At 33.2% G+C, this 61885-nt stretch overlaps 7 protein-coding genes across 9 annotated transcripts; 3 read left to right on the top strand and 4 right to left on the bottom strand.

Moving 5' to 3' along the window:
- Positions 1-11479: 11479 nt before the first annotated feature.
- LOC133699419 (probable hexosyltransferase MUCI70) lies at positions 11480-17828 on the top strand. Its single transcript, XM_062122658.1, has 9 exons — positions 11480-12487; positions 12963-13193; positions 13459-13672; positions 13861-13970; positions 14062-14261; positions 14769-14872; positions 16089-16276; positions 16363-16562; positions 17227-17828. Exons 1-9 carry the CDS (start codon positions 12217-12219, stop codon positions 17482-17484), a joined length of 1776 nt encoding a protein of 591 aa, XP_061978642.1. The 5' UTR covers positions 11480-12216; the 3' UTR covers positions 17485-17828.
- Positions 17829-21051: 3223 nt separating this feature from the next.
- On the top strand, positions 21052-21758 carry LOC133699333 (uncharacterized). Its single transcript, XM_062122555.1, has one exon. The coding sequence runs from the start codon at positions 21195-21197 to the stop codon at positions 21624-21626; it is 432 nt and encodes a 143-aa protein (XP_061978539.1). The 5' UTR covers positions 21052-21194; the 3' UTR covers positions 21627-21758.
- A 481-nt stretch (positions 21759-22239) lies between these two features.
- On the bottom strand, positions 22240-31343 carry LOC133699330 (vesicle-fusing ATPase-like). The gene is made up of 21 exons (XM_062122553.1): positions 30959-31343; positions 30538-30633; positions 30375-30456; positions 30215-30265; positions 29801-29971; positions 29125-29279; positions 28933-29041; positions 28243-28342; positions 28107-28162; positions 27182-27247; positions 26954-27036; positions 26466-26599; positions 25979-26189; positions 25639-25770; positions 25476-25536; positions 25320-25379; positions 25014-25072; positions 24807-24894; positions 23905-24027; positions 23237-23302; positions 22240-22690 (listed from the first exon to the last, which is right to left on the bottom strand). The coding sequence occupies exons 1-21, from the start codon at positions 31132-31134 to the stop codon at positions 22547-22549; spliced, it is 2223 nt and encodes a 740-aa protein (XP_061978537.1). The 5' UTR covers positions 31135-31343; the 3' UTR covers positions 22240-22546.
- A 593-nt stretch (positions 31344-31936) lies between these two features.
- On the bottom strand, positions 31937-37187 carry LOC133699331 (ketol-acid reductoisomerase, chloroplastic-like). The gene is made up of 10 exons (XM_062122554.1): positions 36628-37187; positions 36376-36468; positions 36027-36092; positions 35775-35915; positions 33854-34081; positions 33639-33756; positions 33422-33561; positions 33145-33312; positions 32811-32966; positions 31937-32578 (listed from the first exon to the last, which is right to left on the bottom strand). Exons 1-10 carry the CDS (start codon positions 36922-36924, stop codon positions 32210-32212), a joined length of 1776 nt encoding a protein of 591 aa, XP_061978538.1. The 5' UTR covers positions 36925-37187; the 3' UTR covers positions 31937-32209.
- Positions 37188-42225: 5038 nt separating this feature from the next.
- Positions 42226-49798, top strand: LOC133698877 (probable ubiquitin-conjugating enzyme E2 24). Of its 3 annotated transcripts, none has more exons than XM_062121977.1 (9): positions 42226-42697; positions 43521-44480; positions 44592-46052; positions 46918-47055; positions 47510-47956; positions 48042-48105; positions 48178-48317; positions 48590-48901; positions 49387-49798. In XM_062121977.1, exons 3-9 carry the CDS (start codon positions 44622-44624, stop codon positions 49630-49632), a joined length of 2778 nt encoding a protein of 925 aa, XP_061977961.1. In that variant the 5' UTR covers positions 42226-42697; positions 43521-44480; positions 44592-44621; the 3' UTR covers positions 49633-49798. The 3 variants fall into 3 exon arrangements, with proteins under 3 accessions (XP_061977961.1, XP_061977963.1, XP_061977962.1); XM_062121979.1 differs by having other exon boundaries at positions 44613-46052; XM_062121978.1 differs by lacking the exon at positions 42226-42697 and adding an exon at positions 42848-43264.
- An 817-nt stretch (positions 49799-50615) lies between these two features.
- On the bottom strand, positions 50616-52996 carry LOC133698919 (pentatricopeptide repeat-containing protein At2g33760-like). Its single transcript, XM_062122030.1, has one exon. It carries the CDS (start codon positions 52922-52924, stop codon positions 51170-51172), a length of 1755 nt encoding a protein of 584 aa, XP_061978014.1. The 5' UTR covers positions 52925-52996; the 3' UTR covers positions 50616-51169.
- Positions 52997-54417: 1421 nt separating this feature from the next.
- Positions 54418-55408, bottom strand: LOC133698390 (CASP-like protein 1C3). The gene is made up of 3 exons (XM_062121290.1): positions 55164-55408; positions 54947-55049; positions 54418-54847 (listed from the first exon to the last, which is right to left on the bottom strand). The coding sequence occupies exons 1-3, from the start codon at positions 55316-55318 to the stop codon at positions 54614-54616; spliced, it is 492 nt and encodes a 163-aa protein (XP_061977274.1). The 5' UTR covers positions 55319-55408; the 3' UTR covers positions 54418-54613.
- Between the last annotated feature and the right edge of the window lie 6477 nt (positions 55409-61885).

A 61885-nucleotide genomic window follows, 5' to 3' on the forward strand; every position in this document is an offset into this window, starting at 1 on the left:
GATCGCTACCACAATCCTATATGGTATTGAGTTTGAAATAGAGGTCGGTAAATTTTAATTTTTTAATTTAAAATTATTTTTTATATGTTTATTAGTTTGTTTTGATATGCTAATATTATTTTGAAGTATTTTCATACAAAAAGTATTTTATAAAAAAAACCGTTACTATATTTTCAAACATTCAATTTTAATCACCAAGCAACTCATTCTGATTAGGAAAAAAAATCATTAATCAACTACTATAAAAAAATAATCAGTGCCTAATTTTAAAATTTTCATTAAAAAAACCATTTAATTTTTTCTTTTTTTTATGGGATAAGATTTTATGCTTTCAATGTTTACAAACCTAAAAAAAAAGGATGATGGTTATAAACTCATTGCGCAGTTGCCCGAGTTTTGAAACTGATGGAAACAACATCTGTATTTTTAATATTGGACACAGAAACCCTCACTCTTTCAATTTTCAGGTAAATGAAGAGACCACAAGTGACAACAAACAAGAGTTTGAGGGTTGATATGTCAAAAATGAAAACATAGGGGCCAATCTACAAATAAGGATACTAAATATTATCATTTACAGTGAACTGATTCAGGGATTTCAGAGGTAATTAAAAGCGTGTTTGGTAATGTGATTGCGGATATTTTTTAAATAACTTTTAGTGTTAAAATACATGTTATTGATGTTTTTTCATTTTTAAAAAATTATTTTTGACATCAGCATATTAAAACGATTCAAAACATATAAATTATATTAAATTTTTTTTAAATAAATTAATTTTTTAAAAACACAGTTGCAACCGCGTTTCCAAACAAGTACTAAGAATGTAACGCACGACTCTTTTAGTTTTCCATGTGAAAAAGAAAAAGAAAAAAAAAAAGAAGAAAAGTTAATGCTGGCTTCTAGGATTTGTCACAGATCAATCCACATGCATTCCCTATTAAATCTTTGAAAAAGAATTAATTTTGAGTCAATTCTCATCATCTGGAAAATTGATGCAAATCACGTTTTATAAAAATTTATTTTTTATTAAAAATTAATTATTTTAAGTATGTTTTGAATTATTTTGATTTATCAAATCTTAAAATTAATTTTTAAAAAATAAATAATTATTATTTTAATATAAAAAATATTTTAAAAAATAATTACGTATAATTGTTAGAATTTTAAAATGACTTTCCGGGCTCTGTACGCGACGAAATATTTGGATCAAATTAAAGTTAGATGTTGCCCAAATGAGAAAATTGTTCCTTTGGAAAAGCGAAGACCTGCAGCTGGCCTTGCTTTTCTGCTTCCGGTTTCAATTTTCACACTTCCACTATTTTAAAATTAGGGTTTTACTCGTACTTTAATTTATACTACAACTTTATATATATAGACTTTAAGACGTGAAGATTATTATTATCTTTAAAGTATTAATTATTCCCATTATATTTATTGTAGGGTTAATTAAAATAATGTTCCTCAAGTCATATGAGTTTTATTACGTCTGTATGACACATACAAAGTTGAATGCTTAATGACCCATAATCTAATAACTTTTTTCATTTTTTAAATTTTATCGTTTGAAGTAAAAATTAAATGATTAAAATAAAATAAATTAATTGAGAAAATATTAAACAAAGTGAACATAAGTCACTTAAAATAATTTCATTTTCATATATTTGTTTTTCGTTTTTTAATTGTATAATTCCATAAATGAAAGAATTACTGTAAGAAATTTTGTTTGACCAACCTTTTTATACAGGATTTAAACCTTGAAAAATAGCACATGGAGCAAACAAATTAATTAGCGAATTCTATGTTATAATTTAAGAAATACATCAATAATAAATCCTTGATATATATTCATAGAGACATTTGATTATACCATTATAATTAAAAAGATGAGCAATACAATCAATAAAAACTAAGATTTAAACATTCAATTGTGAAAATCAAATCAAGAAGTTCGTCAGCTTACTACATGATTATGATCCCAAAAAAGAAATTAAACGTTCATACAAGAGATAACATAAATTAGTCTGGCGAGAAAACTTGGGCATGTGTTTCTCCTCCCATGCAAATTAAGTCGGATGCAAGTTGAAATGAATGACTTTTTATTTTCTTTCTCCATCAGAATTTAATGGGGTTGTATAGCATGTCAAACAATTTTTCAACTCTTTCATGCAGTAAGAATGATGGGAGAAAAAAACGTACATCTGTGTTCAAACAGAGCATTTTCCTTGAAAATAACTCCCATGTTCAACGTATATATAAAAGCAAAAGCACAGTAATCATGGCAGCAGAAGGAACGGGAATAATGCTCCTGCAATGAACACTTTCGATGCCCTAATGTTTGCAATCAGTACTGGTAATTGAAGAAGTGAAACCCGCACGCATCTCATCCTCCTCGTAGCCTGCATCTTGATCTGTAGCAATATTTGAAGTGACTTGTGACTGATAAAAACACTGCTTTCTTTCCTTCAAAAACGAAGCACGTACGTCGTTGGACTTGGATCCTTCCATGTCGAGAAACTATATATATCAAAACAATGATTTCCCTTTTCTTTTTTTTTTAATTATAAAATCTTTTGCTTTTCTTTTCATAAGCGGGCCTAGAAGATTTTATTTAGTAATTGCATGGTGAGAGATAGTTTTTCGGTGATTATAAAATGTAACGCGAATTAAATACATTTATTTAAGAAAAACCGAAGTCAAACCGAACCCAGATATTCCAAGAGCCAGAAAAGTATAACTTTGAAGAGTCAAAGGAAGGTTATTTCATTCATGGCTTTCAAAAGGGCAAAAAAACAAAAAAAAGTGTCAATTGCAGCATTAAAACATTTAAAGATTCAGGAAATAAAAGATATTAGATGTATGAGAATGCAGGCACAGGTGCGGTTACACCCGCTTTTTTTTATTTGGAAACAAGGGTGGCATCCGTGGTTGCGTTTCCAAGCTGAAATAAAAAGAAATGAATAGCTGCCGCCCGCCGCCGCCTGTTTTAGGATTAAGAAATAAAATAGTTTGTTTGTCCGTCCAAACTTGTAATTAGCCTTCTTGAAGATTTTATTTGACAATCAAAAACAAAATATTGAGAAAATCTTTTCATTATATACCCTTTTATATCGCACATTCATCAATCATCCCTTGTTATAGAAAAATAATTAAATGCAATCTTTAGTTTGTTTTTATTCTTTAATATACTTATTTATCAACTATTTTTGTAAGAAAGAACGACAATATTATCAATCATACGAAAATATTCTTAAGTCAATAGAACATACCTATTTAAGCAATAAAAACAAAATTATAGCTCATGTACGCTTACACATGATAGTTAGTTTCAATAATGATTTCTATTCATGTTTGAATCCCAACACTAGCAAATATATATTATATTTTATTAAGTATTTTTATAAGCTTATATTGAAATCATTTATGTAACCGTGTAACGTACATAATCATCAATTCCAATAAGATTAATTTTTTTTATAAAATGGTATAATTAATTAATAAGAAAACACAATATATAAATATATATCATAAATGCAATAGTATTTGCCTTTGTAGGGAAGCTTCCCCGAGTCAAACATAAACACGACCAAATTAACTAAAGAAATTATAACGAGTGCGTATGGTGTAGGAGGATGAATTTATATGATACACCTACAGCATGTCAGCACTAATTATTATTATTTGTGATACTTTATAATTTATTCACTATGCTGATCACTTTTCAGTTATCATCATATCCTTCACTCGCAAAAACTTCTCCTACTCAAATATTAGTTGTGTGATTGCTGAGACCATCGGTGATTCAATTAGGGTTAAGAAAAATGATTTTCAAACACCATATATTATACTCAAATATTGTATTTTTATTTTTATTTTTTTTTATCAAAGAGACTTTGCTTTCAGTCGTGTGAATATTTTAGTGCATGATATGACTATTAAGATACGATCTTGCTTGAAGATGGCAATCTCTTTGACCAAGGCAATATTGGATACTGTCGTTTTCTTTTCTTTTCTTTTTTTAAATTTCAAACATTTTAATCCATGCTTGTTCGAGTTCAACTCTACCCTCTCATCCAAATCATATAGAACGGAGTCCAATATTTCCCAAAAGCAAAAAATCCACGATATTTGGAAAGCAAGGCAGTCCAGCTGCCCCTGCCTGCCTTCAAGCCCGAGGGTTTCAACCTTCACACCTTGCTTCTCTTAGAACTTATGTTTTTCCTCTAGCATTCGCAATTCTTAGCTAAATATAACCCCCATGGAGTCTGTCTGGACTGTATATTTCTATAAGATGATATCATTCAGACGCATCGCGAATTAATGACAACAATTCCAAGTGACATTTCTATTTCTCTTAGGGTGATAAAAGAGGTGACATATGATTGGCTTATGTCGATTAAGATCACAAACATGCATGCACCAATATCGATCAACTATGTATGGAATACATTTGATCAATTAATACCAGTAGCTAGAAACATTAGGATGAACCCTGTAGTTCATGTTTCAAAGATTAAACTCAGCGATGTCAGAGCTGACTTGCTCTCAAAAAATCTCAGCAAGGAAGAAAGTCTAAGCAATCACATGATGGGTGCCAATTCTCCAAGTAAAAAACAAAGTCAAAGGTGCATGCAACTTGCAAGAGATGTATCATAAGAAAAATAGTGAGATGTGTGAACTTGGGCCCTTCGTTTTCCCCCAATGCAAAGTCAGATGTTGAAATGAATGACTTCTCGACTTCCCTGAGATGTTACTCTCTCTTCATTTAATTTTGTGGGGGTGTGTAATTTGTCAAACAAGTTCTGCAGCTCTTTCCTGCTTTAAAAGCACGACGGGAGAGAAAAAAAGTTGTTGTTGAGAGTAGTCAGGAATCGTGTTATTAAATTATTAATGGTTGTTTTTTTACTGGGATCTAAAATAAAATAAATTAAAATAAATTTTAAGATTTAATTCTCAATAAATCTATTATTAAAAATAATAAAATTAAAAAAAAATTAATATAAAAAAACATAAAAAATAACATTTTAAAACAAAATTATGAAAATACCAACAACAGTCTCGTAAGATTTTTCTATACTTTGATTTTCCTAAAACTTTAACTTAAGATATAAAAATATATTAAGAGACTTCTCCAACTTCATTCAACAATGGAATTAATAAATATAAATATGATTGATATTATAAAATTAGATAATATTTAAAAAAAAAGCAAAAAAATAAACTATATTTGGTTAAAACGTTCTAAAAAGAATTTATAGAACATGTCAAAATTCTAAAAAAGATAAAATTTCTTTCGGTTTGTTTTATTTTTTAAATTAAAATGAGATATACCAAATTCTGAGGGGTGTAGCTTAACTGATCAGGTTATAGGTTTGCTCTATAGAGGTCACCAATTCGATTCCTACAAACATCAAGGCCACTAGAGATTTACATGGTCGTTAATTTCAAGGTCTGTAGGATTAGTCGAGATGCACACAAACTGATACTCACATTAATAATAAAAAAAAATATATACTAATGGAATTAACAACTTTGATTTAAACAGTGCTGGAAAAACAAATTCCTCCAAAGCATGAGCTACAGAAGCAACAAATAATGATTGTCTTCTCTCCTTGGTAACATTCAACTATCTTGTCTTTTTTTTTTTTACCTTAAACTTTATCATGAAATTGTCCTTCGTGTCTAGAGAAGAAATTGCGAGTACATGGTACAGGGCAATAAGGAACATGGTGCTGGCCTGTTAGTTGAAGAAAGTTTTGAAATAAGCTGTGGGCCTTGCCTCGTTATAAGACAAGCAAGCACATAAGCATACGATTGGCGCACTTAATGGGCCAGCTCCATTTTTTTGACCTAAATGTGGTTTCGCAATCCGAGGGGAGCCTCTGTTATGGTGGGTGGGGAAGGCTGCACGTCCTTACCCTTGGGGGGCTTTCTCCTCTAAAAGAATTAATTATTATAGATCTAACAAGTACGAGGAATTTATTGTGCAAAATAAAAATACAATGTAATGTGGATCTGCTCACATGGAACCGGGGATAAATTGTTCACAATGTTTTTTTTTAAATTAGGCCCTTATTAAAGCAAATTATAAGTTAATTTGTTGATAAAATATGAAATTAAAAGATAAAGAATCAAAGTAAAAATCACAAAGGAAATGAGTGACTTTGAAAATTTTTAGGTGAAATATTTGCTGTAGTCCCACACATTTCAAGTTATAAATATCGGGCCCTTTGGTTTCTAAAATTTAAAGGCAAAGCAATTTACTAACACACATAGATTTCCACTTTTGATTTTTTTTTACCTAAAAAAACATGCTGGAAAAGCATGTATATTTAATTTTTTTTTTAGAAAATAAATTTAACTTGCCGCGAAATGAAGACCAAATAGCTAGTGGGATTTTGTGTGTTGGAGTTTGAAACTTGGAGAATTCTTATTTTAGATTTGTTAAATATAATAACTTTTAATAAAAGAATTAGACTATAAAAAAATATTTCCAAACAAACATAATTATTTCAAACTATGACCATTCAGAAAATATAATTTTAAGACAGAACCTAACACCAATCAAATGACACCAAAATTGTTGTTTTTTCAGATTCAAATCCATTCTTCATTGTTCTCAAGTACTGGCTGGACAGATTTAGGTTTTAGGAGGTTGAAATGCAAATTAATTTTGTGTGGGTCATGTTTCTTTTAATTTCTTTCAATTAAAAATATATAAAAATAATATTTTTTATAAAAATTATCAAAAAACACATAAAAAACAATCAATTTAATATATATTTAAAAAAAATTAAAAAAACAGATAAAAAAACAGAAGCTAGGAGTGGAGTTTGAGAGATAGCAGCAAACGAAAACAACTTGCCAACCATAATCACTGTTGAAAGAGCTTCACAGCCTAAATGAGGAAGTTACAATGGCAGATGGATGACAGTTTAATGATAATATATCCCAATTTCTTCTTGGTTATGTAATCATGTCAAAGAGGCAATTTTATACAGATGAATGAGAGCTTATTCCATCCATGGAGATAATGATGGATTAATTGAATATCCCACTCTAATTAATTAATCCTTTTCTGCATATTTTTTACAGTAATGTCAATTACTTCCCCGCATCTAAATTGGTCTTCATTTGCTATCATAACGGGTCTTTTGTAATTCTAACATGTTAAATAAAAGTTTTTTAAAAAATACATGTTAGAAAAATATTTAAAAAATAACATAATTTTAGCATAATTATTATTGGAAATAACAGTTAAAAACAACTACTATTGAAAATAATAATTTTACATAACAGCTATTGAGAATAACAGTTGTTTTAAAAGTTAATTTCTCCAACAAATTAATTAACAATTACAACAATCAATCTAAATATTTATGAAGATCCAATATTCAATAAATGAAATCCGAGATCTAATGACCAAAAAAGAATGGGTCATCAATGATACATTAAAGCTCTGTTTTCAATATACCCAATATTGTTAGAAAGATCTTCACAAGACTATTATAAACACAAGTTGAAAAATCATCAAACATAGTCATAATTAGTTAGAGATTTTGTTCGGGATTAATTACAACCTTATTTAGTAATCTTCCAAGATAAAATTAGAATTATCTTGTCGAGATCTTTCTAACGGTACTAATTATTAAAAAAAAAATTCCTTGTGTGTCCTAGTGACCAATTTTTTCCTTTTCTTTTGTTTTTTGTTTCTTAGTTCTTTCTTTTATAATATCATCTTATTTTCATAGTTAGTAAATTTTCATTAAATTTTAAATTAATTTTTAATAAGACTAATTATTTTACAAAAGAAAAAATATCACTGCACGAGAAACCACCACAATTGTGTTAAACTGGTATTCCCAATAGCAATCATGTACATAATCAGTATTAAAAGATACAGTTGTTTTCGAATTGTATTATTTCCTCCTAAATAATTTTCCAACCGAACCATCACATTCTTTTATAAAAAAAGTCCAATCAGAACAGAGTAAAAGGACGGAATGAAACAAAGGAATTGATTGAAAGCATCTCAGCAACAATTTTTGGATTATCCAGAAATGACAAATTAACCAACTTTCCTAGCATTTAATGAGTATAACCAATAAATTATATTTGTATTTTTTCATATTATGTATTGGAATTTATTAAGTTCTTCTCGATACATCAAATCAAGAAGTGTGTATTTATCTGTTTTTGTATTTTAAAAATATTTTTTTTTAAAAAAATATTTTTAGTTTAAATTAATATTTTTTTTAATATTTTCAGATCATTTTAATGTGCTGATATCAAAAATAATTTTTAAAAAATAAAAAAAAACATTATTTTTATACATTTTTAAATAAAAAACATTTTAAAAAGCAACCATAACTACATTTTCGAACATGCTCCTTGGTCTTTGGTTGATATGCAATTTGATATACTATTTTTAAATATAATTAACAAAAACCATTAATTCTATAAATATTATATTGCAAATATAAATTTCAATAGAATTAATATTTTTTAGAAATTATTCTCTTAAAATCTAGTATTTATGCTATATCGATAACAAATCCTTGATAATCATTATATATAAAAAATTTATATAAATTACAATTTCATCAAATTTTTGTAATATTTGTATGATAATAATTAATATATAGATTGTTTTTATATATTATAATATAAATACTATTAATAATCTTATTGAGTGGTAATGTAATATTTTGTTATTTAGATAGTGTTTAAAAAAGTAAAAACATGTTTAAAAAATTTTCATGAATGTAAAATATTTTCACAAAAAATATATAATAAAGAATTTTATTGGTAATATTAAATTATAATGTTTGATTTTATTTGATTTGATTTTTCTTAGATCTTTCTTGGTTTGATATTTTGAAGTTGTAAAGAATTGGATTGAGATTAATTGTCCCTCCATAATAGTATGCACTATGCAGTGGGGGGTTTTATTATAATTTTTGGCCCCTAAGTTATAAGGGTTGTGGCATTCTGAGACTTATACTATTAATTTGGTTAATTTCACCCTTTAACTATCATGTCTCTAACATCTTTTTATTTGATTTGATTATAAGTATTGACCCTTTAAAATATTATATTTTGATATTTTTAACTAAAATTTTCTATAGATGCCACTAAAAATTCAATCCACTTTCACTAAATAATTTTAATTTTTTACCATGATTTTTGAATAGTAAAAATACAATGAATTATAAAAAATAAAAATATTTTGGAATTATCTAAATCTTAATCGACTGGCGGTGGTATAATGATGTTGAGCTGTTACTCTGCTAGCCAGACGCCTTTGGGCGGCGAAGGGTGGAGAAGACCAAACTCACTCGCTTCACTAGACGATGCCCTCCTGGACCATGTGATGGCTATTTTTCCTGTCTCTGTCGCATTCATAAATTATTGAATAACAGCTTCAGAAACTTTTTATGAGGGCCAGCTTCTTTCTTCAATTCAATGGGCTGTGGGGAGAATATTCAATGCACGCAGCCTCGTCGCAAGGATGATCCAAAGGAAACACATCTGTTTATTTCGAGGAAATTGCAGAAACAGCCAACGGGGAGAGATATTTGTCCATTGAGACTGAATTCTCTAGTTCCCACGCGGTTATTTTTTTATTATTAATATACATGTCCGGGCCAGCTTGCGTGCACCTCGACTAATTCTACGAATCCTGAAGTTAATGACTATGTAATTCTCTAGTATCTATCATATTAGCAACCACAAGGCTCGAACCTAAAATCATAAAAAAAGCAAACCCCTTCGTTTCCCACGCGGTTATTAATCGACTGTCCTATTATACCCATCATTTATTATATTGAATGTTCAAGAAAAATCATTTCAGGATTGGCTTGATCCATTGAAACCAATTTTATTTCTTATTTCTACTTGGTATAAATATGTTTAACTTAAAAATTTAGCTGAAAGAGTCCTAGCTAACTCGAGATTTAATTTATTTCATAGTTGCTTTTTATTTTATAATTATTAAATTTAACCTAATTAAAATATTAAAATTAAAATTAACCCGTTAAATCATATCGAGTTTTCATACCCATGTAGTTAAGCGGAAGTATTCTCTAGATGATATGCATGCTTCCCCTCATTGTCAACAATAATATCAGAATTGATTGCATCCATTGAATATACAGTCTACCACTTACACTGCCGTCAATCATACCAAGACACGTTTTCATGAGACTGTAGTCTGAACAAAAAAATATTAGCAATTAAGAAATCACATAATTAAGTTCAATGAACGATAACAACAGCCAGCAGGTTCGATTATTATTTGTCGAGTTTCTATCAAAATCTAGATTTGCAGAACTTTTGTGTGTTTAGGGGGTGATGTATACTCTCAAAATTGGCCATTATTAGTTGGGTGCTCCTTGTCTTTTAAAATATATTTTTTTGTTTATAAATATATTAAAATTTATTATTTATTATTTTTTTAAATTTATTTTTACCATTAACACACCAAAAAAATTATAAAAATACTAAAAACATTAATTTAAAACAAAAAAACTATTTTTTTAAAACATTATTAAACTATTTTTTGTAAATGTTCGTGTCAACTTGCACACATCTCAATTAATCTTACAAACTCTAAAGTTAATCACTGTATTAATCTCCAGTAGCTTTGAAAAAACTCAAACTCGTGATTATTAAGGAGCAAATTTAAAATCTAACCAATTAAATTCGCCCTTAAGGTTATCTATTATATTTGTAATCTATGACACATAGCATTATTTATTTATTATTTATAAGAAACCTATTTATTACATGAATTGAACTTTTAAAATTCCAACACATCCAACCTCTTATATTAGATGGAATTTACCGGCAATAATCAACATATCAGAGGATGTTGTGCATCAATACGGATGCCTAAATAATAGTCTCGAAGTGCTCAAAAAAACTTTTGGTAATTGTTACTATTGCATTTTAAACTGTGTTGGAGTGGTTTGTTTTAAAAATATATATGGTTTGATAAATATTAAATTAATATTTTTTTAATAATTTTGATATATTAAAAAAAACACATTTTATCATAATATCAAATACACTTAAAAAAATAAATATCCATTAATTCAATTTCATGTAACTAATTCTAAAACTAAAAAAGAAGTTGCAAGGAACTAGTTTCCCCAGAGAATCCCAGATATTAAAAAAATAATAAAAATATCAAACATAATTGACGCAAAACCAAATGTTTAGAACTGTTCGTTAATTAATAACCACAAGGGTTTAAGAAAAACAAATTAATTATTAATTAATGAAAACACTCAAAACAAGCACCATCTCTAATTGCTTCTTCCCCCCCCCCCCCCCTTCATGGATTAATTAAATAACATTAAGAAATACAATTAAGCCATTAATGACTTTATTTAACCTTCGACAAATGTCTGTCCTTGACTTTAAACATCATTGTTTTACACTTTTGTTGACATTTACCCGCATGGCTGTAGGTTACCATATCAAAATTATTATTTCCATGTTCGTAAGTCATAATCCTATCATTAATTCTAAGTATATAGTTGTTATATATTATTATACCAATATAAATTTAACACACTGAATTTCTCAGATTCTTTCTGTAAAAAAAAAACAAAAACAAAAGTCATACACAAACTCATGAAACACAAATCCCAGATTTGATTTTGAAATAAATGGTAGGAAACAAATCTCGATTTCAAAACCTTAGATTTAATCTCTTCAAAATCCGATAAAAAATCCCTTCCTTTTTCTTGTTCTTTTTTTACTTCAAGATCGATTTTTTTTTTTAATATAGCAGTTACTTTGATCTGTTAGTTCATAGATGCGAAAAAAAAGTTGGACTTTTTGCATCTATGCTAAATTATCTCTCGCTATTTTGAATTTGATATCTTTTCAATTGTCCAGATTTTGGATTTGAAGTTATAATTTGGTTACAGAGAGTGAAATTTTGAAGGTGCCCCAGGGGGCGATTTGGTGAAGTGGGTTTTAACTGTTTTGCTTTGTTTCTTGAATTCAGAGCATTGATAGTGTGTTCAAGAAAAAAAAACCATCTTTGGCCAATTTGGTGAAGTGGGTCTTGATTGTTTTCCTCATTAAACCCGTTATCTGTTGATGAATTCTTGATAGTATTTGATTTTAATGTTGGCAAAAACAAGTGGGTTTTTTGAGATGAGATGAGAGGGGGTGTTGTTTTGTGTGAGGTTTAAGGAGAGACAATGACTGGAGGGTCATTGGGGATCCGTTCTGGTAGCTATGGTTCATTGGACAAGCAACTACAACTACTACAACAGAATGGTAATGGTGGTCTTAGTGGCGTCCCCTTTTCTATGCAAACAACTGGCCGTACTAAGCCCGCAAAGATGTTCAAGGAGAAAGAGAGTCTCTTCCATTGGATCGTCAAGTTTGCTGGTAGAAAAAAGGTCGGAATGCTGTTCCTTTGTGTCATCTCTGCCGCGGTTTTTGTCTGGGTTTTGTATGTAGGAAAAGGTATGACTTTATCTATATGATGTTATTGCGTAGATACTGATGTGTTCAATCATAGGATATATGATTATACTGGTTATTAAGTTTGTTTGTTAGTTTAGAAGAACGCACAAATTCATTACTGGTGCCGTGTCGATTTGGTCCTTATAGGCTGTTATGTGATTCTTAAAATTCTCAGTTGATTGTTTGAATTGGGAAATGTGTTGTTTAGTTCGTTCGTGCTTTGCTCTTATTACATTAGCTGGGGATCAATGCCCTCATCTCGTTGATGATGTGCTTATGGTTATTGGTTCCATTGAGTGGTGTTTATTTTTCATAAATTTTGAAAATATTCAGTTTTATACTTTTATTCACTTCTTGAGCCTTCTCAGATATGTCTTCACCGCATTCCACCTTTGATAGAGCTGTCCATGTTGTGGTCTTTTTTGAGTTTGATTGCACTGCTGGAAATAACATCTTAATTTTTCCTTGTTTGCAGGTGAAGATGCACAGGAAGGTGACCGTCCTCCTAATATTAGTGTCAATGCCTCAGTGTCCTTAAGCCGTATTGAGAACAAGACTTCTTTTCTTCAAGGAATAATTTCAGATATTAGTTTGCCTCCTCCTCCTCCTGCATATTTTTTGGGGTACACCCTTCCTCCAGGGCATCCATGTAATAGTTTTACTTTACCTCCCCCACCAGCAGATAAAAAAAGAACCGGACCAAGGCGTAAGTGCCCTCCCTCCCCTAAAATGTTTTGTCTTCTAGATTTTTCTCTTCCTTTTTTGGTTAAACAGCCATTAGTTATAGACTGCTCACATGCTATAATTTGTAACATTCTAAGCTGATAGGGATTTCCTGAGATTTCCTGTTCGTTTATGTATCAGCATGTCTGTATGTTACCTTCCTGTATGCTGAGGTGCTAAGACATATAATATCTGATTAATGAAATCTCACTGATGTTCCTGAGATTTCCTGTTCATTTATGTTTCAGCATGTCCTGTTTGTTACCTTCCTGTGGAAGAAGCCATTGCTTTAATGCCGAAGGTCCCCTCGTTTTCTCCAGTAATCAAGAATTTGACATATATCCATGAGGATCCTCTAAGTGGAGAAAGAGATTTTGGAGGCTCAGATTTTGGTGGATATCCTACTTTGAAGCATAGAAGTGACTCTTATGATATTAGAGAGTCAATGAGTGTGCATTGCGGGTATGCTCTCTCCCCAAAGATCTTTTACATTTTTATGAATATTGAAGGTTGTTCCTTTGGAATTCCAACCGACTTTATATTTTTATACTAACCATTCTATTAACTAATTATTGTACCAATTTCTCTACCTGTTGCCAACTTATAACTGTTCACCCAACATATTTATTGAATGCGCGTGCACTGATCAGATTTGTCCAAGGGAAAAGACCTGGCCAGAATACAGGATTTGACATGGATGAAATTGATCTCGAGGCGATGGAGCAGTGCCATGGTGTTGTTGTTGCCTCAGCAATATTTGGTATTGCTCCTTGTAATGGGATCCCAACTTATCCTTCCCTCTGTTGAGCTGATGGTTTGCTAATTAAATGATCTTGTTTTCTTCCTCTTAGGAGCTTTTGATGACATACAACAACCACATAATATTAGTGAATACTCCAAGAACACCGTCTGCTTCTTCATGTTTGTTGATGAAGAAACAGAAGCATATTTAAAGAACAACAGTGGCCTTGATGACAACAGGAAAATCGGTTTATGGAGAATTGTTGTTGCCCATAATCTTCCTTACACAGATGGAAGGCGCAATGGAAAGGTACTTGTCAAAAACTTCAACCTGCAACTTTAGTTTTGGACAACTTCTGTTGTCCACTTTTGGCTTATTGGTTCATTTGGTCATCGATAACACTGTAGCTTTAATCCTTTCCCTTCTTTTTGATCCATCATGAATGGAAGGGAGATGCAAATGGTTGAATGAACTTGATTTTTTCCATCACATCCAGAACCAAGAAGTTGTATGTGACAGTTATTGATTAATCCTTCCAACCCCCACACCTGCTTTCCCCACTACCACCAAAAGATAAAAAGTGAACCGGCTTATTTTTTATATGACGCGTTATCTTAAGGAACATTGAGAATTTGAGACGACGTTTGAAAGAAAATAGCTTTTGAGCTTTCATTTGTAAATCAAAAGAAATTTTATCTTGAGAGCTAGAATTATTTTATTTTCTAAAATCAGCAGCAGGCTCATGGGTCACTAATGGCTAGTTTACACTAGCTTGTACTTTAGCTGACTTGGTAACCATTGTTTTGCCCATGACAGGTTCCAAAGCTTCTATCACATAGAATGTTTCCGAATGCCCGCTTTTCCTTGTGGATTGATGGAAAACTTGAACTTCTTGTTGATCCATATCAGATTCTAGAAAGGTAACACTGGTTTCTGATCTCTCTCTCTCTCTCTCTCTGTATCTGTTGGTCTGTCTCTGTTTTTTTCCTTGATCTAGCTATGCCATTTATGCATAGAAGTGAGATGACGTTCACTAGTATCTGGATATAAGCCACTAAAGCACTCTGTGGTTGTTGTTTCTATTGGTCAAATTACCCTTGGTCCTATTATTTTCTCGAGCCTGGTATGTTTTCAGTGATAAGTCTTGGAAATCAATCAAGCAAGAAAAAATTTCATTACTCAGGTTTCTGGAATTAAATATCATATGTTCTCCAACATATGTATTCATTGTAACTTGAATCTCCTTATTTGGTTGCCTGCTTAAACTCTTTCCATTTCATAATTCCTTATTTTTATCTTTAAATAAACTTTTAATTAGCTTTCCACTCCTTTTTTTTTGAATTTGTATCCTTAGCCCTTTATGTCATCCCAATAATCACTCAGTTCTTTCTCATACTGGCTAAATTAGAATCCTGAACTCAGAAATTACCATCCAAAGGCACTTGGTTATCACAACCGTTTACAAATTTTTTCCCGCTCCCAATTTACTATGAAATGTATGTATATTTTTGTTTGATTAGGAGATCAACAAGATTGGTATGACTGCTTACATGTATATAATTCCAGCCAATTCTGGTGGACTTTCTTGGTCCTAGTATTTTCATGAAATATATTCTTTTCTTCCAGCTAAATGGATGAAATTGACTTTTTTGAGATTTGAGGCTTTAGGTTAGTTGAACATATCCTTTTCTTCCAAGAACATAAAAAAACCACGTCCTGTGACTGCCTTTCCCTGCCACTAAACCTTTTCTTAATTGGAACGGTGATGGTGTGGGCCACATATTGGTGGACCAAATCATATTGTAAATAGATTGAATAAAAACACTGTTTCTGAGAGAGACAAATGGGGTGTAACCAAATGTGATAATTTTCTCCCATTATCCTGCTTGCTTCAGTCGAAGATTTTCCTTTGCAGCTTGATCATGGACATGCCATGTGCTTAGCATGGATAGCAAGAGAAGTTAATGGGTGGATTATTTAACAAGCTTATAATGCGCTAAAATACTTGCCTCGGGGATCAGTATGAGATATTTAAAATGGCATGCTCTCATGATTTGATCAATTTAGGAGATATTGTTATTAGTTTGCCAGAATCAACATTTGAGTACTGCACTTATTTATTGAGCTACTCTTCAGGCACTTGTGGAGGAAAAATGCTACTTTTGCAATTTCTAGACATTACAGACGCTTTGATGTGTTTATGGAAGCTGAGGCAAATAAAGCTGCAGGCAAATATGAAAATGCCTCCATTGACTTTCAGGTAGAATTTTATAAAAAGGAGGGTTTGACTCCATATTCTGAGGCCAAGCTTCCTATTACAAGTGGTAGGTGCAAGATCCTTGTTTCCTTTTGGAGTTTCATTGCACTTCTTTGTCTTTGATATAATTCCTGTTCACCTATGGGACTGCAGATGTTCCTGAAGGATGTGTTGTGATAAGGGAGCATGTTCCTATTAGCAACCTCTTTACTTGCCTTTGGTTCAATGAAGTTGATCGCTTTACTTCAAGGGACCAAATCAGCTTTTCCACTGTCAGGGATAAGATCCATGAGAAAACAAATTGGACTGTCAACATGTTCCTGGACTGTGAAAGGCGCAACTTTGTTGTTCAGGTAATCATTTTATGTATTGTTGGTTTTGTTTGTACAAAAATATCTTGTGAACATCATAGTTTATAACAAATTGAACTCCTTTATAGAATGTTGTTTCTGACATAATTTAGTTTAAGTTTTAGGTTCCAGATAAGCATTTCCTTTTGATTTCCATAGCTGCATAGGTTTATCAGGGTCCATTAGCAATCCTTATGGAAGTTATGTTTTGGTCTTGTTGCACTGTATAATGGTAAAATTGTGTTAAAAGATGCCACATTGCATGTTGGTGGCTTATCGGAGGAGGCTTCACATAGCAACTTCTGTACTTGATGATATCCCGAGTTTTTTCCCATATATGGGCTCGTCAAATCTCTCTTCTGATTCTTTTTTTATGAAAATTACCTCAAACGCTACTTGCTGGAAGCTCATCATAGTGCAGAGTTCTCTTATATATAATTTTTACTAGAGGGTACATTTAACCTGCGTTTTTGCTCTTGAGTGGAGAAGCCTTCATTATAATAGTACATCAAGTGTAATAGTGTCTTAAACACACCCGGAGTAATTTGACTAATATCTATCTAATGATGCTGTTTCATTTTTTTTTTTTGTACATCTGTTCAACTCTTCCGTTGTCCTTCTCTTGTGCATTTCTTTTTAACCTTCAACTGTTTGTTTCTATCCGCAGAAATACCATAGAGATGTTTTAGAACAGATGGCTCATCCTCCTCCTGTATATCCACCACCTCCACCGTCGCTACTACAACTACCGCCGCCACCACCAGTTTTGGTTAATGAACCTCCAATTCAAACAACACCTGAAACTTCAACTGTAAAGGTCATAGGTGCTCCTGTTCGGAAAGCCCCAGCTAGGCGCGGGAGGAGGTCTGGTTCTAGGCGCCACCGCAAAGTTGTTGCCGGTGCCAAGGACACCGATGCAAGTTAAAATTTTGATTAGGAAAAGTCTCGTTCTTTTTCCTTCCCTTCTAAAATTGTTCGCTGGGATGGAAGATTTGCGCAAGAAGAGTGTTACAGTTCTGTCACCTCAGGGAATACCTTCTTTCATTCTTTTTTTCCCAGCCTTTTGAATTAACCTTTTCTGCTAATTTTTTGTTGTATATAGATAGCAATTTTAAATAATTATGACATGGGTTGCTACCAAAGTCCTCACATTAGTAACCCATTCTGCTGTTCCTTATGATAGCAAGGTTGTCTTAGAACTTATTTTATAGTAATATTAATGTCTCTTCCTTTTTAGGAACAAATAAATTCAACGGATATCATTTTCCACTTCCCTTGTCGCTCTACCATTTTGCTCTGCATTGTCGTCTGGTTTGCTGGGGCAGAATCCAATGCTAGAAATATAAATTTAAGAACACAACTGAATTATGAACTGATAGAAACCACTGAATCTTTTCTAGCTACAGTAACTGTCTTTAACAAAGAAATTAGCGTGTGTGTGTGTAGGCTACCAGCACTAGAGCGATTGTGCAGACATCATCATGAATCTAAGTCACAAGCGCATCTCGACACGTTATTCTAAACTTGTCTCTGGTACATCAGAAAGACTTGCTTTTAGGATAAAAAACAAGGCAAGTTGATGCAGGCATTGCATTCCATGTGACGCAGAATAAGAAAAGCTAGAACAAAACCGATCATCACGTCTCCCATGCACATGGCAGGCGTTGGCCATAATTATTACCCCGACTTGTTTCTTTATCTTTTCTTTGGAGAAAAGCTTGTCTCTAATTTTTCATTCCAAATCATAAGAGCACATGCTCAACCCTACTCACAGTTAAAATTGCCTGTGGGTAATGTGATCTTATAAGATTAGGGCTAAAGCAAGATCGTTCTCAGTGGTTCGTGTATGACAAGAGTGCCCACATGTGGACCTCGGATGGGATAACCATGAACCACGACCCAGCTCGAAAGTGTTTTTTCGCTCGTAGACTTGCTTATCAATCACCATTTCGCCTGAAATTAATAGAAAATGTCTGCATGCCAGAAATTGACAGTTGAGTTGATTTTGATGGATTGATAGTTCTTCAAAGGGCCCTGCTTTGATGAAAGATTAGGCGGAAGCCATTTCTTTGTTTTCTCACTGTGCCGACATCTTAGCTGATGGTTGCAATGACTAGAAACAACCAAAATTTCTGACAGTCGCACTTGAGTGTTTAGTTGTTGTGGTTAATTGTTTGACTTGTTCTGTTTTTATTCTAGGTTCGATTCTTTATGTGTATGTCTGCCATCCCCGCGATGTCTAACCTGTTTCTGGGCTTGCAGGATGTCCAGTGGGCTGTGGGGAATAGTTGTGGTGCGCGCAAACTGGCCCGGATACCCCACATGAATAAAAAAAAATAATAAAATAAAATAAAATTTCTGACAGCCGCACCTTAATCCCCTCTCTGTTTTCTCACTTGATATTGACTTGGAAAATCAATGGATTGTTGCCTTTTCTAGAGATATTTTCATTATTGATTCTCAGCTACTCCTGACCTTTTCTACCACAAAAATGTTATCGTTCCTTTTCTATTTAATTTTTTCAGTTTATTATAATATTCCATTTCACTTGAATTATATTGTTAAAAAAAATGACAATAAAACTTCCATAGCTCTTTTAAGATTTTCTATTGCATTGAAAACATTGTTTTTTTTTAAATGATTTCCTTTTTTATTTCAAGATTTTTTTTGTATTTTTAAATCGTTTTAAAGTGTAAATATCTAAAATAAATTTTAAAAAATAAAATAAAAATTATTTTGATATATTTTTAAGTAAAAAATAACTGTTACCACAATATCAATTACACTCTTAATCTTTTTATATCTAAATACAAGAAAAGATAGTAACTTAATACGTCTAATGGAATTTTACTAACGAAACCAATAAACATCTTTTATTCATTATATTTATGTGATTGTGTTTATAGTTGTTATTTAATTTTAAAAATAATTAATGAATTGTAACTTAATTAACATTAATATTTTTAAGAAATAAGTTTTGAATCCCAACCACTCGTTTGTAATAAAAAAAAACCCCTTATAAACCTAAAATAGCATTTGATAATACATGTTCATGAGCATATATACTCTCATTTTGCATGCAAGAAATGATAACTTAATTATCAAAATGTTAATATGAAAATAATTTCTTAAGAAATAATTAAGAATGGGATTTTTTTTATCAAATAATACTAGAATTAAAATATGAAAAAGTTTAAAATACATCATTTCATTATTCTAATTAATTTCAAAAAGCTTCTGAAATTTAAACTATTCATTTCCGAACAAATCTTGGATGTACAAGGCCAAACCTACTCCACTTGCAATGCTTCATTAGCATTTTCATTTTCAAAGGCCATGATGAACATGATGATGCAGAGGGTGTTTGTCTATGCGATTGCGACTGTGTTTTATTTAAAATGCAGTCTGCAGCTGTTTGGTAATAATAAAAATCATTTTATTGTGCATGGGGTCCACGTGTTTTTTGCGTTTAAAACGCTGGAAAGGAAAAGCTATGAAAACCTGCTTTGCATGCACTGTAGCGGATTAAAAACCTGCGGACTGTGCAATTCACTGCACTGTTTGCAGGTTTTTTTTTTAAAAGTATATTAATTGTATTAATTTTTTTTAAAAAAACTAGTTTAGAGAATTAAATTCATTCGCGATTGAAGAATATTTTTTTCTCGAAAAACTAGTATAGAGTGAATTAAATTCACGCGCACAGTAATATAAATTTTATATCTGATAATATTTTATCTAATTTTATTACACACTCAAAAAGTTATGAAAACTGTAGTTCTTATCGGATGAATTTTGAACGTAATGGAATTATAAATAGTTTAATGGAATAATAAAAAATATTTTATATAAAGTATTATTTTTTTCATAATGTAATAAGAGTAATTAATTTTACAATATTTAAATTTAAAACCATCAATATTAATATATTTTTTAAAAAATTATTTTATAACCTCAATTTCAAAAGCATTTTTAATCAAACACATTAAACTACTTTTTCTTCAACCAACTTCAACTAAAAATACTTTTTATAAAATAACTTTTTTTAAACCACAACCACAACAATTACCGTAATACCAATCACATTCGCAATCCAATTGCAATTCCAATCACAAAACCGTGGCTTTTATCTGATTAACATCTACCAAGACCATAGAAATCAAAGCTTTCACTAATTAGAGCTAATTTATATATTGTTTCGCATTATATTTCTACCTTTATTTATTGAGATGTTTTTTAAAAATAAATTTGGCATAGAATACGTTAAATTGTTATTTTTTTTTAGTATTTTCTTATTAATTTAATATTATAATATTAAAAACCACGGCCCCTGACTCAGCTTTCTACCTCTGCGTGGAGATAAGAAGCGCAGTCGTCATATTAAGTCGGCACGATTAATCACATGACACGTGTCCAATATTAAGACAATTAGTCCGATGTAGTGACTACTGTAGGCCCCACAAGATCCTTATCATGGATACATGACACGTTTTTATCCATCTCCCCGCTCACGCTGACAAAACTCTCTCCTATTTCAATGGCATCTCCGAAAGAGAAGTTTCTCCCTGTTCCTTTGTTTCCCGTCTCCTCAAAATGATCCCTAACAAGCATGATGCCTAGATTCCCCAAAACCCTCAAATGTCATCGGCTTTTCCTGTGATATGTATCCTCCACTCTCTCATAGCCATAACAAGTGGAACACTCATGATGTTCCACATGAAGGAAATCTACACCTTCACACATGGGAATGAAACTGCAACGATTCTGATGGGGTCTACACCACAAGACCAGCTCCTGATCCGGACCTCTGATTCATTTTCTGGGCTGCTCCTATTTGCTATTGGGTGGTTGATTTTCATGGTCTCTTTTATCAAGGACGGAGAGTTTCAATATTTCTTTGCAAAAGGGTGTACGCTTCTTCATGTTTTCATGGCTATTTGGAGGGTCAACTTTGAGAGGAGAGTTGAGGTGTTGGCTTGGGATTGGCTGAGACAGACAGTTGGTGATATCTTATTGGGTCTATCTTGGGTTCTCTTTCTTGTTTATTCTTGGAGAGAGAAGTATGATTAGGGTTAATACTTTTTTTTTTCTTTAATCTTCATATTCAGGGTTTTCTTTCCTTTTTCTCCCCTTTCTCTATACATAGAGTGTAATTTTCCTTCCATGAAATATATATGGCCTCGCCCTACCTTAAGTGAACAAGTTTTTGGCTTCTGCGCCGTAATTTCTTTTTATTATTATAACTAAGCACCTGATTTTTTAAGAATAGTTAGGAATTTGATTACTTATGTTTTTGGCGTTAAGCAGCATGCAAGAGGTAATCTAGCATAATCTTCACTATAAGTGGTTTTGCAGTGCGAGCATAATCTTTTCATGGTTTGCGTCTTTTAACCACTTTTCATAATCTTCAATTACCAGTAATCTAGCATGATTAGCGAGGTAACCCCTCGCTCGAGCGTGTCAATCTCTTCATTGTTCGCAGGTTTCCATGGCATGTGATGCCTACTCTACCCTCAACTTACGAATGCTTACGGCCATAACTAATGAAAAACACCCAAGTGTTCTTTCTCATTCACGATTAAAGCTAATTGAGTAAAGCTCGTGATTATTATTATTATTGTTGTTCTTATTATTTATGACAATCATGAATTCTGTAAAACTAGAAGCCAAAGCAAGCCTAGCATGGTGAAAAACTCATCAATTTACCATGCATCTACTTCATTAGCACATAGATAACAGTTCTTCAAGTCTATAACCTTCGAATCGTTCAAACTCATCGGAACTTTACATGCCTAGAACAAAAACCATGATGCCTCAAAAGCTCAAGTAAACACATCACTCAATCAAAATGCCAAAAATAGACAACAAAAAATCGCCACAAAGGATGCAGTAAAAAATTGAAAATGGGAGGTGAAAGCTTTCGTGAGGACTAGTGGAATATAAATGAGGTAAAAAGAGTTTTTTTTGGTGAGGTGAACGAGAGCTTCAAATTAGAATCGCACAATGTCCTGAAGGCAATCGTAAAAATGTGCAATCTTGATCTTCTCTTTACCGGAATAGATAGCCTCAGCAGCTCCACCTTGCTCTCCCTGGGCTGCCATCTCAATCAACATATAGAGCTTCTTGATAGTCATCTATGAAGAGAAATTATAGAAAGAAACGAGATTAGAAGCGAGTATAAATACAGAAAACTGCTGCTTTGCCTACTTAAATATAAAAATTTAAGGAAAAAATCCCAGATGGTTATTCGTTATTCAACCAAAATCAAGTTCAGCCTCGAACGACCAAAAAAAATTTCCCCATTGAGATATCATGAACTTATCGTTGCTTAATGCCATAGATTAGCCATAGACTCGAGCAATTCACAAGGTTATATTGTGGTTAGAAAAGGCAAGTATGATTCATAACTGTGACATTTCAGTTCCTGGAGAAGGGCAGTAATTAAAAGCCTAAACCATCATTTCCATAAATGACCATGACATGATCTAAAAAATCACACCCCTTGAATGAAGTAGCCACCATCAAACATGATACCCAAATTAAATATGCAAGGACCAAGGGAGGCATCCAATAGTGTTGGAAGAAAAATTCATAACTCCCTAAGCACTAAGAGTCAAGACCAGATCTCAGTTTTGGGAGAAAAATGAGCATAAAATAAGCATTTCAGGAGATAATCTTACATCATTCAGGGCTTCTGCAGCAGCACTGACATCATCTTCAGCGAAAACATTGAGCTGTTCCAGTACCTGGTGAGGAATGTAGCATATTACATTAAGGTTATGTATTTACTCTCAGAATTACTAATAAATGTGAGGTCGCATTTTAATCATCTATCCAGAATCCAGAAAGCTAATTATAGAGAGAAGGGTGTTAGGACTTGGGAGCATGGATGGCATCCATAGAGAACTGAGCTGTCCAAACATCTCTTATTAGTAATGACCAAATAAATCATTACAAGTAACATCCCTAATGAAAAATCAATAATTGCCAGCTGGCACCATCCTTAAAAGCCTTTGAAATGGATTTGTAAGAATTTTCAGTCAAGCTAGAGGTGAGTAAATTAGTTTAACTAACAAACAAAATGCAAGTGACATAAATGGTACATTAGAAAAATAAATAAATAGATTATGCCATTCCCCCATCCTAGCAACAATACAGCAGCCCTTTAAGCAGCTTTCACATTCATCATTCATGTAAGAAACCTTTATTCAAAAAATTAAAACACTTAATTATGAATAACATGAACACAACAGATGCTCTGCACTCTTATCTTTGCTTAATGTAATGACTGAAAAACAATACTAAACTGCAAATGGATGAATAAAAGTGTATCAAATGAACCATTTACCTTCTTTGCATCGTCCGCCTTCAATGTGGGAAGGTGGTAAGTAACAGAGAAAGCATCACAAATACCAACTGAATCCAAGAAGCTTACTTCACTTGTTGTCCCTAACACCAGAAGTTTCTTTCCCTGAAAGAAAAGTTCAAAAATTATAAAACTGCAGGTTTGGTAAGGCCAGGAAAACTACTAACCACCAACACAATCATTCATTCATGATTATTTTAATGAATTATCTATCTCAGGTCCTTGCATAATCATTTCAGCCACGATTATTTTAAAAATAGATAATCCATTCTGAGATCGGCTCTCATAAGCTGCCATTTGCAACAACGAGGAGCATGACAATCACAAAAACTGAACAAAAATAAGTTTAGCCATTTCATTAACAACCTATGTCCAGTACCCACTTAACCTTTCTTTTCCCCCTTTTTTTGGAACAACAATCCTTTACAACTAAATAACTCTATAACATTCATAACACATTCAAGATTGCACAATCCAAGCTATTCAATGTTGCTCCAACAAAATTCAATACACTGAAACTAGACGGAACATAATTTATTCTATTCCCTTTTTGTTGAGAAAAAATGATAGTACGACCGGCATATCAAAGGAGCTACTTCATCATAACAAGTAATAGCAGTTTAGAGAGACTGACAAACATTTCATGTGGATAGAATTATTTGACCATTCAGAAGGTTCTAGGTTCAAAGGCTAACCAGAGAGATTATTATGCACAAAATACAGTTCAACACTTCAATGGAAGAGGGAAATTTTTTTCTTTTCTTATTTTTGTAAAAACTGAAGCCACGCGTTTTATTGCATGGAGCCGCAAAAGAGCACATGACGGCAAAATATGTGAGAAAGTAACTACATCCAAAAAAGGAAAAGAAGGGAAGAAAGAAGACCTTGGGAGGAAGACGTTTCAGGAGTACCATCAATGTCTGAGAAATTATATTTGAAAAGCGAGGCCCAATTGCGACATACTCCAATAATCTGCAACAGAGATATCAATTGATCATCAGGAAAAAAATTCATTTAAAGTACAAAACACAGAACTGGGGCCTAGGCAAGTAATTGAAGTTAATAACACTGCAAATTTCAAAGTTGGATACCTCTCGATGTCATCAAGAATTATAATGCTTAAAGGAGACTTGTATGCATCCTCAAACACCTATGAAAAGTACCAAGTTATCCAAGGCTTAATTCTTTACATTATAAAGGCAATACTGCTAGTTGCAGCTGAAACTAAACAGAGTCACAAATATGCTATACTTTGATAACAATTGTTAGCAAGTATAGCCTTGTGGGTGCAGAAAAGTGCAAGTTCCAATTAAAGAGGGAAAAATGAAAAGCATGATAAAATCCTAGGTTACCATTAAAGCTGTGTACAAGGGCCCGTAAACTTCCAATTCACATACCTTAACAATCTGTGCACATTTAGTGCTCTCATGGAGACCAATCATTGTTTCAGCTGAGATCTATCAAATAAGTGGAAACTCAGAAGTTTAGGAACAAACACATACAGCATCAAAGTGACTATGAAAATTGATATATATTATGGGGAAAGAGCTCACTATCTTGACATATGGAAAATCACTGTCAATGCCAACAGTAGCTGCCAATGCAGTTTTACCACTGTAAGAGAGAGAGAGAGTGACATTCAAAAAACTGGCAACAGGAGAAATTACATAAAGCAAATGAAAAGGGGAAACGCAAAAGGGAAGGGACAATGCTTACCTGCCACTTGGGCCTTCCAGAAGGCAAGTGACCATTGGACTTCCCTTGCTAACTTTAACTTGCTCCACCAGTAGCATAGCTCTCTGATAAATATGCTTGTGTCGATCACCACAGTCCACCATGCCATTAAGTCTACAAGTCATGTTATGTGGCACAATTTAGGAATTTATATTCGATTGAGATTGTGTTTTCTATTTTAACACAGCCAACCATGTTTGATTACAATATACTTATCTAAGCTCTTATCCACCAAAGAAAAATTTAGCTCCAAATATCAAGAGCTAGCCAGATTCGAAAGAAATTTATGATTTCGAGTAGAGCAAAATGTTTCTAACTCTACCTGCATCGTTCAAGGTCATCAGTGGAGGCTCCAAATGCCGGAACAATTTCATGGAGTGCATGCAAAAAGTCATCCATTGTAACTTTAATACTCTCTTCATCTACTGGCTTGGTAAGATCATCTAGACTTAGTTGTCGATTCAAAGCAAATGATACTGCACTTTTCACTACACCTTCAAGTTCTGCTCCACTGTAATTTTTTGTGCGAGCAGCTGTATGCAAAAAATAAATAAATAAAAACCATTATACAAACATTATGCAGTTCCATTATCAAAGTAAGTTTTGACGGTAAATAACTTCACCCGCAAATATGATATGGCAGAACACAAACTACCTCATTCTCAGTTTTTGCTAACATTTTGGTAGTTCTGGAATCCAACAGTTTTATCTTTCCCTTGATATACCATAATTTAATATTTAAACAATTATGGTATATACTCTAGGATAATATTCGATTCCAATCAAAATCATTGTGCAAACATACATACCAAGCTCTTGAAGATTTACATCAGGAGCAAGAAAAGAATTCTCTTTCATCTTGTTTGTATGAATTTGAAGAATCTGCAGCCGACCATTTTCATCAGGAAGGCTTATTTCAACTTGAACCTCCAATCTTCCTGGCCTACAGACCATAAAATTAAAAGGTTTGAAGATGATATTTGTTAAAGTGGGAGCTTTTTTTCCCATAAGCCAAAAACGTGGGAGAAAAGAGTACAAAATTCTTGCATTTTTCAGAATACAATAAAGCTATCCATGCACTGTATGTCCTGCATTATTGTTCTTGGTTTAAATTACCATGAATTTCCAATAGAGACAAAAAAATAACAAGAGTCCAAGATGGACTTTCACATTTTAATTCACCTAACTAGTTATACTTCATTTTTTTCTTATTTGCAACTGATGCCTTCACTATATGAAAAGATAAAATTAAACACTGTTTTATGTGAGAGTGACAAACAAAGAAAAAAGGAGTAACCTCAAAAGTGCTTCATCAAGCAAATCCTTTCTGTTGGTCATTCCGATAAGTAAAACATTATTCAGGGACTCCACACCATCTATCTGAAAAGCAAGCAGTCTCCTAGTCATATTGATGGAATCACTAGGGCTTTTTAATAGAAACTCACATAAGCAGATTATAATGGCTGAGGAAAATTTATATTGATTTTCTCAAATGATCAGAAATCACTGAGAGCTCTTCACCAACCTTTGTAAGTAGCTGGTTCACAATGCTATCATGGACTCCTGTACCATCTCTAGTTGATCCTCTTGACTGCAAAAAACAGAATAAAAGATGCATTATTTCTTCTGTTATAATTTTTATAATGGATGCAGATAGCCTTAATTCCAATTTAAATGACACAGGTGAGCATTATATCACTGACAGATTATCAAGTGAGAAAATGCAACTATGCAACAGACATATGCTAGCTTAAAGTTTTTAACACGAAGTCTACATGTACAAGAAAGAGAACCACAATCAAACTTGCTAAAACTTTCCTGATAAACACCATATATTTATCTATACATAAATGCCTCTCATCTGAAGGTGCTTGAATACTATTCTTCTAAGCAAATCCCTTCCCACACTCTTGGTGCACTTAATAGGCTTTTCTATAGTTCTTTTTCGTCACTTTCTATTCTTGTTTTTCTTTTGTTATAAGTCCTCCCTTTTCCTGTCTCACCTTCCTCTAACTCTTCTCCTTTTAACCAGTGAAAGTAGCAGTGGGAGGGACAAGAATTTTCTTCTTTGTGGAGTCAACTCATCTTCCCCTAAGTGGAACACATGGTCTACAGGGTCCCAAAATCTTGAAGCAACTCTTTCAGAGTTAATTTCTGAGGAGACCCGAACACTATGCAGCCCAAGACTAAAGATATTACCAATCTAATATCTTACCATTACTATTTTCTCACTAAATTTGTAAGATACTAATTGCAAAAGACTTTAACAACCAACAAAACTTGGATCAAAAACACACTTTCAATCACCATTGATGACTATTAATCTGGCTTAAAAATCGCTTTCTGTCCTGGATGGTGGTGTGGTCGAAAAAGTAGAATAATTGCTAGACAACACAAGGCAATACATTCAACTTGCATGAATGTTAAAAAAGAGTGTAGAAATCTCATACCTTACATATGGCATCAATTTCATCAAAGATTATTACATGCAAATCACTTTGGTCCCCTGAAAAGTGAAAATAGTGATGGCATTAGCATCATGGAGAAAGTACCAAAAATCATACTGTGTTCAAAGAGGTCCCTTACCATTAGTTCTTTGATCATTTTCAGCATCAGCAAACAGGTCTCTGACATTCTTTTCAGTCTCGCCAACAAATTTGCTTAGGACTTCAGGTCCATTAACAATCTAGCAGTGTTATCAACAAAGAAATTACATATTGATTATCATTTGCATCATTAAACCATAACTAACAGGCACCTATAGTTATTACTGATGTTTTCATTACAATATCCTATTTCACACTTGAATCTGAACTTTCACATAAAAAGTATAAGATGTAATTCAAACATAAACTTCCAATGCTAAACTCTGAAACCATGACCTCAAAAGGTTCATACAAGGAATAAATACATCATAACAACCACATAAGATGGATGGCTCGTAAAATCCGGAAATATAGTGTTCCACTGAATACACAATTAAACCGACCATATTCAACTGCTTATCAAAAAATAGCATAGACCTCAATCAATGCTAAAACATCAAGGTCATATAACCAGGAATACAAAGTGTTATAGCATAAATTTTAAAATGTTGATCCAACTTCCCAAACATCAAATGGAATAGAACTCTTTGGTATGGAGATAGGCATAGATAATAAAAACATAAATTTCTGGTGACACCAGCTGCAAAAGGCCATTTATTATTTTCCTTCTGGCCGATCAACAAACACACAAACATACACAACGAAGAAAACCAGGGAATCAGTTCCAAACCTTTGGCTCCCTCCCATTCAGCATTTTTCCAATTTGACGAGCCATAAGAGTTTTTCCAGTGCCAGGAGGCCCATAAAGCAGCATTCCCTTTACATGCTTGATCCCCAATCTGGAAACACCAAAAGCTTATTAACACCAAGAACATGTACATATCCCAAACTGGATTGAAAAAACTTGAACTAACTGTATTACTTGCTTGTCACGTGAGGTGGGAAAACACGAGAGGCAAAAGCTCTTCGAAATATATCTGCAAACTCTGCACCCAAACCACCTATACCAAGTGATTGAAGATTAAACTCCTTTTGCCTAAAGATGTTGCTACTGGCAGCTTCACGCTGATTGACAATCTGTATGACAACACAAGTTGATGAATCCAAAAAGTTTCAATCAAATTCATCAAATTATAATTATGATCAGCATGTCAGACACAAGGAATACTTTCCTAAAGAGGACCAAGAAGTATGGACGGTCAAGGGAAATAGATTCAATTGTCACGGATGCCCACAATAACATGGCATCAAAAACATGTTCACTGCCAAGTTTGGTATGCCAAATATTTTCCAGGTGCAAATTCAGTGCAATCTAGGATGGTACTCTTTCATAGATTAGACTGACACAACCATGGAAGTATCCATTAACAAAACACTTCTAGTTAATAATAAAAAAAGGAAATACAATTTAACATGGCATAAGCATGTTATACTGAACCACAAATCAAGGTGAGAAGAAGCAGGGCATCATCTATTCACACCACTAAGAACAATATTTTAAGATGATTAAAATCCAGAGACAGGTGGTCTGTCCTAAGCCACACATGTTAAGCACAAAGAATAAAAGACAAGCTCACAATACAAATATCAAAATTTACCTTAATGCCACTTGAATTTGATGCTTCAAAGACCATGTATGTATCACTTGAAATCATTCCTCTCTCAACATCATTAGAATCTTCCCGTCCCTCCACAGTGGCTTGAGTGACTGTAAATATGTAATTGTTTCCATGATACTCAAATGTTGCTCTTTGCCCAGATGTCATAACCTGCAGACAACAAAATCCCACAACTTAAACACAATTTCCAAATAATAGATCAAATCAAAAACTGAAATCTCAGACAGATAAATTAACTAGGATTCATCCAGCACAAGGGTAGTGAGGTTAAAAATAGCCCTTGTAATATTTAAGCTTTGCTTGGTTTCCATTTATAGGAAAGGTGAGACATCGAAAGGAGTCATGAGCAATATTTTCAATCACACACAACAACGGAGGGGCATAAAGCTCTACCTGGTTAGCAAACCTCTTCCTAAGCTGGTTGGCCAGAATAACAGCATCAATCTACAAAACAATATCAACATCTCTTAATCCTGCCACCCTCCGTAAAGAAATGCAAAATTTAACGCGGCCACCGCCGTAATCGAAGGATCACGGTTTCCAATCTACATACCTGCTCATTCTTAGTCCCCTTCTTCACAAATTCCAACTCAAGTGTTAACAATGCAAGGTTAAAATCTTCAGGAGGGATAAACCTAAAAATAAAAATGATACAAAAAAAATTAGAAACTGCTATTACTGAGATGAAAAAAAATCTGAAGTGCAACTAACTCAACCTGCTCACAGAAACCGTATCGCCAGATGAAACCTTTGCATGCCTTCGCTGAATCGCATTAAGCGCAATTTGACCGGTACGAATATTTTCATGAGGAGTAACTCTTAGTTAAGGCAACCAAATTAAAATTATTTGAACAACGAGCTCACAAAAATGGTTACACGAACATTTCAATTTACTCATTTGTCACTAGCCTGCGATAATAAGTTTAAATCGAAAATCAAAATCCTAATTAATCCTCTTATTAACGATAATTAAAACACTGAAACGGTAGTGCTACTTATACCAAAGAACACGAAATTCTCTGTTTTTTGATCCTCGTGTAAATTGCTACAAATTTGTTAGTGCAAACAAAACAAAAATAAAATCATTATTGTAAGAAACAATTAATTAGAAAAATAATGCCATAAATCCAAGGATATGAAAAAGAGAGAACAGAGGAGTCAGCGACTAAAGCTAAGAAGAGCTTGGTTCCAGGGACGGCGAAGTTGTGGAGATCGGAGGGGGAGCAGTAAGCGAGATTTGTGAGTGCGAGATCTGCCGCTGGTGTGTTTGTCACGATCATTGTCGTTGATTGGAAACCGAACCGACTCGCCATTTTCGATCTTGATTTTCTTATTTTTCTTAAATAATAAGATGAAATGAAGGTGCAAATGATGTAAAATAAAATAAAATAAAATAAAAGGGAAGGGGTTTGTTCCAGCGCGGGAGAAAGGGATAGAATAAATGTAATCGGAGGAGGGTCTCTTCTAATTTCCGGTTTATGTTATGACACACACCGCATCATATGCTTTCCTTAGCGTACAAGTCTTTTCAGTTTTTTTCCCCTCAAATGAATCTTCGAGTTTTTAATGATTCATTTAAATTTAAATAAGTCAAACTCAACTATGTTAAGATAAAAGATTTTTCAATTTTTTTCCGAAGAATAATTATATAGACGCTTGAAAATTAAAAAAACAATTGATATTTTAAAAAATATTTTAAAAAAATTATGTTTTAAATGGTTTTGATAATATTAAAAATAAAATTTTTTAATAATTTTTTTAATATATATAAAAAATATATTATAAAAAAAACCAGCCCCTAACCCCAACCGAATTGAACTCGTCATGAACAGGATATGTGAACTACAAAAACGGGTTGGATTGTTGGATTTGTCATTCAGCCCTTGTGGCAGTTGTTTCAAACATCTTTTCCAACACAATCTCACTTTAACATCATAGGTGGGGTTGGATCTGGTTGTTTTTTCAACACTGCAACGAACACAGAATTGATACAAAGTTGCTTATCAAATACCATCCAGGTTCCAGTTCTACTTCGGCAGCATCTTCGTCGGAGAATGTAGCAGAGAGCTACCATGCCTCGTTTTAGCGTCTAAGCAACAGAAAGGACACGGCAGCAGTAAAAAGAGTGCACTCCTCTCTTCTTTGCAGAACGGAAAGTCATAAAAGTTACTGATACACGCGCATCCTCTCGCAATACTGATAGACAAAACTACATGCTTGTGTTTCATTGCCGGACAGGACAGGCAGACATAATACTTAAAGCTCACACTAGTTGTTCTTAAATAAAACCATACTCTGCTAATAATTCAAGAGAGCTTCTCCAACAGAACTAACATGGAAGAATCCTCTAACATGGAAGAATCCTCCTGGTTATTTCAACTCCAAATCTCAGTTGCTAGATTGGCGAAGCTCGGGTCGCACAAAGTCAGCATCTGGTGGCACGGAAATGTCAACCTTGGGTCTTAATTGGGCACAGACTTCAACGGCTCCATGCACTGGATCCGAAAAGAAGTTGCTGATGAGGTCACGGTTGATTGGAGTACCATTGTCCACAGCGACCAGGGCCTGCTGGGTGATGATATAGTCAAAACGTGGTGCCCATTTCCTTGATCCCAATCTTGCTGTGGTTGAGCTGTTATCAACCATGAAAGAAACTCCACGGGCATGCATAAATGGATTCAAGGAATCCACAGATTCAATCAGACTTTCATTTATGATCTCAGAGTATGAATGGCCTTTCTTCCTCAATATTTCAATCTGCAATATAAGACAAGCATTAGATATTAGACAGAAGAAAAGTGAAGAAAATAAGGCACCACCTACTATGAGCTTCTTTCCCTGATCTCAACAGGCCAAACTTGATTTGGATTTCACAAAAACAAATAAGCCTGGCTTCTATGAATACAACCTTCATGTTATGACATATATCATGATTTCAGAGCATTGCACATTTTATTATACCAACGTCCTCAACAAAAGAGTAATGTACCTGAGCCATCATTAGCGCCACATAGACACCTGCAGTGAATGGATGCAATGGACCCAAGTCCCCTGATGGCCGGGTAGCTCGGACTCGCTCACCGACCTTCCACATACGTGTCTGGTCAATTTTACCCATTGGAAAAGCTGGTAGACCTTCCTTTTCCTGTAAAAGGAATAAAACATTACAATAAAACAAACTTTAACACACTACATCTATGGGCAAAGTAGATCATAACTTCAACATAAATGTAAAAGAAGTTATCGCTTCTCAAATTTCAAGTTGAAGGACATTTTTCATCACATTTGAGAATGATAGTGCAAAAGCTGTAAAGTGAACATACATAAAAGCGACGTCCAGCCAGCACAACACTGTGAATCTCACTTCCAGAGGCTACGTCTTCATAGCACTCATACAAGATGTCCATGCAGGGATAATACGAGGCACTGTATGCAGTCTCGAATTCCTTTTTGCCTTCTGGAGTCAAGGAATTGTAAACAGCCAGCATGCCCTGTTGTAACAAAGAAATGCAGTTAATTAGGCTATTGATTAAACCAAATTAATGCAGGCAACTAAGATGTAGCAGGAGAGTGTGAATTTTGCATTTGATGACAAAGCACCTTGGTCGATATTGTCCTTGATACGATTCCAGTTATGCACTCAACAGTATTCTTGTAGGCCTCGTCTTCACTCATTCCATTTTCAGTATACCATCTAAACAAGGACTCCACAATTCCATGAACAGCACCAAGCAAAATGCCTACAAACCACTAAAAAGAGTCAGGAATAAAGCAAGAACAGTAGTGAAAGAATAATAACACAAGGAACTACACTCACCCCTCTCCCCAAAGATATCACTCTTGTACTCCTGCTCTAGTGTAGTGGCAAATGTGAAAGGTGAACCAAGGGCAACAGACCATCCCAGGGCAACATCTGTGGCTCTGCCATCAACATCCTGTACACATAGAAACGAATAAACATAAGAAGAGTCAGTGAAATGAAATAAGCCCTAAGCACACAGACAGGTCAGGGTTAGTGTGAGGGGGAGGAACCTGGTGGACTGCAAAACTGGAATTAATTCCAGCACCATTGACCTCTTTTCCTTGAACATAGAGCCTCCTTACAGAAGGACCCATTCCCTTGGGACACACAGCAATGACACTAATGTTCTTTGGAAAATCAAGTCCCATGGACTGCAAATGCCCAAGAAGAAATCCATGGGAAAGCCCAAGAATGCTGTTTGGCTTCATGTGCGAGAAAACTTTCTCATAGTTATCAGCCTGTTACATGAGATAAAACTACAATTGTAAAAGGGTAAACATATTGACAGATACGACACTGCAAACATAACAGATATTCATCACCTACAGAAAAAGATATGGAACTACATGTGATAACCCATAAACTACAAAGTGCTGTTTCATTAACTTGAACCAACCAATAAAAGTTAAACTCTAAAAAAAATGATAGCTTTTACCATCCCTCTATTTAACAAAAAGTACAGGGCAAAAAAAAATAACAGCTAAAAAATGATTGTAGGGAAGGAAAAAAACCAAAGCATTGCCATTCCCTACCTAATCTGGCACATAACAAGAGCAGATACATACCCTGAAACAAAATATTTGCCAAATGCAGAGCACTTAAGAACAGTCACCATGAAATGATTACTAAATTTACTTCCCAAATAGCTTGCTTGAAAACTCGGACTCGTGCCCTTTGGAAAAAGAAAACTTCATCCTATCCAAAAGATAAAGAATCGAGGCAAATCTAGCTCTCAAACGAGCTAGAGCACGAGTAGAGGCTATCAATGTGATTTCATAAACTATAACCAGTTGGCGGTGCACCCGAATATTCAAAAGAAAAACTTTTGTATAAACACAAGTTCTGTTTATACACCTTATTTTTTTATTCTGCAAATTGAATAGAGTCATAAATGGAATCGGATTCTATCTAATACAACTACAATGAAAAATTTTCAAATTCAAAAATGAAATAGAGAAATAGAAATAGAATGGAATGGAAAAGATCAAAAATCAAAAAATCTAGGGCGGATAGAAAAACTTATTAGATACCATGGATATAGAAAATAAGGATTGATCAAATTCTATTGAGTTTGACCCATAGTGATCATTTATCAAAGAATGGCTCTAGTTATCAAATGATTGAAGAGCTAAGAGCAATTTACTTACGATACTTAGTTGACATTCATAAAAAGTATCTAATTAATTATGAGTTCAATACGCCCTGTTTAGCAGAAAGACGAATATTCCTTGCTCATTATTAGACAATCACTTATTCACAAACCTCGTGTGGCGAATAGTTTTCATTTCCCATCTCATGGAAAACCCTTTTTGCTCCGCTTAGTCTGATCCCCCTTGAGGGGTATTTTGGTGATAGGTTATACCCGTTGGTACCGGATTCAAAGGATTACTAATACATTAAGAGTAATATAATAATAATATAGTAATAAAAAAAGAAAAAAATAGTAGAAAAAAAGAGAAAAAAGGAAAGTTTAGGACCTTTTTTTTTCCAAGCCCTACTTGTTGTGTATTGTTGTGTGATGTAACATAGGAATTATCTTTTCTCAATTGGGAGAGATGGCTTACATATGAAATGTCAAAAGAGGCACTTCCGAGCAGGCCGGCAGGCTGGCCATGTGAGACAGAATGGATGGGCACTACTACCCATGCCATCAAGATGCACTATTAACAACTTCTTTTAATTATATTGCTAGGATTAAATAAAAAAAGGGTAATGAAAAACAAAAAGGTATGGCTAATAGACTTGCCAGATCTTTCTCTGCCTTATAACAGGTATATTAAATATCAAATTTTATGCATTTTTATTTTTAATACGACCTCCAGAGCCACTAATTAAAAGAAAACAATAAGCAGACAAACACACAGAAAGAATCTCAGAATTTGAGCCAAAAATCTTCAGAAGTACAATCTCAAGCAGTTATAATAAACAAACCTGTGCAGCATCAGAAATCAATAGCAATACTAGATCACTGCCAGAAACAGTTTCCCAAATATCACCCAAAGTCCCATTCTCTTCTGTAAAACCAGCAGCGCGAGCTTCAGCAAAAGAACGAGAGCCCTTCCTCAGTCCAATCTGCACCATACAAAGCAGAAACACAAATACTATATTCAGCCAACAAAATCAATCAAACACGTCCAGGCAAATTGCCTAACAGCTAGCTCCCCGGAACAAAATGCAAATTACCTTGACTTTAATATCAGACTTTGCTTCAGCAAGAGAATCCATTAAATTCTGAGCTTGGGCAGGACCCTAAGATAAACAAGGTATCATTATTCATTAGCAACCTATAAGCAGTCCAGACTGAAGCATATAAAAAATCATTGATTAAATGGCTCTCGACGTGTATGAGTGCCCCCCCCCCCCCCCCAACACACACACACACACTAAGCCATACGATACACATATATACACAGATATAGTAAAGCAATTTTAAAATTACAGATAAATGGCCTAAACGATGTATACAGGTACTTGTACACAAATAGAGCCGAGTTATACGAATCCAACACTTCAAATTTATGACAAAGTGCACCTGAGAACCCCAACCGAGAACGCCTATCTGCTTAATCCCTTTAAATGCATCCGGCAGCAAGTGGAATAAGTCCCTCCCTCCTCTAACAATGTACTACACAAAGCCACAAAACAACACTATCAATAACCATAACAGCATAATACAACATATAACTCCAGAAATAAAAAAGATCCTATCTTTGTTAAACGACTAAGATTTCAGCTACATTCAAAATCAATATTAGACAATAAATCGAAAAAAAAAAGTACGTACCTCATCGTGGCCAGCGAGAGATACCTTCTCCTTCTTAAACACAGAAGTCTCAAAATCAAGAGAAATCAAGGGTTTTACACTGGGAACTGATGACACCATCTTAGCCCCCAAAACTCCACCAGTAACGTTACCATGACTGGCTTTGAGTGGTTTGAAGGTCTTGGAAGACAATGATGATGAAAACCCTAAATTGCTGTTGCATAGAAGTGACCTTGATGATGCAGATTTTAGGGTTTTTGATGGGGTTGAAGTGGTGAGAGTGGTGAGAGTGGTGGAGAAGGATGTAGCCGCCGCCATTAGTGTTGTAGTCTGGGAGCTTCACAGAAAGCTAGCTCGTGTAGAATAGATGAGTAGGGTTCGTTTGTTTACGCGATTAAAACGCAGTCTGCAGCCGTTTGGCAACAAAAAAATACACAGTTTACTGTGTATGAACCCCACATATTTATTGCGTCTGTGACGCAGAAAAGAAATAGCAGCATCTTGCTGCTTTGTGTTTACTGTGCATGCTAATTGCACTGTACTGATACAGTGCAATTAGCATGATCAGTGTATATTAATACACTGCTCATGAGAAGGTGTCTCTGATGGCCTTTGTTTGGAATGAAAAGTCGTTTGCTTCTTTTTTGTCATTTAGATTTTGTCTTCTTGAACTTGGAACTGGAAGAAAAAAAAAAAGCAGTGCAAAAGACGGAGCCAGGACATTAGATTTGGATGGATAAAATTGAAAACAAAAATTTAAAGAGGGTAAAAGTTAAAAATTACTACTTTTTAATTATTCAAGAGAAAAACAGGAAAAAAAAATTGCAGGGGCCGGCCCCCTTCCGGCTACCCCACCTCCGGCCCTGACCATACATGCAAGATACAGTATTGTTCATGTTATAATTTTCCACATTTTGGTATGTTTGCAAGACTAAGAACAGTGCGTAAATGTGAAGACAGTCTAGCACGAAAATGGATTAAATTAATTTTACTCGTATTATGGTATTAATAATTTTTTAAAAAAAATTAGTGTAAAATAAATTAAATTTATTTATACTATTATATCAATTTTATACACGATAATATTTAATTTTATTTTATTACATGTATGAAAATTATAGTTTTTATCATATAAATTTTATATATAATAAAATTATAAGTTTACCTCCCTCCTCTCTCTCTCTCTCTCTCTCTCTCAACTTATGTTATGAAAGACCATTATCAACAGTTGAACAGGCATGATGAATTAGTAAATCAGGTGGGAGTGGAGATATTAAAGCACTTAGACAGCTGGAGCTCAACCAGGCCCCCCTCTATAGATTTTCTGTTTCCTTTTATATATATTATTCCATATTGAAATCTAAATCCTGCTACATGTTTTATGGGTGGTTGAAGGGTCACGGTGTTTATTATGATGGGAATGGATTTCTCATTCCATGAGACAAAGTGCCTCTCAGTGGGACTCGCTTTCTTCGCCACCATCTTTCAACCACAAACTATATATATAAAAGACTTTGGAATTTTCTGAAGCACTTTGTTCCTCCCCCCCTTCCCTTTTAAATATGATTATTCTAATAGAATCGATTTTCACAATATTTTCACCAATTTGTTTCCCCTAAACTCCAACTATTGTAAGCTATATATATATATATATATTGCTAAGTGTTTAGATGGATTGGAATCCAGAAGCCTATCTGCGTACGACGCAGCAGCTGGAATTCCAAATGAATCCGAAGGCCAACTGCAGGTAGTAAAATTTCAGCTTTCATTTCAGGAGAACAGTAGCATGGAAACTTTAGTTGCAAGAACAAGATCTGTGATCCAAGTAATGTGTGAAAGTCTACCACGTTTCTTAAATCTAACCAAGCACCAGAAAATCAATCCTCTTAATTAGTGGTTTATAGCTTGGACCTCTGTGTTCATTAATGTCTTGCTAATATCATTGGCCAAAACATTTGTTTGTATTTTGTTTTTTTTATGCATTATACAAAGATAGTGGTTAAGAGTGGATTTCCTCCCTCTCGTACTACTTACTTTTGCTCTTTTAAATAGATAAATCTGTTTTGCCCTCTCGTATGCAGTTCATAATGGATCCACTGCTGCATGAGGTCTCCCATACATTCAGACAAAAACAATAATATTTGGCAATGTGCATCATGCTCACAAACCATTTTTTTCTTCCTGTCAAATTTGATTTTTTCTTGGATTCTTGAATATTTTTATGGTTGGATTACACGTTAGAAAGTTACCCTTTTAATATTTCTTCATTGATCTCTCTTTTTGGAACGTGAGCAGATTCGATATATCAATCTGACTTTGGAATATCTTTTTTTTTATTCCTAATGAACATTAAATAAGTAGATGACCTCATGATATCTCTAAAGTGCATAGAATAGAAGAGTGATAGTTAATTTTTATTTCTGAGTTTGTTTTATTTCAAAAATATTAATGTTTTTTAGTGTTTTTTATATAATTTTAATGTAGTAATATTAAAAATACAAAAAATTGTTATAATATATTTTTAAACGAAAAAAATAGGGCTGTAAAAATTATTTTTTTAAGGTGAAGTATTTAATTTTTTTAGTTTTATATTAAAAAAAATATTCAAAGAAATTGATCACCATATTAACAACATGATAACTGGATATTGCTTAAATCACTTTATAGCCCTTAATTACGATTGTCTAAAGCACTTTGGTCCCAACTCCCAACCATTGCATGACGTTTTTTTTCTAATCTATTGTTTGATTGCAAACCGTCCATTGTTGCTTTGCAGGTCTGATGCACAACTGCACTTTATATGCTCAATAATACAAGTAATAATGCATTAGGAAGCATAATTATAAGATTTGGTATGGTTAAACAAGCCAACTAGATGATTCGTTATCAAAACAATATTGTTTTATTTTATTTAAAAAAACTAATTAATCCAAATTCTCAATTTATAAATTATTCCTTGAATTAAGGTAATCTTTCAAATCCAATTTATAAATATATTATGAAAAAAAGTAGAATGAAGCCCTTGGTTTGCTAAGAATATATATACACTTAACCAAAAATAAATTAAAACCTAGTAATTGGTTAATCTGGTAGCCAATTACTAGGCTGAATGAACTGGCTACCAGATTATCCAATTACTAGGTTTTAGTTTTCTGTTTGTTAGGCTTGTTAATGCAATTTTGTGATGTTCCTAGGTTTTAAGATTCAAATACCAAGCCAGGGAGACAGAGCAGGATGATGTAGGGGTTTGGCTCATGAAAAAGCTGTGAACAAATTATGTGCAATCCAAGCACAGTTGCATGCACTTGAAATCTCACTGCTTTTGCTCAAAAAGTTGGCTAACCTCCCTTGCTGACACCTGCGAACATGGACCCTTGATAGCTCATAATGACAAGAGGGGGTGACCTTGAACTTGGAATCACATCCAGGGCAGGTTCAACTTTCAAGGGAGAGAGAGCAGGAAGTGGCCCTTCCGCTCCACCCAAAAAGAGAAAAAGGTCATTCATCGAGGGAAATAGTTAGGAAATAGTCATTTTCGTTGCCATATTTAAGCAATATTTCTGCCTTTCCAACTAGATCGTGAATTACTACAGACAAAGATCGAAGAAATAAAGTTTATTGCCGCCTCCTTGCTTTAATTTGGCAAACATGCTTGCCTGCCTAGATAAATTGTGGTGGTGAAGGATGACGCATGTACCTTATATTTAGTCTAATTCCATCGCTATATATTGTTTATACATTTGAATGAATTGAAAGCATTATAAACCATAATTCACTGTTTGAAATCTTGATTCAAATGTAATATTTTTGTTTATATATATAGTTGATATGATTAATCAAAATTTGTATGAAATTGAATGTTATTATTAAACTTGTGTGATAATTCACACGCTTTTTCCGCAAATCGGGTAATGGATTTCATCGGGATTAACAATTTGTTTTTTTTTTAAATTATTGTTTATTTAATTATATAATAACAAAAATAAACGATCGTAAAATTTACCGTCAAACTAATATTTAGACTTGTTTTAAAGTTTTTGATAACTTTATAGAAAACAAAAGAAAATAAATTATGAAACTCAATTATCAATTAGTATAATATCAAAAGATAAAATAAAAAATTGAATAAAAAAAAAGTTAAACTCGTCAACATGCCCATGGATTTTTAAAAATTTAATAACGTGTTTTTTTTTAAAACTATTTTTTTACTATATAGTAAAAAGAAAAACAAATAATCACATAATCGAGTTAAATTAGAAGAAGAAAAAAGGTACTCCACTAAACCCATGATCCAGGACAATCATGATTACTTCACCAAACTCGTAAATTAGATCATTGACTCCATAAAATTTAATAATCTAGTTTTTTTTTTAATTAAAGTTTTCAAAAAGTAGATTGTATAATGATAATAGTATATTTTTTTTATACCAACCTGATACTAAAATATTTTTTAAATGCTATGGTAACCATTTTAAAACATTTCTAAATCCTCATCAACACATCAATAGGACTAAATTAAAAAAAAATACTGAGGTGTGGGGGAAACAGTGTTTTTCCCCAACACTTTTTTGCTTTATACTTAATTAATAATATAAAGTGAGGTAATCAGGCCTGAATCTAAACTAAGAATATTCTTCGGAGCAAAGTATGAAGATCAGAATAAACACTGAATCAGACTTGATTTGTGCTTTCATCATGAGGCACTTGCTTGTCAAAAAAGGGCAGACATTGGCTTTAAACGAGGAATGCTACCTAGCATATTCTTTATGCTGTTTCAAAAAAATAAAAAATAAAAATTTAATCAGATATTCAAACTTCAATTTAGCTATAACATGTGGAAGCCATATATATATATATATATATATATATATATATATATATATATAGAGTAATGTTTATTATTTAAAATATATTAAAATAATATTTTATTTATTTTTTAAAATTTATTTTTAATATCATAGTCTGAAATTAAAAAAATAATTAACTTAAAATAAAAAAATATTTTTTTTTTCAAAAAGAAAACAAGTTGTAAAACTTCAACTTTGCCGACTGGCTTACCCAGATTTTGCTTGAATATGGAATCCGACAAGGCACAATTAGAAAGTCAGCATAACATTAGTGGAAGAAACTTGAGTGATGGGAGACTATTATAAAGGAAGGACTCTATCTCGTTGGCATTAAAAAAAAAACAAAAAACCTCAATGCAACCTCAAGCAATTACTCCACTATCAATGGAGTTTCACACACTTTAATTTATCAATTAACAGTAGACAATCTTACATTTTTACTCTTATTCGTCCATTTTAATAATATTCAAAATATTTTATTTAATCTTCACGTATTTATCAAATACTTCTTCTCTCTAAGACATCAAATCATAATGAATTCTTTTCCCTCTCCTTTCAACGACTTTGAGTTAAAGAAAGATTTTCTATATTTTGACACTGAATTATCCCTAAAGGCGAATTAATGTTTATTTGCTTGATAGGAACCTTCAAACAAACACATGAAAAGGGCAAATTAGTGATTCCAGTCATTTAACTGTTTTAGTTCACTCTTTCTCTTGGGAGTTCCGCAGAGTGTTTGTGTCTGATACTGATGGTATATATTCCGCGATAGCAGTCTCTATTTCGTATTGGACGGGACTGAAAATTTAAGCACTCAGAAAAAACCTCCAACGTTTCAGATTCCGGAGAGAGAAACAAACCAAAACAGCCTTAAACACTTACCAACTAAATTCTAGAGAGATAAAGAAACTGACCCCTTGTTTCCTTTTCTTTCTCCACTCACTGTCTCTGTATTTGTGCAATGTTCTCCAGTTCTGTTTATGGCTTGATGTGTGTGATTCAGAGCGGACGTCCTTACTGAATTCTCTGATTTCCCAGTAACTTAAAGCTTCTTCTTCTTCTTCTTCTTCTTCTTTCCTTGGTGCCTGAGAAAAGTTAAAGAACTTGTTTTTATTGGCGAGTTATGACTTGGTTGACCTCTTTTGATTGTCTTACGTAATACTTTCTGTGGTTTTCTTGGTGGTGCTGGACTGGTGGTGATAGTTTGTACGCATGGCTCCTGTGATGCATAGAAGCTTCAAATGGTACTTTTCTCTTAAACTCTCTCTCTCTCTCTCTTTTCTTTTCTTCTTTTTATTTTACATGCACGCATGCATACAGAATGTGCATTTATGCTATGCCTCATGGTGGGGTTGATGCATTGTTATATGTTTTGGAGGTCTTAAGAACTGCGGTGTGGATTGTTGGTTCTTGTTATTTGAGGTTAGTTTTTCATTTTTTTTTTCACATATCATATTGTTTTGAATTGCTTTGGGATTTGGAATCCGATTCCTTTGTTGGCTTTTGATGGAATCCAATTCCTTCAGATGTTTAGAAGGTGCATATGTGCTTTATATAGTTTTATTTATGTTGTTAGTTGTTACTTTATGATACTGTTATTGAAGGAAGTTGTCCTGGGAATATGCAGAGAAACATAGTTTAGGCGATTTGATTCTTTCTTTAGGATATATTCAACATGGGGCTAACGTTTTCCATATTTCTATACTTTTGCTCTGTGTCAATATATCTGCCCGTGTATGTGAATTTATGTATGTTTTCATGAAGCATGGTACATAAAATTGAATCGAAGAGTTCTTTCTTTCAGAATGGGGGTAGATTTCTGTTTTTTGGAATTAATATTCTTTTTTTAAAAGGGCTTTCACTCATGAGAAAGTATGGCTACGATAGGCAGAAAAATTCATCCATCATGTTTCAAACCTGTCTTTTAAACATTTGTGCCTGCCTTGTTTTGGATTTTCCTACTTTTACATAACTAAATTCTTTGAGAAAAAGTTTACCTTTTCGTGACTTCATTTATGGGCTTATATTTTCTTTATATAATATTAACTATAGGTTTTGTTCTTGCAGGTTGCATGGAGAACCTGAACTATATGCAAAAGGGCTTACTTTTGGCAACTACAGATGGCTATGAGAGAGTTCTGTTTTGAGATATCATTGAGCACATGATCAAGTTTCCTTGAATCAAGTTAAGCTGCAAGAAGTCTGTCTGGTTGACCTGGTCTTATGTTCTTAATCCGTTTAGCTGAGTACGTTTCATGAGGTTTTGGCAATTGGCACTAGATCAACCTGGCAGAAAGTTTGGCTTGAACAGGGCAAATCTTCTTTGGCAATATAAATCTGCTTCCCAAAAGAAGCAAATTTTATTAGTTTTTAAGAGTTGGTAGACGGTAGTAGTATTTAAACTTTGAGATTAAGCTCTTAATTAGGGCAAATCCCTTTTGGCAAAGTAACTGAAGTTTCTCTCGCTAGGAAATTCACCTGAAAGTGAATATTCGAGTAGAGTTGATACTTCAGATAGCTGTAATCTATCATCATCCACCAAGAATTCCCCTCCATGTGAAGAGAAGATCTTCTTTGGCATTGAATTCTTTTTTCTCTGTTGAGCTTCACTCCTATCTGCAACAGTTGTGCATCATCTTCTTTGGAAGTTTCTTCTTGCGGAAGCTTCAGTCCATTTGTTGGGCAAATCTCCTTTGGCATTTGGAGTCCTCGTCGACTCCTGTTATCCCTGTAGGGAAAATCTCCTTTGGCATTAGGAAGTTCTTCCTGTTATCCCATTAAGGAAAATTTTTGGTGTTTCGAACGTCATCTCTGCCTTTAAAGGTTAGGATATCTTGTTGGGATATCTATATTGATCCTCAGCATTGATTGAGAAAATACATAACTGTTCAACCCATTCCACATTATTTCCACCTCTAGTTCGATCCTCTGGCACACAACCATTTGGTTATCCACTGCCAGTGTGTTTATCGTAGACTTACAGGCGCTGCTCTTGGACAGTTGCTTGAAAAAAGTGTTAATTGAACGGTACTTCTCTCTTCTTCCTCACTACTCATGTCTCTTTTTTTTCAACTTATTTGTTAAATTTGCATTTTTGGATTATTATTACCTTAAATCATCATGTTGTTCTTGTCTCAGAGCTGAAGTTTATTTATATAGGTGTACGCGATGGATATGCTTCCTAATGACTCTGATTGGGAAAGTTTCAGTGGAAATTACAGTAGCAGTGAGGACATAGAAGAACTTGATTTTCTGTATTGCGGGAGGGCAAGCAACATTCTCTCTAGTCTGGAGGAAAGCATAGGGAAAGTTGATGATTTCCTCTCATTTGAGAGGGGCTTCATACATGGAGACGTTGTTTGTTCTGCGACCGATCCATCTGGACAGATGGGCAGAGTTGAAAATGTCAATATGATCGTCAACTTGGAAAGTAGTCATGGAAGAATCATAAAAGATGTTGATTCAAAGAAGCTTTTGAAGATTCGTTCCATTTCAGTGGGAGATTATGTGGTTCACGGACCCTGGATAGGAAGGGTTGATGAAGTTATTGAATCTGTCAGTGTCATTTTTGATGATGGGACATTTTGTGAGGTCACTGCAGTGGATCAAGAAAAGCTCTCGCCAATTTCTCCCAACATACTTGAAGATTCGATGCATCCTTATTATCCAGGACAGAGAGTGCAGATCAGGCTCTCAGCGCTGTCTAAATCAGCTACATGGTTATGTGGAGCTTGGAATGAAAATCAGGATGTAGGGACTGTTTCTGCTGTAAAAGCAGGTTTGGTGTATGTAGATTGGCTTGCCTGTGCTCTTGTTGGTAGTGATTTGAGTTTGCCCGCTCCTCAGCGTTTGCAGGATGCAAAAAAACTTAATTTGTTGTCATGCTTTTTGCATGAAAATTGGCAACTTGGTGACTGGTGTATGCTTCCTTTGGCTGATTGTACGGGTGGGAAGGAGCGGATACTTTTTGATGCATCTATCATTGAGATCATCGAAAAGGACAGGAAGAGGGGCCAGGGGTTTACGGGATGGAACCCCTCTCCAATGTTTCAGGATATATTTGTTATTGTGAAGACAAAAACCATTGTCAATGTTGTGTGGCAGGACGGTAGTTGCTCGCAGGGATTGGATTCAAAGTCTCTGCTCCCTGTAAACATTGTCAACGCTTATGATTTCTGGCCTGGGCAATTCGTACTAGACAAGGGTGCTTGTGATGATCCATATGTTTCAGGAAACCAAAAATGGGGTTTTGTGAATTGCGTGGATGCAAAGGAACAGATTGTTAAGGTGAAATGGAAATCCTTTGGAGTGAACCAGGCTGACATTGTAGGAAGTGACCAGATTGAGGAAACTGTTAGTGCTTATGAACTGGTTGAACACCCTGAATACTCCTTCTCTTATGGGGATATTGTATTTAAAAATTTGGATCAAGCTAATAAAGATCACTTGAACAGAGACTCTGGAATGGGTGCGGATGCTGCTCTTGAAGGCAGTGACCATGGTAAAGATCAGGTTGATTACTTGTCCTGTATCGGCTGTGTGACAGGTTTTGAAGATGGTGATGTTGAGGTGACATGGGCTTCTAGTCTCAAAACCAAGGTGCGAGCTCTAGCCATTTTCATTCTTCATCTGAAATAATATTATTATTTTGTTAATTGATTTACCATTTTCCAGTTTTAGTAGGCATTTGAGAGTCCATGATGAGTTTGCACTGTCTTGGACACATGTAGAAGGTGTAGTTCACTTCATTTCTCTATCATCAGTTGTAAGTTGTGCTTTGTGTTACAGAACAAGGGGTGATAGAATGGAAGTTACACAAGATCCAAAGGCTAATTCTGAATTTTTTATGAAAAAACAAGAGTGCAACTGGCAATGTATGCTCTAGTTAGTCTGGTTATTACTATCTAGAACATGCATATTTCCTTATCCTCGTTACTCATTACAGATCTTGCTGCTTATGTCGTAAACCTGCAACCCACCCGGCAGCCACTGGACTAAGAGTTGTTTGGACTTTGCACTGCTACTTATAGGAAATTGTCTTGTTCTTTTAGAGAGGAGACCATTATTGAGCTTTCGGCAGAATCCTAGATGAGCCATAAAAATAGGGCCAGCAGGTTACTTGGGTTAGTTCTCCCCACCCTGCTCCTAGTGATATTCACATTATGGTCTGACTTAAAAAAGGAAATTAATTTATCGAGCACTTTTGGATACAGGTCTAGTTTTGGGGTCAGTATTTTGAATTTCTTTTGCTTTTCCTTTTGACATATATCAGCAGGATTTATATTTGTGTTAGGATAATCTCAGTTTCGAAGACCAGTTAAATATTCTAGTTACTTAGAATGTAGGGCGTAATTCATCTTCTGAAATCAGCTTTTAAAAAACTCTCTGCCTTTTGTTCTTCATTCATTGCTGAGGAGATTGATTGAAGCATCAATCTTAAATACCATGTTGGGCATTGTTACAGGTTTCACCTAATCACATTTTTCGAATTGATAGATGTGAAGTTTCAGCCGAAACAATCATGCAACATGAACAACGTGAAGAGGAAGTGAATAAAGAGACGGTTGATCATGACGAACAATTTTCAATCCTGAAAGGAAAGGTAAATTCACCACCCCCCCCCCCCCTCTTGTAACAAGAAAATAGAGTTGCTCTCCAGTTTTGGGAGTTTTATATGGGTGATAACATTCTGAAATGAATTTAAGCAACTTGCATGTCGAGTCTGGAGCTATGGACTTCTGAAATGGCTTATGCCAAATCCAGGGTTTCAGTTTTGCGACATGTTTCAGCTGTTACAATTCTGGTGAATGATCTGTTGAGTTTTGAAGTATAGAGACATCTAGGATTAATCTGCTGAATAGCACAAAAATATTCTGTACTACTAAAAACTCACTCAGCTTAATGCCCATTTTGATTGCTTAATAAACTGATGGGAAAAGAAATCAATGAAACATAAGTAGGCTCTAAATTAATGTTTTGGTTTGATAAAGCTTATTGTATCATGTGCATCTTCATCTCCTATGAAAATTTGAGCTGAAGAATAGTTACATTCTCAGGACTCGCTAAATTCCATTTGCTTTGGCAATGAGAACGCTAAGTGCCCACGGGAGTCTAGTTCCTTTTCCCTTCCTGAATTCACTCTTGGATTTTTCTCAAGGATTACAGAAGGTATATTTGGATCCTTTGGTTCCACATCAGTGTCTGGCCCAATAGCATCTCACTCTTTTTCTGAAGATGGAAATCGATCCAAGACACCTGAGGAGAAAGAAAAGCTGGAAACTTGTGATCCGTGCATGGAGTTGCAACCTTCAGTAGCAGGTGACATCCTGAGATTTGAAGGGACAAATTTAAAGCCAGAAGCCAATGATGATCAGGAAAGAAAAGAACATCGATCTTCATCTGCCAGCAATAGTTCAGAACAGTTCAAACGATTTGATATGGTTGTTGATTGCTCTGACCACTACTTTCTTGATGGTGAAGGCAATGCACTGGCATTGTCTCAGGTCAGAAACTTGACTTCATTTTCCCGTAAACTTAGTGGTCAACAGGAATAATCAATCATATGCTTTCTGCTTTTTCTCTACACAGGTGAAAAGAGGTTGGTTGAAGAAAGTTCAACAGGAATGGAGTGTTCTAGAAAAGAATCTTCCTGGTAAGTTATTTTGTGAAGAGGTTCGTTGTTCAACTTTTGCATCATTTCTAAGACCTTTGGTTACTTGAACAGAGTCAATCTACGTCCGCGTCTATGAGGATAGAATGGATCTCCTTCGGGCAGCCATTGTTGGTTCAAATGGAACTCCATATCATGATGGGCTGTTCTTTTTCGATATATTTCTTCCACCGGAGTATCCTCAGGATCCACCTGTAAGTTAATCTGAAGCTCCAAAGCTTTTACACTCTAGAGCTGCTTGAGTAAATGGCTGCAAATCAGGCAGGGTTCAAAGACAACATGATCTATATAAGTTGTTTACTATGCAGTGCCATTGTTCAAAGGGACATCAATTTTTTAAAATTAGGGTATCCTATTTAGAATTCTGTATTTTTTTTTCTTTTAACTGTATATCTACTTGTATGAATGAGGATGCATTCATTTTTTACAAGAAACTTACCTTTGGTCAATGTAATCTCTCGTGCAGTCGGTGCATTATCGCTCTGGTGGACTTCGAGTCAATCCGAATTTGTACGAGTCTGGAAAAATCTGTCTCAGTCTCCTCAACACATGGACAGGCTCAGGCTCTGAAGTATGGAATCCAGAAAACTCCAGTATTCTCCAAGTTCTTCTCTCCCTCCAGGCCCTTGTGCTTAATGAAAAACCATACTTCAACGAAGCTGGGTATGATAAGCAGATAGGGAGAGCTGAGGGAGAGAAAAACTCTATAAGCTATAATGAAAAGGCATTCCTTATGACATGGAAGTCCATGCTTTACCTTATTCGCCAACCACCAAAGGTAAAATAAACATTTCTGGTTTCAAAATTACTCTGGATCCACTGCTGCATCAATTTTAGTAATGACTATGATGATAGTTGTCTTTGAGATAATAATCATTATATCATTAGAAAGCCAACTGCTGCTTTGTTGACTACTACTCGTTACTTTTGGATTAGTCTAATATTATGGGGGTGCTTAGATCCCATAGATGAATTTGGCATGGTCCTTGAAAAGGCACCTTCATTTCCAAAATCGCAGGGTGGAGTCAACACTTTCAACAATAAATGCGTTTTCAAGTACTGTATATCATGATGATCGAGTGTCCATATTATGTTTACAAGAAAATTCTTCATTAAACTATTTATGTGAGATTTACGGGATTCTGGACTTCCATATCCTGTTATTTCCTCAAACTTTCCCTTTCCCCCCTATGAATACTGTAGAAACACGGTAAAAGAAAGCTGTTTACTATCAGGATTAATTGTGTCAATGTCCTGTTACAGCATTTTGAGGCCCTCATGGAGGAGCACTTAAGTGAACGTTCCCAGAATATTCTATCGTCTTGTAAATCATATCTGGAAGGAGCTCCGGTGGCGATTGCACCTGACAGTGGAAAGACCCGGCATGCAAATCAAAAGGGTGCTTCTACAGGGTTCAAAATCATGCTAGGAAAGCTCTTCTCAAAGCTTGTGGAGGCATTTTCTGGTAAAGGAATTGATTGCAGCCAATTCATTGAGCAAGAGAAATGAATGGGCATAGCAAGGCATTCCTCCTGTATTTGTAATTCTGTATGATATCAACGTGTTCTTGGTGATTTTCAGTCAAATACATATTCTCAAAAAACAATAATGTATTGTGAGTTGCGCAGACTGCAAAACTTTGAATAATAAAATAAAATTTGGATTGGTGTGTAAATGATTTTATAGTGATGGTGTCACTGCTTTTTTAAATTTCCTATGGAACATTGTCAAAGCAGCTTGCATGGCCTGAAATTCTTACTATGTTTGGTTCTCCAGACTCCAAATTGCCCGCAACCAACAGAAGAAAAAAATGATGTTTTTATGCAATATATTTTTATTGTCGATGCAAATTATAAAATACCATCAACGTTTTTCACACCCCTTGTCAAATTCAACTCTTAAGTCTTAACAGCCAAAGAGCTACGCTAAATTTATTTCTTCCTGGCCTACATTTTCACTTAGAAAAAGAAAATTCTCATTGACTAGGCATATAAAGTGGGGCTGTTCTTGTTATTTCACCCCCCTAATCATAGTTTTTCTACCGCATTTTCAGAGTCATTGCTCTCTATCTGTAGCAGCAGTAAAGACGGGTTGATATTTGATTGATAGTGTGAGGGTGGTAAGGATGACCGGGATTTGTTTCTTTGATAATTGAGGACTCTGGACTTTCACCAACCATGATTTGCAGTTTTGCAAAGCTGCATATCCCAAGATAAAGCAAGACCGGACAAATGGCCGCAGTAACTTTCCTTAAATAATTATTTGATCGTGAAAATTATGAAGTTGTATGATCATAAACATTATGATTTCTATTTGAATGTTTATGTTTATGATTAGAGAATTGCTTGCGGCAGATGTCTTCTTGCAGGCGCATCATGCAGCCAGTCCTCTTCGCTGAAAAGAATGGGCTGCAAAACACTGTTCTGCCAAATGCTGCAGATATCCAGGCAAATCTTTTCACATTTGTTACCTTTGAGAACTGTACCAACTGATTTTCTTAAAAAGAAATTGAATTCACCAGAGTTTTCCATATGTGATAATCTTACAAGATCACACTTCTAAAGCTAAATGGACAATTGATGGTTCGGCTTCTTGTTCTTTTTCTTATTACTCTTGTATTCTCTGCTGATGCAATTCCTTAGATTACTAACCACATAATGAAAAGCACTGTTTTTCTGCTGCCAGTGTGCCTTGGTATTTATCAAAGAACACTGAAAGATTTGTAGCTTCTTGCGGGATGATCCAAATAGTAATAGCTTAATGACAACATTTCAGGAAATAAGGCAGCTATTGTGCAAATGAATTTGGTGATGATCCCTTCATCCCCCATGTCTACAATGATTCATGTCTTAATCAAGAGGATCCAGGCTGAAAAATGAGCAATCGATGCCCATCATGAATGTTTTTGCTTTTCTGAACCACAACACGGGACTCCTATTGACCAGTTAAATCTTGATGCGTCTCCAAGTCTATTTTTGGGTGATACATCAAAGCACAACTAGATGATATTTGTTTCGTACTGGTTCAAAGATGCCAAAAGGAGTCTTCACCAATAATCCAGACAAGAACATGAGCCATTCTTGAAGTGGTGGAAGCGCAGCTTATCACGAACAATAATCTCTCTATTGGAGATAACCGAAATATATTTAATGGCAGAATGACAATCTTCACACATTCGAAGGTTCTTCACAATCCTAATAACAGTCCCACGGCTGGTTTTCAACAACCCAAATGCTATCGCAAGCTTCTCACTATGGTATCCAAGTGCACATTCTCTCTCCTCCTCTTCCAATTCATGCATAACTGAATCGGATACTGTCACATAACCAGCTTCTCTACACTTCCGCATTAACTGATCTAGATAATGATAAATTTCATTTGTCTCAGTGTGAGACTTGTCCCCCATGCTAAATAAATAAGTCTTACGATCCAATTCTATTGTACTATAGCCAACTTGTTTCTTGTAGCATTTTCGAATCATATTGTCTCTAACCATTTCAACTTGGTCCATTCTGCCTGCCAGAGCATATATATTTGAGAGGATCACATAATGAGCTGGATTTTCTGGTTCAGAAGCTAAGAGATGCTCAGCAACTTGAGCTCCAAGGCCAAAATTCTTATGCATCTTGCAAGCTCCAAGCATCGCTGTCCAAATAGCAGGTGCTGGCTCTTCATGAATTTCTTTGATAAAATTGTATGCTTCATCGAGAAGTCCAGCACGACCAAGCATATCAACCAAGCAAACATGATGCTCCACTTCAGGCACCAAACGATACTCTTCTCGCATGCTTTCAAACACCCGGCGCCCTTCATTCACTAACCCCGCATGAGCGCATGCTGACAAAACAGCAACAAATGTGATACTATTAGGAAGCAATCCATTTCTTCTCATTTCATGAAACAACTCGACTGCTTGGCTACCATAACCATTTGTTCCATACCCGGAAATCATTGCCGTCCAAGCCACTACATTCCTTTCCTTCATCGAATCAAAAACCTCCCTCGCTTTACTCACATTCCCACACCTTGTATACATATTAATCAACGAAGTGCCAAGCACTACATTCAAATCCAAACCATTCCCAACAGCATACTCATGCACCCAACACCCTAAAATAAATGCACCCAAATGAGCACAAGCGGATAAAACACTCACAAACGTGGCCGAATTCGGTTCAACACCCACTTCCTTCATTCGGTCAAACAATCTAATTGCCTCTTTAGCAAACCCATTTTGCTCATACCCCGAGATCATCGAATTCCACGTCACAACACTCCTGTCACGCATTTTATCAAACACCTTCCTCGCATTGCACAAAACACCACACTTTCCATAAAAAGACACCAAAGCAGTTTGAACATACACATCCGATCCAAACCCATTAACCAAAACACGACCATGAACAATCCTCCCATGTCTCAGAGCCAATAAATCAGCACAAGATTTAATCACGCTCGTAAAAGTATAATTTGAAGGTGCAACATTAAAAAGGACCATGCGGGTATAGAAGTAAAGGGAATAAACAGAGAAGTTGTGGAATTTGGAGGTGGATCTGATAAGGGAAGTGAAGAGAAAAGAATCTGGATTTGGGACAATGAGAAAGATTTGACGCGTGTAGCTAATGGAGCCAGCAGCGCAAGCTAAATTGAGAAGCTTAGTAAGAAGGAATCGGCTGCAACCATAGCCTGAGACAATTACATGGGCGTGGACTTGGTGAAGAAGTTTGAGACGTGGTCCTGCTTGGAGAAGTAAATTGTAAGCTGGAGAATGTGGATGCTTATGGTGTTGTTTAATCTCCATAAAAGTTCGCCTTGGAACTGCTAGTGTGTTATTCAATGCAATTTCGGGGGTGGGGAAACGTTTTCTTATTTGAGAAAGGTCACATTTTAGCCCTTAATCTTTCTTTTTTATTCTGTTTAATTTACTCTCTTTTTTTCATATTAAGCTCACCAGCCGTATTTTAAAAAAAATAATATTTTTTTTAGTTTTTTAAATCATTTTAATATGATGATATGATATTAATACATGAAAAGAAAGTATTTCGATTATAATTTTTAGATCCGGCCCAATTCAAACTCTAGATTTCAAGTTTTGACCGGATCATTAAATTTAGATTAAATTATCCAGATCAATACCATATAAAAATATCAAAATACCTCCACTTCAAAAGCAAGCAATTTTTGTTAGTAAGAAAAAAAATAATCAGTGGTGAATAGAAAAATATGTTAGTGGCTATAGGGATTTTGCTTTTAGTTTTAATGTTTTTGCTATTATGCTACCAATGATGAAAGCAAGTGTATATAAGTATTACACAAAACTCTAAATGTTGTGGCTAAAATATTATGCACATAAATACCATTCACTCTCTTACATTTTACTATAGACTTATTATTTAATTTTTTTTTATTTTCATCCTCAAACTTTTAAATTATACTTATTTGATCCCTCAATATTTTTACAATTCAATTTTGATATAAAAGTTCATTTTTATTGTTTTTAGTTCCTGCTTTAAGAGAGAAAAAAGAGAAATCACCGAATTTCAATGTTATAAAGAGAAAATTCGTGTTGAAACCATTTTTAGCCACCAAAATAATCAATCTTGATATCAAAGGATTCTATTTGGTAAAAGAAGTTCTATTTAGGTGTGTTTTCACTTTGAAATTATCTAAAAAACTAGATCTAAGCTTGGAAATATTTTTTATTTCGGTATGATTTTGGGTTTTTGTATTGTTTTTGAGGTTTTTTTTTAAGATCATTTATGGGTTTTCTAAGGTTTTTAGGTTTTTTTCTAGTTGTTTTGGGTCAAAATAAATTAAAAAATGAGTTTTTAAATAAAAAAAAATGAACCCTAATTTTCTAACCACCATAATAATTAAAAATAAAATATAGAGAAACCAAGTCATACGTTGGCTATCTTAACAAATGATGCGTCGCTTGACCTGTTTTTTTAGGTTAAGGGCAAACTTCACAACATATAGGAGTTATAATAATATATTAGTTCCATGTCTAAATCATAATTCTCATTAAAAAAAAATTATTGAATGTTATTTATAAAATCCAAGTTTACACTTCCATCTATATTAAATTTTAGATTTTTAAAAACACATTTTCTCATGGATTTAATATATTTAAGAAAATAAATAACAAATATATTTAATCTCTCATTTTCTTCCACTGCTTGAGTGATGAGTCGGATAAAGATGGAAATCTTGAGTTTGAAGAGTCAAAGCTAACATGGATGAAAGAGCATGACTGAGTGCTAAGTAAAAGGTAAGAAATAATAAGAGTAAAAATATGAAAACGTTTTGGCTATTATCCATATTCTTCTAAACTTATGATCATACATACATACATACATACATACATGTATATATATAACAATGATCATAAGTAAAATACATTTAACTTGTATAAGAAAGGCAAGTGAACGACAGGACCCCAGAACAAATCATGATACAAACGCTTTAGTCTTCACTCAAGGAAGCTTGTCTAAGGCGTTACAACAAAAATAGGACTGAGGACAACATAGAGGGAACAAAGAAGAAGCACAAAGTAAATTATTGCAGCAGCGAAACCAGCAATAAGAGCTATAGTCACTTGGTCACAGAAATCAGGAACTTGTTCACAAACAGGTAGCCACCCAGCATGAGTGTTCCCTTTCTTGCCCACCTGAGCTATTGCCAACGCAGCAGAAATGCTTGATGTCAGCAGCACTGTTGTGACCTATAACAATCAAAGTCCCATTACAATTCACAACTTTATATTTTCATGAAAATAAGCACATAAAAGAGAAAGAAAAAAGAAATTTTCATCGCTACGTACCATATCTAGGATCACAAGTAAGCGCCAAAACAGGCTTTTGAATGAGAGAAGGATGGATATAACAATATATCCACCTGCAATTGCCTCTGCAATCACAAAGTACCTATTTGCCAACATTTTAAACCAATAAAACCATTACTTCATATAAAAATGCACTGAAAAAAGGATGGTAATAATCGGGGGCGGGGCAGAGAGCGGATGAAGTCGTTAAACTTACTTGAATACAGGTGTGTTGCTGTATTTTACAGTGAATGTTAAGTTCAAGACTTGAGCAGAGTCATGGCTGGTGACCATGAAGACAATTGCAACAACAGTAGCAGCCAAGGCAAGGAGCCTTAGGATATTGGTGAAGATCTTCTTAATCTTAGCCATGGAGGTTAGCAATTGTTGGGGAGTTGAAGTTGTTATTAAGAGGGAAATGGGGTGTCTGTGATAGTTTTTAAATGCAGAAACATTTGGACACCTGGGGACAGTACAGGTGGCTGAAGCATAGAGGTGTAATGTGGCGAGACACAGAGAGGGGCGGTGCACTTGTTTCCCCCTCTGGTATCTTCCAGGAAACTATGGTTGGTAACCAATCAATGCATGAAACTATAGAGTCCAATGTTTTTTATTTTAATATTTGTACATACATATTTTATGGAGTATGTAAAGCTTTTCAAGTAAATATGATAGCATAGTAATTCTGATTAGTCTTTGCATTTCATCATTTACCTGTGATATGTTGCGGGTAAAATTATTTTTGAAAAAAATTAAAAAAATATTTAGATATTATTAATGTATTTTTATGAAGAAAAAAAATTAAATCATATAAATATTGATTTGATATGATCCGGTATATTGATTCAATATGATTTGGTTAACTTGATAAGTTTAAAAGCAACATAAATAAAGAAAAACATATAGTTTGACTAAAAAAATTTAAGATGATATATTTTAAAGAAAAACATTAAGATTGACATTGAACCAGCTTTGGTTAAGTTAGGTTAACATGTAAAATTCATAACCCGGATCATAAGACCGTGATAACCTCATTATATGCAAATAAAAAACATATTGAAGCTTAATTATCAATCAACTTAATGTTGAAGAATGAAATTGAAAAAAAAAAGATAAAAAAACTCAACTCAACCTGGATTAATTTGTCAAACATAGATCATGAGAACAAAATAACTCAATAGAAAGCAAATCAGTACAAAATTATGAAGTTCAATTCTCAATCAATCCAACATTGAAAGATGAAATTGAAAAACAATGTCAATTACAAAAAGAAAAAAAAAAGACCATAGTCAGCCCGATTTAACACGTCAAACTCCTAACTCAGGTCATGAGACCGAGATGACCTTATAGAAAGCAAATCGAAATAAATTATGAAGTTTAATTTTTAATTAATTCAAATATTGAAGAATGAAATTGAAAAAAAAATCAATTACAAAAAAAAATTAAAAAACCCTAGTCAACCGATTTAACCCACAAAACTCATAACTTGAGTCATGAGATTGTGATAATCTCATTCAAAGTAAACCAAAATAAATTATACAACTCAATCTCCAATAAATTTAATATTAAATGATAAAATTAAATTAAAAAATTATTATTCCATTAAACAGTATTTTAAAAAGAGGGGAACAATAGTTTTCCTCCTCGGTCAATTCTTGTTAATTAATAATAATATCTCATTTAAAAAGAATATAGAAAAGATTAAAAACTCTAAAATTTAGAGAAGTATGAATTTGTAAAGTAAGAAAGAATGAGGTTCAATTTAAGTCTCACACTCTCACTTGAACCAATTTCTCCTTCATAAAAGAAAATACTTAATTAAAAACAGCAATGATGTATTGAATTTTATTGTAGAATAAATTCAATGTTAAATATTTAAACTTCATTTATTTTATATAAAATAACTTGTATTTAGAAAATATTTCAACGAAAAAATGTTTATTTTCATTGTTTCTGATATATTAACTAACTATTTAAAAATAATTTTTTCGTGTATGAAAAATAAGTGTTAGAAAGAAAAGAACAAGAATTAATTAATTGGTAGAAAGGTTCATGGTGTGATATCAAAGATAGTCTCTTAAATATTGCCATCTGTGAGAAAAATAAGTTGTTTTAAACTTACTTTTTTTCATCTTAAAAGTTTAATATTTTCTATTGACTGAGTTTTTCGAAGAAAGAACCCTAAAGATTTATCTTGGTAGTTAAAAAGATTTACTATATTTTTTTTAATTTGAAACAAACCTAGTGAAAAACAAGACAGATAAATAATTATTGGAGCAAAATGGTAAAAATAAACACCAACCAATCATGCACAAGGATGCCCTCCTCTGCATAAAAAACCGGCTTCCTGCACGGCATAAGCTCTTAACTTGGAATTTTGGCAAAAATTAACTGTGAGCAGTTGAACTACCAACCCCAAACCGTACGGAATTTACCATTATTGTCCACGTGGACTTTTTATGGCTTGGTGGACGGGTATTTATCTACTAGACGGTTTGCTTATGTGCTCTATCTGTTTTAGAATGCAGTTATAATTATTTTTATGTTTTTTATTTAGAAATATATTAAAATAATATTTTTTTATTTTTATAAAATTATTTTTAAAATCAGTATATTAAAATAATCTAAAAATATTAAAAATATTAATTTAAAATAAAAAAACATTTTTAAAACATATAAATAAATATAGTTTTAGACTGGTCTTAAAGGCGAGGGCCAAGGAAAGCCCACACTTACATTCAATATCGGACATCATTTTTTTTACTGCTTTCTTTTTATAGTTTCGAGAGATTTATTATTTTCTTGAGTTTCTAGTATCATAATCATGTTATGCAAGAGGTATGTTACTTCTCTTTTTTTTTTAATAATTCCATAATTACATCTTCTGAGTTATCCTTTATTCCAACTCTAATACTGTTTAAATTTATGTTTATATATATATATATATATATATATATATATATATATATATATTCCCATATCAATCCTAGTATTAACTTTCAAAATAAACTCTATGATGCCAAATACAAAACATTTTTTAGACCTTACTGTGTGTTTTTCTTAGTTCATATTTAAAATCTTTTCCACTCAAAATTGTTCTTTGGTTCATGTTCGGTGTAAAACTAGGTAAATTGGTCGCGCGATGTCACAAGCTGAAAATATACATTATAAGAAGTTAGATGAAGATCAATTGATTTAATTCAATTACAATATTGGATAAAGAATAGAATGAAATTAGCTATTTGACGTGTGATTTGCTGTGGGCTAGATAATTTAATTTTTCAGCAAAAAATATGAATATGCACATGCTCTTTCAATGTATTTTTTGCCATAAAAAAATTCTCAGTCAAAAATTAAAAAGTTTATACAAGCATTTAATTAAAATAAACCGAGAATTATATGTTTCAATAAATATTAAAAAAAAGTTGTTGATAATAAAAAAAAATTAAATTGAAAAAATCAAGAAATAGATACAGATAAAGATATTTGATTTCATAACATGGAACATATACTCATTTGTATTTAATGACTTTATTTTTTTGAATAAATTTTTTATTTAATCACACGTTTATCCATGATAGTAAAATAATGTCTACCCAAAAGATAAATTTTTTTAAAAAAAATATTATGAAGTGAGTATCTCATGCTAACATTTAACCAATTAATTTAATTTAGCTAAAAAACAATATATCATTAAAAAAAACTAAACTTAAAAAATAATTTCAAATAAAAAGACCCGGGATAACATGTCATTTTTAAAATCAATAAGAAATCTTATTAAATAAGAAATAAAAAAATTATCAAAGCTCAATCTTTAAACAAATGTTAAATAATAAAATTAAAAAAAAATGAGTTTAAAAAAACAAGTAAGCACGGATGAATATTATAAACCTAAGTTAATATCCAAAATCCGCAACACTTGAAATCCTAAATCCGGACTTAGAGCGTGTTTGGCAGTGTGGTTGCGGGTGGTTTTCAAATAACTTTTCGTGCCAAAATGCATGCCAATGATATTTTTTCATTTTTTAAAAATCATTTTTGACATCAGCACATCAAAATGATCAAAAACGCACAAACCATATTAAATTTTAACAAAAAAAAAATTTCAATTTTTTTGGGAACGCAGCCGCAGCCACGTTCCCAAACGGTGCCTTAATCAAGAATCTAAATCTCCAGTCAATTTAATATTGAAAGATAAAATCAAAACAAAATACAAATTAAAAAAAAATAAGAGAGAAGATATTAATTAAATTTAAATAGTAAATAGTAAAAAGTAAAACAAACAAAATAAATAAATGAGAGAGAATATTAATTAAAATTTAAATAAAAAATAATAAAAGTTAAAAGAGAGAGGAGGGTAAGCGCCACCAGGAATTCAAAAACTCAAGCTCGCGTTTGGCTATGCATTTTTTTTTTAAGAAGTGATGATATGTTGTCTGTTCTAATTATTTTTTTAATAAATGATAGGCTCTTTATTATGATAGATTTGTCAAGGAACCAATCATCCTCTATATTTTTTTTTAATTGCTAGAAAATTAAAATTCAAGTTTTTAGATCTCTAAAACTCATTTTTCAAATTGTTTTTAGTTGAAAACATTTAAAAATATCCTATAAACCAGAATAAACCCATTCCCAACACTAAAATGCACTCAAATCTCTGTAGAAAAAACAAAAACTAAAAGAATCCAACAAAACTTTAAGAATCTTTATCTACCTTTTCCAACATTGTTAGAGTGCAATACTATTTTTATAGAACTCTCATAAAAAATATAAATTTATTAACATTAATTTTTTTTAATAATTAAAATGTAATCTCTCACTCCTCTTACCATCAAAACACCAAAACATAAAAAAAAAAAAAAAAATGAAGTTCATGATAAAATATGGAATACTAAAACAACAGAGAACGAAGGAAACAGATAATCTGAAACTTTAAGGAGAAAATTGTTGTTTTCTCTGCCATTGTATTAATGGAGTACGTTTTGTTTGTTTTTCCTAAAGTTGGTCCTTCTTCTTTTATATTTTTTTCAACTATCAATAAAGTTTTATTTTGCAGAATCAATCTTTATCTCATCATTAAAATATAATTCAACATTTTGCACATGTGAGATGATGCAAATTGAAAAAAAATTCAATACATAAAACCATGATAATGTAACCTAAGAGGATGAAATTGTAAATAAAAAAGTTTGATAGTCGAAATGGAAAAAACTACATTATATCATATAAACAGTGCATACCCTAGTTCTTTTAGTATTTAGTAAAGTAATATTTATTGTGAAAAATTTCTTTTTAGTTATGTGAAAAAAAATATTTTTCTAATTCTAACCTTAAAAATGAGACAAAAAAAATCTTATTATATATTTATGACGTTATAGAAAACAAAACTTTATTGTTGTTAGGTTATTGAAGTGTTTTTATTTTTATTTTTACTTTTATTATAAGTTATATTGAATTGTTTCTCAATAATCTTTTTATCGTAATATATAAATCTATTAAGAGAATTGTTTTATATATATTTTAGGTTAAAATCATGAAAATAAAAGAAAAAACTATGACCATCTCATCAAGAACAAAAGTTTTTTTTAAAAAAACAATGTGTATGTTTATTTAAACCCACTTAATTTTCATCCTGCGCATAAACCTATTTAAATTGTTTGATTATAGTTTTGATAGATTTTATGATTGGACATTTAAAGACTTGATAGAAAAATAATTATTTAATTCAGATGCAAAATTGTATTTACTAAAAAATGATGACAAAAACTTTCTATCAAGAACTTAATTATAAGAAAAGTAAAATAAAAGAACCAAAGTAAATTTCTTAAGAAATTTCAAGGATCAAAATGTTAATCAGCTAAAAATTCCATCTGCAAGCACAAATGTCAATTTTTATTCAATTGACGGAAGGATACAATTACAGACTACAGTAGTAATAAAAATAAAAACAAAATAGAAAATCGTTTTGTTGTGGTTTATTCACTCACATTATATTGTGAATATCGTGGAAGACACTTTCCATTCTATATTGTTTTTTATTTATTTTGATTATCTACTTTATTTCTTTTTACTTACATGTTTTTAAGTTGTATTAATATACTGGAAAAGGTAAATCTTGGATTGACTAGTGGTTTTTTTTATTTTTATTTTAGATTTTTTGACCAACTAGAAAATATTTATAGGTTATAAATAAGTTTAATAAGTTCATTAGATACTTTAAAATAAAAAAAAGAAAAGTTTGAAAATGAGTTTCTTTTAGTACTAGAAATCAAATTCTAACTTCCCGGCAATCGAAGGTGGCCAGGATTTGTATTAGAAAGCGCATCGTTAGATCTATATATATTTTGTTAAAAATAAAGTCATCCACCTTACAAGTTTAGGGGATATTTGAAAATATGATAGTAGTTATTTTTTCAAAGTGCTTTGCTCAGAAATGCATTAAATTTTTTTTTAAAAAAATTATTTTTGATATCAACATATCAAAATCAAAATGATATGAAAATATAAAAAAATATTAATTTGAAAAAAATAAAAAAAATATTTTTTTAAAATACAAAAATAAACCGATCCTAATCGTGTCAAGAATATGGCTTAAAATGTCCCTTCATTTACATGTATTTATTTTTGTGCTAGATATCCTTCTAAACAATTTATCCATGATTTTTTTAATTTCTAATTGCATCTTTATTTCATGGTTATGATTGTTTTTTATTGAAAAAACAATACTTATAATAAAAAATGTTTTGGGTAAAAAACATATATGAATAAAAAATTAAAGTTCTTATCAAATAAAAAACATTTTTTCCTTTTTAATTCAGTTCATTAGAATATTTAAAAATATTTATTTTAATTATTATTAATTATTATTCAATAAATCATGTTGTTTATAAAACAACATGTTATTATCAAAACAAAAACAAAAAAATATATATAAATAAG

Source organism: Populus nigra, chromosome 7 (assembly GCF_951802175.1).
Source record: "Populus nigra chromosome 7, ddPopNigr1.1, whole genome shotgun sequence".
Lineage (NCBI taxonomy): Eukaryota > Viridiplantae > Streptophyta > Magnoliopsida > Malpighiales > Salicaceae > Populus > Populus nigra.

Excerpts from the sequence above, each read along its gene's own strand:
- LOC133699419 (XM_062122658.1), top strand. The coding sequence starts at position 12,217 with ATGACTGGAGGGTCATTGGGGATCCGTTCTGGTAGCTATGGTTCATTG. Across the intron at positions 13,673-13,860 it reads TCAATGAGTGTGCATTGCGG|ATTTGTCCAAGGGAAAAGAC; the intron begins GTATGCTCTCTC and ends TGCACTGATCAG. Across the intron at positions 16,277-16,362 it reads CAAGCTTCCTATTACAAGTG|ATGTTCCTGAAGGATGTGTT; the intron begins GTAGGTGCAAGA and ends ATGGGACTGCAG.
- LOC133699333 (XM_062122555.1), top strand. The coding sequence starts at position 21,195 with ATGTCATCGGCTTTTCCTGTGATATGTATCCTCCACTCTCTCATAGCC.
- LOC133699330 (XM_062122553.1), bottom strand. The coding sequence starts at position 31,134 with ATGGCGAGTCGGTTCGGTTTCCAATCAACGACAATGATCGTGACAAAC. Across the intron at positions 30,634-30,958 it reads TCCTCTGTTCTCTCTTTTTC|TCCTCATGAAAATATTCGTA; the intron begins ATATCCTTGGAT and ends ACTAAGAGTTAC. Across the intron at positions 26,190-26,465 it reads TGTAAATCTTCAAGAGCTTG|CTGCTCGCACAAAAAATTAC; the intron begins GTATGTATGTTT and ends TTTTGCATACAG.
- LOC133699331 (XM_062122554.1), bottom strand. The coding sequence starts at position 36,924 with ATGGCGGCGGCTACATCCTTCTCCACCACTCTCACCACTCTCACCACT. Across the intron at positions 36,093-36,375 it reads TTCTCGGTTGGGGTTCTCAG|GGTCCTGCCCAAGCTCAGAA; the intron begins GTGCACTTTGTC and ends TGTTTATCTTAG. Across the intron at positions 34,082-35,774 it reads TGATTTCTGATGCTGCACAG|GCTGATAACTATGAGAAAGT; the intron begins GTTTGTTTATTA and ends CTCATGTAACAG.
- LOC133698877 (XM_062121977.1), top strand. The coding sequence starts at position 44,622 with ATGGATATGCTTCCTAATGACTCTGATTGGGAAAGTTTCAGTGGAAAT. Across the intron at positions 48,106-48,177 it reads TCTAGAAAAGAATCTTCCTG|AGTCAATCTACGTCCGCGTC; the intron begins GTAAGTTATTTT and ends TTACTTGAACAG. Across the intron at positions 48,902-49,386 it reads TTATTCGCCAACCACCAAAG|CATTTTGAGGCCCTCATGGA; the intron begins GTAAAATAAACA and ends GTCCTGTTACAG.
- LOC133698919 (XM_062122030.1), bottom strand. The coding sequence starts at position 52,924 with ATGGAGATTAAACAACACCATAAGCATCCACATTCTCCAGCTTACAAT.
- LOC133698390 (XM_062121290.1), bottom strand. The coding sequence starts at position 55,318 with ATGGCTAAGATTAAGAAGATCTTCACCAATATCCTAAGGCTCCTTGCC. Across the intron at positions 55,050-55,163 it reads AGCAACACACCTGTATTCAA|GTACTTTGTGATTGCAGAGG; the intron begins GTAAGTTTAACG and ends GTTGGCAAATAG. Across the intron at positions 54,848-54,946 it reads TACTTGTGATCCTAGATATG|GTCACAACAGTGCTGCTGAC; the intron begins GTACGTAGCGAT and ends TGATTGTTATAG.